At 33.8% G+C, this 65,737-nt stretch overlaps 7 protein-coding genes across 7 annotated transcripts; 4 read left to right on the top strand and 3 right to left on the bottom strand.

The window, feature by feature from the left end:
• Positions 1-17,252: 17,252 nt before the first annotated feature.
• TRIADDRAFT_26054 (uncharacterized protein) lies at positions 17,253-19,626 on the top strand (the record flags this gene model as incomplete). The annotated part of the gene is made up of 8 exons (XM_002112948.1): positions 17,253-17,375; positions 17,599-17,702; positions 17,936-18,065; positions 18,281-18,389; positions 18,480-18,504; positions 19,008-19,076; positions 19,177-19,307; positions 19,478-19,626. 8 exons carry the CDS (start codon positions 17,253-17,255, stop codon positions 19,624-19,626), a joined length of 840 nt encoding a protein of 279 aa, XP_002112984.1.
• A 667-nt stretch (positions 19,627-20,293) lies between these two features.
• Positions 20,294-24,120, bottom strand: TRIADDRAFT_56661 (uncharacterized protein; the record flags this gene model as incomplete). Its single annotated transcript, XM_002112501.1, has 12 exons — positions 20,294-20,419; positions 20,516-20,659; positions 20,761-20,853; positions 20,941-21,097; positions 21,182-21,278; positions 21,398-21,514; positions 21,611-22,226; positions 22,313-22,511; positions 22,597-22,701; positions 22,819-22,968; positions 23,121-23,288; positions 23,468-24,120. The coding sequence occupies 12 exons, from the start codon at positions 24,118-24,120 to the stop codon at positions 20,294-20,296; spliced, it is 2,625 nt and encodes an 874-aa protein (XP_002112537.1).
• A 2,936-nt stretch (positions 24,121-27,056) lies between these two features.
• On the top strand, positions 27,057-32,412 carry TRIADDRAFT_25898 (uncharacterized protein; the record flags this gene model as incomplete). The annotated part of the gene is made up of 24 exons (XM_002112947.1): positions 27,057-27,278; positions 27,700-27,762; positions 27,870-27,964; positions 28,096-28,170; positions 28,260-28,372; positions 28,460-28,536; positions 28,635-28,712; positions 28,793-28,812; positions 28,897-28,945; positions 29,024-29,182; positions 29,263-29,529; positions 29,621-29,767; positions 29,865-29,981; positions 30,088-30,189; positions 30,296-30,360; positions 30,507-30,591; positions 30,657-30,784; positions 30,880-30,966; positions 31,042-31,198; positions 31,321-31,541; positions 31,671-31,761; positions 31,852-31,929; positions 32,015-32,167; positions 32,266-32,412. 24 exons carry the CDS (start codon positions 27,057-27,059, stop codon positions 32,410-32,412), a joined length of 2,796 nt encoding a protein of 931 aa, XP_002112983.1.
• An 11,421-nt stretch (positions 32,413-43,833) lies between these two features.
• TRIADDRAFT_25752 (uncharacterized protein) lies at positions 43,834-48,279 on the top strand (the record flags this gene model as incomplete). The annotated part of the gene is made up of 2 exons (XM_002112946.1): positions 43,834-43,925; positions 48,177-48,279. The coding sequence occupies 2 exons, from the start codon at positions 43,834-43,836 to the stop codon at positions 48,277-48,279; spliced, it is 195 nt and encodes a 64-aa protein (XP_002112982.1).
• A 2,573-nt stretch (positions 48,280-50,852) lies between these two features.
• Positions 50,853-51,767, bottom strand: TRIADDRAFT_25162 (uncharacterized protein; the record flags this gene model as incomplete). Its single annotated transcript, XM_002112500.1, has 1 exon — positions 50,853-51,767. The coding sequence occupies one exon, from the start codon at positions 51,765-51,767 to the stop codon at positions 50,853-50,855; it is 915 nt and encodes a 304-aa protein (XP_002112536.1).
• Positions 51,768-55,603: 3,836 nt separating this feature from the next.
• TRIADDRAFT_56658 (uncharacterized protein) lies at positions 55,604-57,502 on the top strand (the record flags this gene model as incomplete). The annotated part of the gene is made up of 6 exons (XM_002112945.1): positions 55,604-55,696; positions 56,293-56,586; positions 56,689-56,749; positions 56,912-57,105; positions 57,199-57,279; positions 57,398-57,502. 6 exons carry the CDS (start codon positions 55,604-55,606, stop codon positions 57,500-57,502), a joined length of 828 nt encoding a protein of 275 aa, XP_002112981.1.
• Positions 57,503-58,582: 1,080 nt separating this feature from the next.
• TRIADDRAFT_8568 (uncharacterized protein) lies at positions 58,583-59,069 on the bottom strand (the record flags this gene model as incomplete). Its single annotated transcript, XM_002112499.1, has 3 exons — positions 58,583-58,665; positions 58,771-58,918; positions 59,013-59,069. Coding segments are annotated over 3 exons (288 nt in total), but the record flags the coding sequence as incomplete, so codon positions are not given.
• Between the last annotated feature and the right edge of the window lie 6,668 nt (positions 59,070-65,737).

Here is a 65,737-nt window from a genome sequence, read left to right as displayed (position 1 = left end):
AGTAGTTTACATTAGATAACTTATACGAGTACGTTGGTAGAACTTTGTAGTACTGATAAAAGAGTATCAATTATAAATACGCAAGCCAAGTAATAACTAATATGCGATCTTCTGTTGTACTAACGTCGGCTGGTAAATAAATTCTAGAAAATGTAGCTATTTTATCGTGCCTTAATAGGTAGAAAAACTGCTTTCTTGCTAATCTAGAAGAAGAAGATTAGTAAGGTAGTAACAGAAAAGAGTCATTTATATAAAATAAAATGTAATCGCTTTTATTACAAATGTCGCGGTGTGCGTATAATTATGATATAATTAGATAGGGAATTACTTCCGTTACAGTATAGAAAGAGAGGTAGAACATTAACTGGAGGAAATTTCTAGTTCAGATTACCACTATAGTTTTATGCATAATAAAACTCGAAAAATTATATTTATCGATAAAAGTACAATATAGCCATATTGATATGATAGCAATAGATTAGGCTTGCGTAAATTATAAGAAAAGAGTTTGAAATTATATATTATATATACGCGTACGTGCTAAATAAATATCAGTGTCTAAAAATTTTTAGTACTTTCTGTCTAATATTTCGATCAAATTTAAGGTAAACTATTGGATTAATAATAGCTACGCTTACACTAACTGATAGCGAATAAAACGTTAATAAGAAAAGAGGAATACTTTCCTTGCGTATTTGTGTAGTTGTCTTTCGCGTAAACGACAGGCCAAATAGTGTAGCATTAAACGGCCATGTTATGAGGATATAGTATAAGGTAATAGAAATTAACATATTAATGAATTTTTGTTTTCGTATATTTTCATTTCTTTGAAATGTACTTTGACCAGGTCTTACATAATTTCTTTGATGTGATATAATTTTGAAGTAAATTATTGCAATGCTAGTACAAGGTATAACATATTGCACTGTTACAACGATAAGTAATCGAATAGGAATAGTATCGTCGGCGGCGATATCAGGTATATCGCATAACGTCGGATCTTCGTGAGAGACTTTAATTGCAGGGACTACAGCTCCAGTATAACCGGCCGATATTGTCCAAACGAAAATTTGACTAGTGTAGAAAATTTGTTTACGTCGTCTATGATAGTGTCGGTAGAGAGGTTTAACGATAGCAAAATAACGATCGATAGCAATTAAGCATAAATTTAACATAGAGACACCGTTAGAGGCAAGTGTAAAAAATATAACTATCCTACAACCAATCACGCCTCCATCATAAGTAAATTCGTAAGAGATTAAGAGGCAACCAGTACCGATCGCGAAACTTGATAAAATATCAGAGACGACAGAGATTCGAATTAGTTTATACGAGACAGTATGAAATTGTTTATCACGTATTAGTATATATAATAGAAATAAATTAAGAGAACAGCCTATGATCGATAAGACACCACTGATTAAACTTGCGTAGTCGTATATGATATTATAAATGTTATTTATTGCATTGCTATTAGAAATATTGTGCGAAAACAGATCGACCATAGTTGCTTGAGTATTATTTGGATAGCATGAACCCAAAAATTGTGTATTTTGTTGAAATTTTCTGATATTAGTTTATACTTAGAATCGTTGTTAATTATTTATAATCAGAAATCCAGAAAAGAATCGACCAGAACCTCAAGTTGAAAGGGTAGAACTAATGTAATGCTGAAGATAATAATCATTCGTGTACGGCTAAGTATTTTTAATTAGCGACTTAGGCAATCTTAAAATAAATGGAATAATCCCCATTTATTGTATTAATAGCGCTAAACTGAGGGTGCTAATTTTCTTTCAAATTGAACTCTCCGATTAATTATCTCCAGGTCTAAGCTACCACTTGACATAAAGAGATGGAGCTTTATCCCTATATAATTTAGCTGTATGTCAAAAAATCGATCATTGAATTATATCCTTCGGCGTCTGTTGGAATTTATTCTTAAATTCAATCAATATTACAATTAATCGCTTTGGGATACTTTCATGAACCTTTTAAAGTATTGTCTGCTTAGTTATTTCACCTCCATAAACAAGATCTGAGTAAATAATCGTAGTTTTATAGTTATTACAGCAATTCAATTTTTTAATACATACTTCAGTAGTTTTCTTTAACGATAGGGTATTCTATTATCTCTACATTGCTATACTCGACGTTGTTAACTTATCGTTTGATTTTGTAATATTTAAGCGATTGTAACTAAGGAATGATAATTCAACCTGGTATGATTACTTACAGTATATAAAGACAAAGCACATTATATTTAGTTTGATTATGCTATATCGTATAATTTTGTTACACTTAAAAGAAATTACCGAGAGATGATCCTCTCTGTTCAGATAATTTAATTTATGTATACCTTCTTCCCTATTCGTGTGTCCTTGCGAGTGTTTAATCCGCGGTATCGATTTAGATATCGAGGAATGGTCTCTTTCTCAAATTTTTTCTTCTTCATAAAAGTTAGTGCTCTTCATGTTGCTAATAACAGATAGAATACAGGGAAAAAGGTAAAAAGAAATAGTCCTAATAGATACAAGTATCATTATTTCATGCCCATCGATGCTCTTGTTTACTACAGAAAGACTTATATTCTTGTATCCCTATCTACAATCCTCAAGTTTGCATATTTATTATAGTCTAGTTTTCAATAGTAATCGTAGTCTTGTACTATATTCATGCCATTTCCGTAATATAAAATTGTTTCATGAGAAAATTAAACTTCAGTAGGCTTATCACAGAGTATAATAACTATTATATCTGTTACCGTCGATCTCGGCGAATCGACCATTTCCGAGAAAGACCGGACACTCCTAATTTAAGCAGAAATTCGCCTTCAACAAGTCTTTTAATTAACATGATAGATTGAAGATGGATTCTATAATCTATTTCCTAACCACAAGTGTCCTTACTAGTCTTGTAACTATTTCAACTTTGCATAAGTAATATGCAAATATATGCGATATATCGTATAACAAAGGGAGTTCTTAAGATTAGTGTTTAACGTAAGATACGAGGCGTCTAAGTCTTTTTGTGGTCTACTAATCTAGGAAAAGTGTTCAGGGAAAGAGTAGATATTGCTCCATGATACGTGGTTCAAAGAATAGACTTATTGATCGTACATTACGTTATCTTGTTGCAAAGCTGCTTTGTAACAGCGACTTAGGCAGTCTTAGAATAAATGGAATATCTCCCATTTATTGCATTAATAGCGCTAAAGCGAGGGTGCTAATTTCCTTTCAAATTGAACTGTTCGCTTAATTATCTTTAGGTCTAAACTATCACTTGGCATAAAGAGATACAGCAATCTATCTACGTAGTTTTCACTGCATGTTAACGATTCGATCGTTTTATTATACATATATCAATATCCGTTTTGATGTTTTTCTTAAATGCAATCATGATTGTAATTGATCGCTTTGGAATGCTTTCAAAGTATTGTCTGTTTAATTATTCACCACAATAAACAGAATGTGAGTAAACAATCATAATTTTACAGTTGTACAGCAATTCTATTTTTTAATACATACTCAAGTAGTTTTCTTTTCGTAATAGCGTGTTCTATTATAGCTACGTTGTGATACAGATGATCTTACACGTTGTTAACTTATGATTTGGTTTTGTAGTTCTTGAACGATAATAAACGAGAAATGATAATTCAGTCTTGTGTAATTACTTATATAAAGACAAATTACTATCATATTTAGTTCGATGATCCTATTCTATACAACTTTTATTGCATTTCCAAGAATTGCCAAAAGATAAATCATCCCTATTTAGATCAACATAGCACAATCAGTAACGGGATTGTATGGAGGACTGCTGACAAGTGTTCTATACACTTTATCGATTTAAATATCGAGCAACGATAGTCTCTTTCTCAAATTTATGCTTCTAGATAAAAAATTAACTACTATTCATAACTATAAATAGCCAATAGAATGCAAAGAAAGAGGTTAAAATATATAGTCCCTATAGATAAAAGTATTGTATTAATATATTATGCACGTCGTTACTCTTGACCAGTACAGCAGATAGACTTGTACTCTTGTATTCTCATCTACAATCCTCAAGTTTGCATGTCTGCTACAAAGTCATTTTGCAACAGTTATCGTCGTCTTGTACTATATTTGTGTTATTTCTGAAGCACAACATTATTCCATGAGAAATGTAAATGTCAATAAGCTCATCAAAGTTTATGATAATGTTTAACATATGAATATTAGAGAAATTAGTTGACTATAATACACGTTATCTCTAGCGTTTTAGCAAGATCTGTTTGTTGATTAAATCAAAAGTTGACCTTGAATTTTATAATTCCTTTAACTGTAAAATAAATAGCTGTCTTGCAGAATTTATTACAGTTTATCTAAACATGAAAAGTTATAATAATATAAAATAATACAATCTCAAACTAAAACGGCATTATGGTCTGTTATTTTTACAATACTTATTGTCCTTGTAATCAAAAGTTCATTTACATGGAACTGTAAAACAGCCAATTACAGTTATTCTACGATAAATATCTATAAAGGATTATCGCAACAACTGATACTAAAACTACGATTAAAAATATTATAATCTACTAAATCGACTCTGTTATTCTGTTTAAATGGAAGTTTAATATTTTAAAAAATCGACAGAGAAATATCGATCTTAAGTTTAGATTTTTCTGATGTGTCTCATATTTCTGTTACGTATTCTATATTCATGATTTATTAGAGTCTATGTTAGGAATATTTAAATTTTATAATCGTTAATTTGAAACATAATAAGGCGGAGCCTACGCCATAAAAATTTATTACGGTGATGTATACTTTTATAGATGTAAAGCAGTGTATTTAGCTGTTTTTACTCATCATGCCAGTTCAATCAAAATTTTATTTATAATTAACTAAAAACAAGCAATTATCTTATAGTAGATATCTTAAAAGGTTTATTCTAATACCAAAGACTGTAAAATTATCATAATAGATATTACGCTCAAATACAGTATAGCAGACTGTCTCTGTTATTCCGTTCAAATCGAAGTTCTATATTTTCTTAAGATTTGAGAGATTCCATCTTAGAAAAATTATGACATTCTATCAAGTAAACTTACAGTAATTCTAGATTATTTAAGTTCCTAACATGACTTCTTATAATTCTAGCTGTTCATGGAGTAACAAATACGGAAAATGATGCTATATAAAGTAAACTGTTAATATACTGTAGATATCAGTTAGTAAATCCGGTTACTCTCTTAGTAGTAAAAGTATTAGTGTTTGACTTGTAAGAAATCGCTTCTGGCTAAATAATAAAATTCTACTATCGATTTATACTTTACTGTGATCAAAAAGAAGATATACTAACAAGCAATACCTGTAAATAAAGTATGATCATACAAATACTTGCAAGAACTTGAATTAAGTAATAAAATGTTACAGTAGAACCGTTACTATGTAATTTCTTAGCTAATGACTACTATTTTATATCATGATACTTTAATATCTTGATATTAATCCCAAATATCGCCCATATCTAATATAAGCGTATATTCCGATATTGATTGAATTATATTATTGAATACCAGGACTATACATTGATACGATAGAATCAAATGATGTTAATATGCGTCCAATAAGCTTTTTGATTTTGATTTTACAGTAAGGGAAGATATAATTACTCTTATTTTAGGCTATTCATGCGTAGACATATTCAATATTTCATTATAATAGCAAATCAACTTAGTAAAAACAGTTTATAATGAGTAAATGTAGCTAAATTATTACGATGGCTTATTCAATAACCCTATTTTATGAAACCTATTAATTACACTTTCAATCAAAAGATACGACTGCAATGGTGTTAAATAATACATTTCTTGAATGACAATAATTTCATTAAATTAATGAAGAAATAAAAACTTCAGCTGTTACAATGGTATAATAAAGTATTGCATCAATTTGTCTATTTGTAATGATCGATTCATGGTAGAAAGCTATATAGTAACTATTAACTACGTCATAACTTACCGATTTATAAGACTTGATACAATAATCACTATTTACCTTAACTGATGTTGTGTTAAAATTATTTCCTTGTAATTTCTAGTTCGATCATCTTGATAGTTTTGCTTTTTTGAGAGATCCTCTAGATTTAAACTCTTCCGTTATTGTTAACGTATGGAATTAAGTTCTATAAATCTCTTCATATCATTTTATCATAGCAATTCAATTTTTAAGATGTTGATTCGTAGAAGTCAACAACAAATGTTTGAAGACATGTTATTTTTAACGGTATCAATTTGCTCGTATATTTCTTTTAAATATAATGGATGAACAGTAACGCCTTTCGGGATAAATTTTAGGTATAGCGTTTAAAGTATAATTCGGACTAATTGACGATCTTGTGTAGTTTCTCGAATAATATCGATCGATGTAGTATACTGTAGATAACGATTTGATTTTCTAACATCTGTTGATTATTAATATCAGATATATTCGTAACTGATTTGATTATTAATGTCACTTCGGAGTACAGTAATTATATTAGATAACTTATACGTTAAAAGAGCTTTGTATTCTGATAAGAGAGTGTCGATTATAAATACCTAAACCAAGTAATAACTAATATCCGATTTTCTGTTGTACTAATGTCAGCTGGTAAATAAATTCTAGAAAATGTAGCTATGTTATCGTGCCTTAATAGGTAGAAAAACTCCTTTCTTGCTAATCTAGAAGAGGAAAAATTAGCAAAGTAGCAACAGAGAAGAGTCATTTATATAAAATAAAATTTAATTACTTTTTACAAAATAACGTAGTGTACACGTGATTATGACATTAGATAGGGAATTTGTTCCGTTAAAGTATAGTTAGAGAGATCGAATATTAACTAGAGGATATTTCAAGTTCAGATTACCGCCATAGTTTTATACATATTTAAACTCGAAAATTACATTCATCGATAAAAACTGAAATATTACAATGTACATCTACAGTAATAGCAATAATAACATATATTTTATTATCAGTATCTAAAAATTTTTAATGCTTTTTCTCTAATATTTCGATCAAATTTAAGGTAAATTACTGGATTAATAATAGCTACGCTTACACTAACTGATAGCGAATAAAACGTTAATAAGAAAAGAGGAAAGCTTTCCTTGCGTATTTGTGTAAATGTCTTTCGCGTAAACGATATGCCAATTAGTGTAAGGTTAAACGGCCACGTTATGAGGATATAGCATAAGGTAATAGAAATTAACATATTAATGAATTTTCTTTTTCGTAAGTTTTCATTTTTTTGACATGTACTTTGGCCAGGTCTTACATAATTTCTTTGATGTGATATAATTTTGAAGTAAATTATTGCAATGCTAGTACAAGGTATAATACATTGCACTGTAACAGCGATAATTAATCGAATAGGAATAGTATCGTCGGCGGCGATATCAGATACATCGCATAACGTCGGATCTTCGTGAGAGACTTTAATTGCAGGGACTACAGCTCCAGTGTAACTGACTGATATTGTCCAAACGAAAATTTGACTTATGTAGAAAATTTGTTTACGTCGTCTATGATAGCGTCGGTAGAAAGGCTTAACGATAGCAAAATAACGATCGATAGCAATTAAGCATAAATTTAACATAGAGACACCGTTAGAGGTAAATGTAAAAAATATAACTACCCTACAAAGAATTACGCCTCCATCATAAGTAAATTCGTAAGAGATTAAGAGGCAACCAGTACCGATCGTGAAACTTGATAAAATATCGGAGATAACAGAGATTCGAATTAGTTTATACGAGACAGTATGAAATTGTTTATCACGTATTAGTATATATAATAGAAATAAATTAAGAGAACAGCCTATGATCGATAAGACACCACTGATTAAACTTGCGTAGTCGTATATGATATTATAAATGTTATTTATTGCATTACTATTAGAAATATTGTGAGAAAATAGGTCGACCATAGTTGCTTGAGTATTATTTGGATAGCACGAACCCAAAAATTGTGTATTTTGTTGAAATTTTCTGATATTAGTTTATACTTAGAATCGTCGTTAATAAGAAATCCAGAAAAGAATCGATCAGAGCCTCAATTTCAAAGGGTAGAACTAATGTGATACTGAAGACAATAAACATTCCCAAACGGCTAAGTATGCTTAATTAGCGATTTAAATTGAACTTGCTGATTAATTATATTGTCAGCTCTAAACTATCACTTGACATAAAGAGGTGGAGCTTTATCTCTATATAGCTTTGGCTAAATATCAAAGAATCAATAGTTGAATTATATCTTTCGGCGTCTGTTTGAATTTATTCTTAAATTCAATTAACCACTTTGGGATACTTCATGAGCCTTTTAAAGTATTGTCTGCTTAATTATTTCACCTCCATGAACAAGATCTGAGTAAATAATCGTAGTTTTACAATTACTATAGCAATTGTATTTTGTAATACATCAGTATTTTTTCTTTAATGATAGGGTATTCTATTATCTCTACATTGCTATACTCGACGTTATTAGCTTGTCATTTGATTTTGCGATATTTGAATGACTGTAACTAAGGAATGATAATTCAACCTGGTATGATTACTTGCAGTATATAAAGACAAAGCACATTATATTTAGTTTGATTATTTTATATCGTATAATTTTATTACACTTGAAGAAATTACCGAGAGATGATCCTCTCTGTTTAGATAATTTAATTTATATATACCTTCTTCCCTATTCGTGTGTCCTTGCGAGTGTTTAATCCGTGGTATCGATTTAGATACCGAGCAATGATGGTCTCTTTCTCAAATTTTTCTTCTCAATGAAAAATAACTGCTCTTCATAGTTACTAATAGCAGATAGAATGCAGGGGAAAAGGTAAAAAGAGATAGTCCTTATGAATGCAAGCATCAATATTTTATGCTCATTGATGCAATTGGTCTCTACAGAAAGACTTGTATTCTTGTATCCCTATCTACAATCTTCAAGTTTGCATATCTGCTTGTAATGTAACTTAGTATTGTAATTTAGGCTGTTAGCCATGTTTAGTATAATGTTAGGTAGCGTAACTTCTATATTTATCCTAAGAGATATTTGGTAGCCATAACTATGGACTGTCGTGGTATAGACTCTATGCTAGAGTACAGATGACTATATATAGTAAGGTGTTGAGTTGCTAATAAGGTTATAGGTAAAAATAGAACTATAAATTATATATTAGGATATGATTAATTCATTGTGCTTTGGTTGGTGTGAATAATGTCTACGTAAATACTGTAGTCGTACCCATATCGGATTAATGATGGTCCGAAATAAGGTGAAAGGTTGCCGTACAGATTATAGCTGCGAATGCTACGAAAAGTATAAAAGCATGCAACTTTAGATTATTCTGTTAGTTCGTGCTAGAAGTCTTTAGTAGTAGTATTCGGCTAGAGTAGAGCTGTGTGTAGCTAATCTTTGTATAAGATTCAATAAAGCCCTTATTTTTCTAAAATTTGGAATTTCGTGATCGGTATGTATCACACTGCTATAAGGCCATTTTTGCAATAGTAATTGTCATCTTGTCCCATATTCATGTCTTTTTCGCAGTGTAACCTTATTGCACGAGAAAATGATACGTCAATAAGCTTATCGAAGATTATAATAATGATTACATCGAATATTAAAAAGAAATTTCTAGTTGACAAGTGTTTTAATTAGCATGGTTGACCAGCGATAGATTCTATAATCCATTTCCTAACCATGCGTTATTGATCAATAGATTTCAATTCAGTTTGTGACTTTGTTATATAATGCATTAGCCATATAACTTAAATACAGAATCAAGCAATGATTAGAGTTATGTCCAGCGTAAGCAGAATAATAAATATATATACTTATAGACAGTAGAGTACATAAACTGGTCTAAAGTCCTGATGACAAGACACACATCGGTCTCTTATCATAGTATGAAAAATGATCTTTCTGAATTTTGACAAGTTGAATTAGTTACAATAATGCGTACAGTATGTGGAATCTACCGGTATATTTGCATTAAAGTGTATTTGAAGCCAATGAGAAAGGTCTTGACTACGCGTATTTCTACATTTTAAAGCTGGTGGACTATGCAATATCTATATCTAAATTCAAGAATCTACTGTTACTACACCGCTAATTGTCCATTTTAGATCATAAGCATTTACTTTAATAATATCATCAAGATAGGTATTGATCGGACTTATGCATTAGCTCGATAGCTTAAACATTATGTTAAGCAAAGGCTAGTTATTTCTAGCGTACAAGTAGTAGTATATCGGTACGAAGCACAATAAGAAATGAATAAGGAACGTCTTGACTATTTCTTTACTTTAAAAGCTACCAGACTGTACAATTGTGGTGAAAGCATAAAACTAATTAACTATTGAGTTATTAGAGTATGCTCTGTACAGTAGCATAGTAAACACGTTGGTTACAAAGTTATCTGTGGGATAATAGGTATTTGAAGAGTTATTTTACTCCATATTAAAATGCGAGGTGGTTTTACTGGATCGACGAAGGCAGAATACCCCTACTTTATATTATCTCCTTAAGCCACCCAATCGAGGTTGTGACAACAATCTATTGCTATAAGTAAATTTCATAGCCTACTGCCACTATACAGCACCCATGAATACCTACTGGCTTTTAATATCGTAAGCCAAAATGAATACTTATTTAATATCCTAAGCCTACACAATCAGATCATCCAAATAGGTATTGATCTATCTCTCAATTATCCATCAGTCCTATAACCTAACATCGTATGAAGCACTGGCTACTATTACTTCTAGGGTAAACGGAATAATGGATAATTCTACTTGTCGATAGTAGAGTACATAAGCTGGACTACGCGCATAGCCTTGACTATCTATTTATCAAGGTGCAAATACACCTTATGTAGTGATAGAAATGAAGTATTTATGTCGTAGTGGATTTCAACGCTAATCGTAGATTTAATGTTACATTGTATGAGTGTGAAATCAGTTGCTATCTAGATTATAAAGTAATGATCGCATTTACTTCTAGCGCAAGCGGAATAAAGGATACTCTTACTTTTAGGCAGTAAAATACATAGGCTGGTCTATAGCCGAATGATAAACTATCTGCTTGTCATTGTGCAAAACATCATGAATAGTGGTCTAAATTAACTATTTATGTCGTAGTAGGTTTTATATGCTATCTTCTTCGAGCGCGAAATTAGTTGCCTTCTAGATTATAAAGTAACGCTTACTATTACTTCTAGCGTATGCGGAATGATGGATAATTCTGCTTGTAGATGGTAGAGTACATAAGCTGCTCTATAGCCGGATGATAAAACTATCTGCTTGTCACGGTGTAACTGCAACTTGAATAGTAGTATAAACGAAGTATTTGTATCGTAGTCGATTTCAATACTAATCGTAGATTTTATATGTTGAATTCTTTGAGTGTGAAATCAGATGCGTTCTGGGTTCTAAGGTAACAGTTACGATTACTTCTGGCGTAAGCGGAATATAGGGTACTTCTACTTCTAGACAGTACATTAGCTAGCTGGTCTATAGCCGGATGATAAACTATCTGCTTGTCACGGTGTAAATACGCCTTGAATAGTAGTTTAAATTTAATATTTGTATCGTAGTAGATTTCAATACTAATCATCATTTTTATATGCTGTCTTCCTTGAGTGTGAAATTAGTTGCGTTCCAGATTATAAAGTAACGGTTACTATTACTTCTAGCGTAAGCGGAATAATGGATAATTCTACTTCTAAACAGTACATAAGCTGGTCTATAGCCGGATGATAAACTAACTGCTTGTCATAGTGTAAATACACCTCGAATAGTAGTATAAATGAACAATTTACGCCGTAGTCGATTTCAATATTAATCATCATTTTTATATGCTGTCTTCCTTGAGTGTGAAATTAGTTGCGTTCCAGATTATAAAGTAACGGTTACTATTACTTCTACTTCTAAACAGTACATAAGCTGGTCTATAGCCGGATGATAAACTATCTGCTTGTCATAGTGTAAATACACCTTGAATAGTAGTATAAATGAACAATTTACGCCGTAGTCGATTTCAATACTAATCATCATTTTTATATGCTGTCTTCCTTGAGTGTGAAATGCGTTCCAGATTATAAAGTAACGGTTACTATTACTTCTAGCGTAAGCGGAATAATGGATATTTCTACTTCTAAACAGTACATAAGCTGGTCTATAGCCGGATGATAAACTATCTGCTTGTCATAGTGTAAATACACCTTGAATAGTAGTATAAATGAACAATTTACGCCGTAGTCGATTTCAATATTAATCATCATTTTTATTTGCTGTCTTCCTTGAGTGTGAAATTAGTTGCGTTCCAGATTATAAAGTAACGGTTACTATTACTTCTAGCGTAAGCGGAATAATGGATAATTCTACTTCTAAACAGTTCATAAGCTGGTCTATAGCCGGATGATAAACTATCTGCTTGTCACGGTGTAAATACACCTTGAATAGTAGTATAAATGAACAATTTACGCCGCAGTCGATTTTAATATTAAAATCATCATTTTTATTTGCTGTCTTCCTTGAGTGTGAAATTAGTTGCGTTCCAGATTATAAAGTAACGGTTACTATTACTTCTAGCGTAAGCGGAATAATGGATAATTCTACTTCTAAACAGTACATAAGCTGGTCTATAGCCGGATGATAAACTATCTGCTTGTCACGGTGCAAATACACCTTGAATAGTAGTATAAATGAACAATTTACGTCGTAGTCGATTTCAATACTAATCATCATTTTTATATGCTGTCTTCTTTGAGAGTGAAATCAGTTGTGTTCTGCAGTAGTTGAATGTTACGTCTATACAAAGTTAGAAAGCAATCGCTACCATTATTTCTAGCATAAGTGGAATAATGGATACTTGTACTTCTAGACAGTAGAGTGTATAAGCTCTGATAATCAACTATCTGCTATAGAATAATCAATTTCTACTTCACGAGACCTAATGGCCATGGCTGCTTGTCTGTCAGGAATGGAGTAGAATCCATGTTGATCGACTAGCAGTTATCCCATTGCATTGCATATCCAGTATAGGTCGATAACTCCTGATTGGACCCCTAACCAATCCAGTGGACACGATGTCCATTAGATAGACATGGTGGTATGGGGTGCCATCGATTGATACTGATGATAGGGACTGCTTCAGTCAGTCCATAGATGCTATACGAATCTCTGTAAAATAAATCGGAAAATTCCAGCGGATACTACCACCTACAACTGCAGGCTAGATGAGCTCATTTCCATACTCTATCCTATAACTTAGCTCCGCCATCGATCAGTCCTGATTGAAAAAGAAAGCGACGAAAAGCACCATCTTGCCCTTTTAAAGCCCTATCGGCCTCCATTTTATCATTATTAGGTTAGTTTAAGTATGCCTTGATCGTTGAAAATGATCGATACAGTACCAAGAAGTGTAGAACCAGTAGATCTCAGTAGAAGGTTAATCCATTGGGTTACCTTTCGCTTTTGGATATTCCACCATCGTAAGGGATTGGCAAGCGAAATGAGTTTGATTATCCCACTAGGCATTCCTTGCAGTTGGCGATGGAGTGTCCTACCGTCTTGATTTGTTGCTTTTTATTCTTGATGGTTTTTCATTCTTCTTCAATATTTGATCCAATTCCATCTTGAATTATCACAGCTTGTTGATGAGAAGAAATATCGTCGTTGTATTGTATCAATCAATGGAAGGATAGACGCAGTAGTGGGTATCATCCCGTTGAGAAGGATTCAAAGTTTGCTCGTTTGTAGCCACTCCTCTCAAATTCTGATCAATGAATTCGTCATCATCAAAGCCATCGTCAAGCCTATTTTCCACTTAAAAAGTATAGTAGACTATTGTTGTAGAGGAGTTGATCTATGAGACTGATATCATGGTAGAATGGGAGTCTAATGCTGTTTAGGATCCAATCCTGGTTGCACCAAAGTTGTTGATATGATTGAATTGATTTCGACATCGATGGCACAAATACCAGCTTGATTATTCCCTTAACCTTTTCATCATATATAATCATGGATGGATTAATTCCATGAAACAAGAAACTCAGAATATCTTGCGATTGTACGATACCACTTGTCCATTCTTGTTGGATAAAGTGGAATAGCAACGGTGATAGTAGAGCCAAGCAATCAATCATTCCTATCGCGCTACCAGGAATTAGCATGACGATTCCCTATCATGACCAATCGTGCCATTCAATCCATATCAGATACACGCCAACAGGAGAAACTTCAAGATGAATCTTGTCATTTGATTAGGGTTAGGGTTAGGGTTATTTGATTTCCAAACGGAAATATAATATTAGTAGTTAGAAATAGCATGAAGGAAACAATTTCTTCTAGCAGTGACGAAATTCATAAATAATTACAATCGCCTTATTCATTCTCCTCAATGGGTAATCATTTTCTTCCAACTGATTTACTGTAGGCGATAGTAGGATCAGCAGTGATTTTGCTCTAGATAGTAAAAACTTACGAAAATGAAGATGGTAAACATTAGTTTCATTCCTGCTTATATGCGTTTATCTGTTGTCTTATTTTTATCGTTGATATCGTCGATTTGGTTAATCCTTTTAATGACGTACTACAACAAAATTTTCTTACTTTACTATCGACTTGAAGGATCATTTACTGCCTTTGTCGATGCTAGCTAATTGCTCTACACGATCATTTAGACGTGCCTAGCAAGTAAAATCTTCCCCCTGTGAGCAACATGCGTATTCCTTCTACGATTTATTTTTGACTTCTTTTCCCTTACAATATCGTTCATCTCGCTGATATTAAAATATCCCATGTTTTACTAGAAAGAAATTAACATCATTTTGACATTGCTTTCTTGTTATAACGACAGCAGTGCTACACTGTTGCATCAGTCTTCCTTTGTGCTTGGCAATAGAATCCAAGTGAAAGGATAGTTAATACAACACCAAATGACGTATTATTCATTAGACCATAGAATTTACCCTAGTAGTTGTTATGGATAGGCAAAAATCAATCGCTGTCCTCACTAAATTTGCTACAATTCAAATCATCAATGTATCGTAATTATATAGAGATTCATGTTGAAGGCCTTATTCGCTTTAGAATACTAAATCACCGATTCCGTTATATGCTGTAGATGGTTTAAAAGCAAACTATGAAGTAGATAGTTGTACTTTAGACAGAAGATTGGAACTGTTATGAGATAGAAATGGTATATCAATTTATTTGGTGTTTATTGCTAAAGATTTTGGAGAATTTTTTTACTTTCCTGACAACATTGCAAGAACTTTGTATCTATCCTTCGACAGTATTGTGCATGTCTACCCCTGTCCACAATGAACTTACAGCAAAAATACTTGCTAATTGCAAGCTAATCGACTACCCTATGCGTAATCATATAATTATACTTGATAAACTTATGAACCTGTATAGGAATGCTTATTGTCTTCTAAACTCAGTTGCATTTCTACCTTAATTATACGTATTCTAAATGACCTACTACGACAAGCCAGATCGTAATGATCTTACTGCATATCATTAATACTGGCATGGATAGATTGAAATGATGGATAAAGCTAAGCTATTGCATAAAGTAATCTATCATCAACATTGTCATATCTATTCTATATAATTGCTTTGCAATACATAAATCTTGCCTATCCATACTACGAGTATAAGCTCAAACAATTGACGATCTACGGTATTTTATTCATTTTTATACTTTGCTTTGCAACATACGTATATATTATACATATTAGCCGAGATAGGGTTTTAGCCGTATCATATCCGCTATCTATCTTAGCTATTAGCTCATGTAACCTACTATTTGTATCTTGTCTATTTCATAAATTTTGAATGTGACCTAAACATTATGTGTCTTGTACTATTTGCTCAATTGATTATCAAAAGTATCTTATGTATTTCATATTTGCTTTACAACATATCAATACGTACAGTGTTATCCATCTTAAATGTGCTATTATATTATCTCTAGTAATAGACTGTCTCAAATGCCCTACGTGATCTAGAATTTGCTCTATAATGCATGAACAATATCCATTGCTTGTCGGATCCTAAAATCTTTATTTGGTAGACTTTCTGCTGTATTGAAAATAATGTAAAAGACTTTTTATAGACGCGTATATGGCCAATACAGTATAGACTCGTATGCATGATCGTCCAAACCCCTGTAACTCAATTTTTACTGTTTGTCAATTAATTTATATGTAGTCTCATTACGCCAGTTTACATCCAAATGCTTCCTGTCTTACAAATCAGTCTGCATAAACTACTTAATGTATATTCTTCCTAGTTTACTCTCCAGCTATCGTACTCTATCGCTAATATAAGATGGATTGCCTGATATCGCCATTTTGATTTCCTGCAATAGGTTAATATCGAGTACAATGTCTATTTTCCTAATTTATTTTGCGACATGTCAATACTATCTGTCTTTGATTGGCCGCCTTCTATTTTAAATGACAATTAATAATGGGCATGGTCGATGTCTAATTAGAATTCTAACGTTATACCCATGGGATGCTTGTCTTACTGATTCTGCAATTAACATCTTTCTTGTTGTAAGGTGGTATCCTGGCTTCGCTTAATCACCTTAAACAGTTTAAATTTACATTTTTACCGTAATAAGTCAGTTCTACACCATATAGTAGATATGGTCGTACAGATGAAGTTATAAGCTTTCCTTTCATCGATAATATCATTGTTCTATAAATGGATATAATATTAATAGCATCTACCTATGCCATAGCCCAATCATACCGTATGCCAATACTAAATAGATTTGAAATGTTTTTTATATAGTAAACTGTTCAGTTTTTTACGGTACATGTAAAAGTCCAATATAAACTGTAGCCGATTGTTCTCTCAGTGCTCTCTTTATATGACTATAGGGATATTAAGAGAGAGAGAGAGAGGGTGAAAAATGAACTCTGAAAACAAATAATAAGTGATTTTAGTGACGTAGAAGAGTAACGTAATCACCATCGCTTTTCTATCCTATTGGACTCTTCCTTTCTCCACTAGTCTATAGTATTATCATCATTGGATCATTATTAACTTTGACTGTAGTTCATAATTTCCATTCTTATTACAATTGGCTCAAGATGTTGTCTTTATTGCAGTTGATTCGCAAGACTTTTGTAGGCTGCACGCCTCTTTCGCCAACATGTTTGCTCCAATAGTAAAGTATCTTCTGTCGGTCATTAACGGTATCATGAAATCGATTTATCGTTGGCTAACTGGAACGTGTGAACTGCAACGAATTTGCAAAAGTTGCAATGAAACTGGTGATAGGACTACGGCTGTGGAAAAATCCCTTGGCACTTCCAAGACTGAGGTAAATCGACAAACGTCACGTAGTGTCAATTTAAACTCAACTTGGAAATAGCGATACTTACCTCGAACTAGTTTATCAAAATTTCAATTCTATTTATATCAATATTTGTAGACGTTTTAACCTTTTCCATGTGAATTTACTGCATGAAAAAATTGTGTGTATCATTACAAAGTCATCAACAAGACATATTAATTAGACACCATGCTATCTCTTAATCCAATAGAGTTTAAGAAAGATTACAACATCATTAGGGATCAATGTAAACGATGCTGTTCAACACATTGCCGTTGTTAAGAAAATTAATCATGAATCATCCATTAATAGCGAGTAAGTTAAACAGCCTAAAGGATAGCTTTCAACTGGGTAGATTATTCTTCTTAGTCTTATTGCATATAGTTTAGCGCCGTTAACATTATACTTGTTTGAAGTAATGCCGTATGTGATCATCGTCATGGCGGCTGATTTTTTCCCCCTTGTAATCGATTGTATCAAATTGATGCATCAATCAGGTTATTTTTCCTCTTTGCGATACAATATCAATTCAATTTTTGCTTTGATAGATTTATTTGCAGTTTAAGCAAGTGCTTGGTCCAAATATGTACTTATTCGCAATTAAAAGATCATGTCGAAACTATCAGAAGTACGACTTACGATTCCAATAATAAACAACATGAAACAATGTTAATGAAGGTAAAACGCGACACAATTGTTTATCCATGGATGAAATATCTACAAACGTACTATGAATATCCTTGTTGAACGTTTTGTTTGCCCTTAGAATATATTTCTACTTTATCTATAAATCTTAAGATGACTGTCTTTTTTACTTAATGATAAGATAATTATATCTATCGGAAAGACTGTGGTGGATATTTATCAGCTAAAGTCTTGATTTTATTCTTTAGCTATGGGATTTATTATGCCCGGATAATCAGCTTGAACAACGAATTAGTCCGCAATGGACAGAAATTGGATTCCAGGGGTCTAACCCTGAGACTGATTTCAGGGGAATGGGTACAAATTCTTGTTTTTATTCCCAGCGTAATTTTGATAATAGTTAGTACATCATGATATTTACGCAATGCTTTTCTAATGTATATTTAGGGCTGTTAGGCTTAGAACAACTTGTGTAAGTAATGATCTACCAAATTACTAATTTTTTTATAATGTTAACCTTCCTAGTAGTATAACTTGTCCCTGATTTTCTGTTATTATGTACATATGAAGCGAAGTAGATACCGTTTTAAACTATTGATATCTGCAACGATACTATTTTTTCTACTATGTTGCATTGAAGCCCACTATTTAATCGTTAGCTAGTTATCGTTGTAAAATGTAAACTATGAAAAAAGTAGATGCAATTTTAAGCTATTGACTATTCCGGAGAGACCTATTCTACCATTATGCGTTCAAGACCACTTTTGATGTAATGTGATTACTTTATTTTTGTTCTAAATCTATACAAAGATGGAAAAGTATGTTACAATTTTAGGACTACTGGAACGAGGCTCTCTTTTTACTGTTCTACATTTAAGCTTACTTTTATGCTAATTAAATGCTCTAAACATTTCGACACGTATTGTAAGTCTAGTCATGAATGATCAACCATTGCATTTATCTATTCTACCATAGATATTTTACTGAGAATTATACACAGGTTGCTCGCAAGATTTTGAGCCATTCTCACCATCCTACTTATGGGTAATTTCAATTTTTATCACACATTTCGCTAAGCCAGAAGCAAGTGTTGATCACTTTTACTCATATGATTACTACCCTTTCTCTGATTATACCACTACAGCTATTCTATGGCTATAGTTGGGATTCATTTAACCAATATGGCCTATTCATTACTAGTCAGTAATGCTTTAAAGCCTCATTTTTACTATTCCAATGTCTCTGCTACCTTGGATGAATTTCACAAAGTCTACTGTGAGTATTGACTATTTCTTTATTTTTTTCTACATTACTTATTTAGCTAATTACATAGTTACCTATATCAGTATACTACATACGGTGCACCGAGTTTTCTTGAAACGGAAATGAATTTGCTTATTTAAGGTAAATAACTTGAGTTAACATTTGATGTCTTTTACTTTCAGGCTATTTGATAGTTGAATTTGATTCCTTCTGGAGATCAGAAAAACCTGAAAATATTTTAATATTTAATGAAATTAAAGAGAAATTTCGCTTAAAAACACTTCAGAAATTAAAAACTTTACGAGTTCTAAGATCATTTGAATTAATGTAAGGAAATAGCTATATCAATAATTGGTTATATATACAATAATTTTCTTCAGCGCTTTCACTTAAGAAATCAAAGTTTAGATTATCGATTTTACTGCTGAGAAATATTTTATTTTTTTCTCTTCGAATATAAAATTGCTGTAAGGGTTCACAATAGTATCTAATAACTAGATGATATATTAATACGATGGCATTTTTGCACTTATTTAACACAGTTAAAATCTACTCTACTTACTGGATTACAATTGCGTGCTTTAATTTCCTTTGTGTAAAGCGTACTGTCATTTGAAATTAAACTCTTTATTTTCATTTGCAATATTATGACATTTACCAAATACGAGTATAATCAAGGTATTTGAAATGTAAATTTACTATTTGTTCTGAATATATTACTCGTTCATTATACTTTCTAAGCTGTAACAATGATTTGATTTATCTACAGTAAAACATTTTGGCCCTTATTTACATTCACTTTGGTAAAATGTTTCTCTTAAACATCACCTGACTTTTAACTAGAATTCTTCGTGGTTACAAGATTACTGTGTAAAATTATATTGCATTCAATTGCTTCAAAGCCATTTTATGATGATATGTTTTATTAAATAGCGCATAGATCTTATCGTAATTGCGAAATATAAATAAAAGGATTTCGATCCGTTACTCTAAATGGTTTATTCATCCTTCGTAATTATGATATCTAATGTACTAATTGATAATGAGCATGATAATATAATTTTTTGATCGCATTGAACGGCCGTTTCAGTTTTAAAAACAACGCCAGCTTGATGCCAAAAACTCTAATAATACAGCAAATGATACAAGCAACTTTCATTAAACCGACATCATGAGATTAGCGAGGAAATTAATTTCAAAGATGTTCTAGCTTCACTTACCGTTTCGTAGGCATTAGGTCCAGTTGATATTTTATGAGTATCATCCAAGTCCAATACGAACCAATATACGACAGCAGTAAGGTTACCAGATTTAATCATATTTACAGGTACAACGGACTTTTGTACCAACATTTTCATTGTATCCTTTTCATAAGAAATTTTAGCATATTTCGCATTAATCAATACGATAATAGCATAAAGACTTCACAACACATCAAATTGGAACAGCTAACCATCATTTATACCTCACAATTCAAATCGATAGTAAGAATTTTAAATGGTAAACTTAGTCTTTCATGTGGCAAGTTGGCGAGATCAATATCAATGTGGGTTATGACCTGGGGTAGTTCAAATCAAACTTTTAATCGCATAATTGAAATCGAATAGGTTGTATTAATAATGAATATCAAATATTCAGTTCTTACACGATATTCATTAATAAAGTCTTTAATTCGAAATCCAAGAGTGTTGTTATCATCTAATACCAAACATTTCGATCTCAAAGGCAACGATGAGATGCACAAGCCATATACCGTAATTTTATTAGGAATGACGAATCTCTTTCTTTGAGATTCAATTTGCCTAGTAGTAAACGTTAGTATTTGTATAATTTGACTTGTATATTTTTTACAATTTGATCAAATACGTTAAGATATCTCTATATACCTTGCTAAGTGAATATCTTCTAAAATTTGTTCTTTTAGTACGCCAGATGGCTCAACAATTTCACTTAAAAGGATATCCCACTCAAAATGTTTTATATCTGTAACAGGAAGAATATTTAAATCATTTCTAATTTATCTGCCGTATATTACATACAGGATAAAGAAAAGTAATTCATTTAAAATTATTTTACCCCAGCTTCTTTATCATAATCATTACCTTGTTCGAAATCTCCACAACCTGGACTAATTTTACTTTTAATATCGTTATACTCAATTATTCTACTATATAATTGTTCGAAATCATTTGGTGGATCAACAATCATTACTTCAGCACCTATCGTATAAATTTGAAAAGGAATGTATCATACAACAAATTATTATGATACAAGTGTAAAAATACAAATCAGAAATAAATCTACAATTGGTAAACCTTGTTGAGCTGCTAGAATGCCAATCAAAGATACACCTTGCATTAAATCCATAACTTTAATAGTTGAATCATTGCCTTCTGATTGTTTCATTAACGCCATCTTTTGTATCAAGTCTTTAATAGCGAATGAAAACCGAGAATGATAAACACTATCATTCAACCGGCATAATTCTCTTCTGTCAATATAATGTTCAAAGAGCTCGCTAGCTGGGCCATGAAAGAATGCAGATTGATTAGGTAACCGAATCGTGTTACAGTTAAGCTGCTTATTATATACATAAATATTTTCAACTTCTAAATCGACATATTTAGGTGTACACTGGATAGAGATCTCAACCATATCTTGTGATTGCATTGTTAGCAATTTATCAATCTCAGTTTGATTGACATTGCCGTCAACCACACTAGCGGTATAGATTTTATCCATCAAAGAACTTGAATTGATTGGATAAATTGCTTGTTCCCAGCTGAGATTGCTACCAGGCGATGTTGTAAAAGCAATCTTATCATCTAGTTGTAGATTAAACCACATGGCAATAGCATCAATTCGCCCAGTTTGTACACAATCTAGTTTTAATTTGAATTTCTTATTAAGGTACATTGGAGGATGAAGAATCTAAAAGTAATCCATATGATGGAAAGGATTAGGTATAAAGACAAGAAAAGATATGGTTTATTTTTTCTAATTAGCGCAAGACCTACATGTGGATAGTTAAAGTCGAGATGTAATATACTGCAGACATCGGTTAAATATTTGCAACCACCAGGAAGAAATGCCAGACGTTCAGTTGTGTAAGGTTCTGCCATGTAATCGTCGACTTTATTGATAGCCATATTTTCACTATTACCAATCAAGCGTAACTTGCTTACATCCAATCCCTGAATATTGCTGTGTAATAATCTATCATATCATAATAAAGAAAAGGCACACCAAAATTAGATGATGAATCGAGTGTATTGTTGAACAGTGAGATAAAATACTTTACCTACTCTCCCGACGAATATATTCGCACTCAATGGCACAAATATAAATGGTTACTCCGGCAGGAATGACTTTGCCAACTGGATGATTTTTCTTATTATCAATATGGCTGGTAAAAATGGAATATAGTGCTAGCAATGTAGTCATAGTTACAATTGATAGTAGACACCAGTAATAATACTAACTAGATGAAACCTTATTATAATCTATATTAAAAATAGTATACCTTGATAATTGATTGGAGTCGGTAATATTATCATCTTGAACAGGTGCGGTATTTACTGTTAATAAATCTCGCCAGGCATGTTGAATGAATTTAATAATGCCTTCTCCCAAGACACCAGAGTCTAAAGTTTCAGTAACTACTAAAGATACCCTAAAAATAAGTATACAATCATAATAAATTAATTACTTTCTAGTCTTTGCCTACTTGATGATTGTACAGATGGCGATTCATCTTAAAATTGATTTACATTCAGTACGCGTATATTACACGACGATCGAATTGAAGCCATTTGACATGTATACCTATCAGGAATATCTTCTGGTATCATTAAATTAGTCGATTTAGCTTTAATTAATTTAACATTCTTGTCCATACAATTATCGAGGAGGACTTGTTTGGAAATATCATGCCATACATCGGACATTTCACATGCATATACATCTTTAGCACCCGCTTTGACTGCCAGCATACTGTTGAAAGATAAAAAAGAAGATAACAATACGCGTATTATTCACTGTGGTGGAATAGGAAAAGATTGGCATGATTCTCATTTTAAAATTTTACTCAGTTAAACATAATGATATGATGAAAATTTTCAGATAGCATGCTTTAGTTAAGTCTGTCCATGATTTTTGATTTTAATTTGTACCTTAAAATACCGCTTCCACTGCCAATATCTAATACACTAGCACGAGCATCGCTAGCGATTGCACGATCGATTGCATCGCGATAACTTGAATTGCGAGTAATATCATTTAGCATACAGAAATGCCATCGTTCGACTAATAAATTAGAAATGTTTTGTAGATTTTCGGTAGCTCGAGCAAGTTGTGGATTAATTTGTAAAGCTTTATGGAAATACTGGATAGCTGAATTTCGATGGCCAAACTTGAACAGTTTAGCACCAATATTGTTGTAAATCTCTTCACAATCAGGTAAAGCTTGTCGAGCATTTTCATAACAATTGAACATATCATCAATTTTACCTAATGCTTCCAATTCATCGCACCATTTACGGCATACTATAATAAAATGGCTACGAATTGAATCTCTACAATTAGGTTGAAGTTGCAATGCAAGTAAGTAATAGGCAAAAGCACGACCATAATTCTCCTTTGCAGCACAACTGTTTGCAGCATGAATAGCTTTCAATGCTAGATGGATTTTATGATCCATGTCATCGCTTCCCTCTTCGTCTTCTTCAATGTCTGTATCATTTGATTGACAATCATCCGATGTGTCATCACTTGAGCTTTCATCTTCATCATCATCACTGATGCTGTTATGAAGATTTGCATCCATGATTTGATCAATCGATGGTAAACAATTGCTGGAAATTGCAATGGATCTACTACGGTAGTCAAGGTTGGAACTCAGGTTAACGTAGTCTTTGAGCTATTGAAATCAGCTCGTTCCATTCACTTTAATTGGTAATTAGGTTGACTTTATAGCAATGACTCTAATATCATGCCCAAGCTACCATACTTTCCCTATTTTTCCTATCTTGATGAGAAAACGACGACTCTTGCGTTCGATATAGCAGTTAGCCATTTAATCGATCGAGCAATAACAACCCTTCATTCCTACTTAGCTCATTTGATAGTACAGAACTCAATAGTAGCCATTCCTATGCGCAGGCAGTCTTGTTTAGCGCATTACCCTTTAGTACACCGTCTTTTCCTGCATTTGTATAGTACAGTATTGAAGACTATACAGTACCGTACAGTCTACAGTACCGTACAGTCTACAGTACAGTACTGTACAGTACAGTACTCAGTGTACTGTACTGTATCACTCTCTCTCTCTCGGATGGACGGAAGGTTCGGATCAACTAGGAGTTATGGGACTGTGAACGCCGAAAAATGGCTACTTACTATGGTATGGATCTTCCGTATCTGTTTTCTAAATCACTAGTACTAATTTAAATAACATTGACGATCTTATAGAACTTTTTACAAGCAGAAATTTAGCTTAATAAATGATAATATTCAATATGATGTTATTTCATTGGAAAAAAATCTGTCAATTTAGAGTCGACCTTCTACATACTTGAGTATTGACTACTCCATCAAAATTATACGCCTGTTGCATAAAAGTTGTCACCCCTAGCCTAAAAAGACTTGATGTCATACAGTACGAACGGGGGAAGGGATGACAATTTCTATGCACGGCGTACAATCTTGATTGAGTTGTCCCTGCTTAAGGTACTGTACTGTCAGAATCTAGTGTTTGGCACAATATTTGGATGAGTTGAGGCCGGAAACGTCTGTCCGTCCTGGAGTGATCAGTGCACTGTGGACATGATTGCTAGTTCTCTTTGGGGGATTAATTTGCATTTTGTTGCTATATACTGTATTATTTTTAAGAATTAATTACTGATTTGCCACTGTACAGTATATTTAACTTTGATCTATCTTTTCGCATACTGTATATTAATTCGTTAAGCATTGGATACTACAGTACCGAGCTTTTACAGTAGCTGCTAGACTTGGAGAAATGCATGAGTGGCAGTAATGGCTACTGTCTATCTTAACCTGAATTTTTACATGCTCAACTACTGTCCTGTATAGTATAGTAATGAGTAGTCACCGATTTCTTCAGGTCGATGAGCTATTGCAAAGCTTGATACTGTACTAACGCAAAGAGTAATGCTGGTGAAACATGATTGTAAACCTTTATAACACACGTCCCTTTGCTAGCCTTGTTGAAGCACTACTGTTCATGTAGTTGCTAACGTAGAGTATATGGTGAACATGGACAGGAACATAGGCACTTGGGGAGTAGTCACGAGTCATTTCTGCAAGTTTATCCACTACTGCAAAGCTTGGAACTGTTCAAATGCAAACAGTAAAGTGCTGATGAAACATGATTGTAAACCTTGACAACAAACCTGCCTAAGTTAGCCTTGTTGAAGCATTACTGTTCATTTCCATGCTAACGTCTATCTTAAAGTACAGAGAGCTCGACAGTAGTCAGTCGTCATGGATTTCTCCATGTCTCTCTCTTCTAAGGCAACCAGTAGGGCTGTTGCAACATCATCAGTGACATTTTGATGGAATATGTCCTACTTGGTTAGAAATGTAAACCTACCATTGCTAGCCCTGTTGAAGCACTACTGTTCATTTCCATGCTAACGTCTATCTTAAGGTACAGAGAGCTCGACAGCAGTCAATCGTCATGGATTTCTCCATGTCTCTCTCTTCTAAGGCAACCAGTAGGGCTGTTGCAACATCATCTGTGATATTTTGATGGAATATGTCCTACTTGGTTAGAAATGTAAACCTACCAATAGTGAGTGTTCATTTCCATGCTAACGTCTATCTTAAAGGTACAGAGAGCTCGACAGCAGTCAATCGTCATGGATTTCTCCATGTCTCTCTCTTCTAAGGCAACCAGTAGGGCTGTTGCAACATCATCTGTGATATTTTGATGGAATATGTCCTACTTGGTTAGAAATGTAAACCTACCAATAGTGAGTGTTCATTTCCATGCTAACGTCTATCTTAAACGTACAGAGAGCTCGACAGTAGTCAATCGTCATGGATTCCTCCATGTCTCTCTCTTCTAAGGCAACCAGTAGGGCTGTTGCAACATCATCTGTGATATTTTGATGGAATATGTCCTACTTGGTTAGAAATGTAAACCTACCAATAGTGAGTGTTCATTTCCATGCTAACGTCTATCTTAAAGGTACAGAGAGCTCGACAGTAGTCAATCGTCATGGATTCCTCCATGTCTCTCTCTTCTAAGGCAACCAGTAGGGCTGTTGCAACATCATCTGCGACATTTTGATGGAATATGTCCTACTTGGTCGGAAATGCTTGTTGGTTATTAAATAGTAGTAGCGATACCAAAATATCATTAGCAAATGTTGAATAGAGATACTTCAACATGATCTACTAGACTGCATGGATAGATAGATAGATAGAGTGTTAATCTGGAGGAAAGGGATAAAATCAATCAACCTACGGAAAGGAGTCGCATGACTAGCCAAACCATGTTAACCATCTACCGGTCACGATAGAAGAGTGCAGTATAAGGCTGAACGCGTGTTATCGACTCAGACCAGTCATTACACCGGTAATCGGAGCTCTTTCAGCCAACACGATATTAGACTCAGCATCGAGCAGCCGCCTGAGAGACGATCTTGTAGCATGGACACTAGAACATCGATGAGAACTTTTCCAAGTTGGATTTGATTTATTAAGATTTAGTGGATCAATCAAGTCAGGAGAATAATGCTAAAGAGTCGCACTTTTGTTAAAAAAACTCGTAAAGGAGGTGTAGTCAAGGTTGTTCAAGAGCATTACCTACGAGATGATGTCTGGTGTGGGGTGATTGGATGCTCATCGTGTAATACTACTCAAGCCGTGCTCGATCCTCAATGCCTTAATGTTCAATCCAATTTATGCCCAAAGAGTCATTTTATAATTCCAGACACCAATGTAGTCTGCAAGCAGGTAAGGGATCATGGATAACTGGATAGGAATGACAAGGTCGAGAATGATGAACATTTTAGTGTCGTTTGTAACGATAGTGATAACACTGGTCTTGCTAAAGCTACGAGCGGATGCTGTAGAAGGCCGAGATAGGATCGAGTTTTCTACACTCGTTAACACATTGCAATATTGCTCAGGACTTTAATGTGAATAATTAATATGTGTATGGATAGGTGTTGATTCTCCTTGTCTTTGCTACATTTAGATCAGTGTTCCGTTGCACAATATTACAATAAGATGCCAATATCAGTAATTTGCCACTCATCCACTTTGCTCGTACTATAAAACCGTTCTATTTCCACCGTGCATAATTTATCAATAAATCACCAATACAGAACTGACTACCTTCTTCTGGCTTATTTATTACATCATCCCTATCTAGATTGATATCCTGGAAGAAAATTGCATTAAACATGCTATTTTCTTACAAACTGTCTTGCAGGAGGTTAGTACCTTTCTAATAAATAAGTCACTCCAGATGTAATCTGGGCATCAGTCTGAAATATGTAGGATATTCAGAATAAAAAATGATAACATGTATTACGATACTAGGTAAAACATTTAAGTGCAAGTACCTATAGAAGGATTCGCGATGCAATAGCAAATCCGGAAAAGAAATTCTACGTCTTCTCGAATGAACATCATAAGTAAAATTGGATGCCTTTATAATAATACTCATTATAATCTATCTAGTTAATGCAAGAATCATGAAGAAACTGTGGCGTTTGACATTGATTTTCACGCAAAGTTATTCTCTTTCGTTATGCCAAAATATTAGGAAAACATACATTGAGAGAGGAAAAGATGAATCACCCAATGATAGAAATGATAGAGCTATCCGAGTTGCAGCAAAGTAAGTTATACTCGCCAGCTCTGGAAGAGGGTAAAAACAGATCTATCAAGTTGTACTAATGATTGCCTGATGTAAAATCCATTCTTTAGATGGTATCAAAAACATATGCAAGATAACTGCTTTCAAACTGACATAGTTTTACTCACAAATGACGTTGAAAATAAAGAAAAAGCTGTTCAAGATAATTTAACTACATATACAAGTAGGCAGACAGATACTAACAAGAGTTGATACTAGATACTTTATACATGGTGAATAAACTGGCAATAAAATATCTCTTGCTATGTAGTGTACGAATACGTTATGGCTTTAACGGACAGTCCTGAACTTATGGATAAATTATCAGGAGACTTTGAGGATGATGAGGTCATCTTGATTCCTAAACTGTTGGATTTGTGGATCTTTCCATGTCATGTTCTTGTTTTACAAGTTCTATTCATTTAATATAGGATGGCCTAGCAAAGAAAAATCAAATTGTTTTCGCTGAATATTTACCGCTTTCGAAGATACAAAGTGCTATTAAAGCTGGACGACTGATACAGGTATAGATGAAACCTCGTTTTCATTGACTAGGCTCTCTCCTAGCTTTTAATATAGATTTACTTTATGCTATCAAATCTAGGGAACTTTTCAAAGCAGCCGGTAGGCAATATAGACAAAACAAAATGCAATTATGCTGTAGTGTACATGCCATTAATGACACTACCGTTCTTGGTGTTGCTATAGGGATAACTATAAGGAAGGTTTCGTGAGAGTACATGGAGAAGAACAAGATGTAATCAGTTCTTGATAACATTAAAAATAAGAGTATGATGGATATTATTAGTATCTAACTGTGATACTTTCTTTAAAGATTTTTATTAAAGATTTAGATAGTATAAATCGTGCAATTCAAGACGACGTTGTAGCCGTTGAAATGTTACCGAAGCAAGAGTGGACGAAACCATCTGGACTAGTCTGTCGAGATGTAGAAAATAATGAAAATGATAATGCTGAAACCGCAGGCTTAGAGGTTATATGAACTGCCGTTTCTTGTAAGCATTTAGTATCAACAATTGGTGATTGATGTAATTTTTAATTACTAATTTCTAGAATACTGCTCGTGAAGAAAAGCTCGAAAATTATATAGCTGACGCTTTGCCATCTGGCAAAGTTGTAGGAATTATTAAGCGAAATTGGAGACCATACTGTGGCATCTTGTTACCAAATCCAAATCCAAACGCTAGACGGTTTTTGTTTAGAGCTGCTGACCGCAGAATTCCACGGATTAGAATATTAACGAGGCAATCGAGTAATTTACTTGGTCAAAGAATTATAGTCAGTGTTGACGCTTGGCAACGAAAGAGGAGATATCCCGAGGTGACTTGATCCATCAGAATCAGTTCTTGTTTTACATTGACACATAACTCTAAAACTCATTACTTTATCTACGGGGTATTTCAATACATAGGGACACTTTGTTCGTAGGCTAGGCCCTATTGGAGATAAAGAAACCGAAAGTGAAGTACTACTAATAGAACATAACGTTCCCTATCAACAGTTTTCACAAGCTGTACTTAACGATCTACCAACGTTACCTTGGGAAATTACTGATGATGTAGGTCTTCGTGCCTTTGCACTTGTTTATGACTTATGCAATATAATATTGTCAGAATTGATTGTTATTAGCCGTCTAATCGTAGTTTCTTTCTCAGGATGCCAAGCAAAGAGAAGATTTAAGACATTTAACCATATGTAGTATTGATCCTCCAGGATGTACAGATATTGATGACGCACTACATTTGACAGCTCTAGAAAATGGAAATTATGAGGTCAGATTGACTGTTCATTCATTTTTCTCTACTTTTTCCGGCTTATATTAGGTGCTTATTGAAAGTTCTCAAGTACTTTCTAATATATACGTTATACCTACTTCAGGTTGGTGTACATATTGCAGACGTTTCCCATTTTATTAGGCCTGGCACCGCTATAGATATAGAAGCTGCAAATAGAGGAACGACGGTCTATTTAGCCGAAAAGGTAATCATATAAAGTATTATGAGAGCTTGAAGATACTCCTACACCAGCTTGCTTTTGTTGAATTTCATAAATTTTAACATATGCTTTCAAAACATTTAATTTACAGCGAATTGATATGGTCCCTGAACTTTTAAGTTCCAATTTGTGTTCTTTGCGATCGAACGTAGATAGGTATCACATATATCGTTTGGCCACTTCGGTTATGCACAGCATCTAATTAATTCACTAAAAATTCCATTTAACCTAAATTATATATTAGTTAGCTAAATGATATGTGAATTTCTAGTTTGCATAACATAAATTTCTCTTTATTACAGGTTTGCATTTTCTTGCATTTGGGAGTTAAGTCCAGATGCAGATGTGATAGCAGCCAGATTTACGAAAAGCATAATCAAATCTCAGGTATGTTGCCTGTTTTGTTAATACCCTAATTAACAGTAATTTAGTAATGGTGTGCTTCAAAATAGGCTGCGTTTACTTATGCTGAAGCACAACTGATTATTGATGATAAACAAAGAAATGATGATATTGCAATCAGCCTTCGATCACTGAATGTACTCGCTCAAGCGTTAAATAAAAAAAGATTAGATCAAGGGTATGGTACTGAATCGATAAATCTGTCATCTTGCCATTGATATGTTCCTAAAATTGAATTAATTTAAATTTCTTTTACTCTAATTTTACTATTAGGGCTCTGTCTTTGGCTTCACCTGAAATTCGGTTTCAGGTCGATAGTGAAACTCATGATCCCCTAGAATTAGTCAAGAAAGAATTACGGTAATTATTTTGGTTTACAATAGTTTGTATCCAAGTTACACGATATTAATTAGAATATAATACTGTATCTTATAGAGAAACCAACTCTCTCGTCGAAGAATTTATGTTACTAGCAAATATAACGGTTGCAGAAAGGATTTATGAAATTTTTCCTCAGTGTGCATTACTTAGAAGACATCCATCTCCTCCTCTTTCGAACTTCGATATTTTATTAAAGAGTGCAGCTGTTAAGGTAACTGGTAGCACAATGCGTGGGAATATATTTTTAACACTTGAACTGTTTTACTTGCTTGTAAGATTTTTACATGTAATGATGTGCTTTAACTTTTCTCGAACTTAATATTTATAACTCAGAATATCCAATTGCAAGTTGATTCCGCCAAAATGCTGTCAACATCTTTAGCGCAAGCTGACCTGCAAGATAATCCATATTTCAATACGCTGTTAAGAATTTTGGTAACTAGGTGTATGATGCAAGCAGTTTATTTCTGCTCTGGAACTTTAGCCTATCAAGATTATTGTCATTATGGTTTGGCTACACCAATATATACTCATTTTACGTCGCCAATCAGAAGGTGATATTTCTTTAAGAGATTATTACGCAATTATTTACTATACCATTTATGTTATGGTATCGGCGATAAGGTGTTTATAAGTAGTTGTCATTCTAATTAATTGACAATAATTATACAATTACTTGTTAGGTATTCGGATATTATTGTGCATCGGTTATTAGCTATTTCAATAGGAGCGGATAAAACGTATCCTGATCTTATGAAGAAAGATAAAGTGCAGGTGGTACTATCACATTTTTTCATTGTAATTGTGAAAACATACCGTTGCAGGTATTTTGGAACCATACTAAGATATCGAATAACACTTTAGGAACTTTGCAACCATTTAAATTTCCGTCATAAAATGGCGCAATATGCTCAACGATCATCAGTATCACTTTATGCCCAGGTAACTATGATCTTATTTTTCATGAATTAGATTTGAAATTTTTCAGTTTGTTTTAGGCATTTCTTGTGTTGCTTTCGTCATGAAGCTATTTTTCCGAAATCGCGTCACGAAAGAAGAAGGATATATATTATTCGTACGTAAAAATGCTATTCAAGTGTTAATTCCAAAGTATGGAATCGAAAATACGATCTTTCTTAGATCAGCTGATGGATCAGAATTGCCTTTTATACATGATGAGGTACCTGTAATCAAGTTAAAGTGATCATACTAGTAATTTCTGTTTGTTTTGAGGCCTACCATTAATTTATTATCGAAAACATTTTCAAAATATTTTAGCAAAATTTGAGCCTAACGTACCAGGACATCACTTTACAAGTCTTCGATCGAGTACTAGTGGAAATTGCTGTCGAGCATAATGAAATTCAAGGATCGAAAATTCGATTACAGTTACTAGAGCCTCAAGTATGTTCTTTTTCAGTTTGACGTCGAATAGATCATGTTTTTTTTTCTAAATCTTATGGGATAAGTATCTGTATTTTATTGAAGGGCTTTATTTACTTCCTTGTTTACTGAACATGATACTTATCTAGTTGTAGCCCTCCAGTCACTTAATTTAATAATGGTATCTTTTAATTGCATAATCGAACCTACTATATATTATATTAGATTACAGGCTGTCTGTTGTCCTTGGCAAATTCATCCGGACCGCCAGTAAAACGTATCAAACGATTTTAATAGTTTTATATCTTGTTATCACCGATACATGATATCGATTACTGTAATATTTATTTTTTCTTGATTATATAGAAAAAATATCTTTAAAATCTTATTCACCTTCATAATGATTTAACGAAACTACCATGGCTACACTTACGTATCAAGCTCTATTGCCACTGATATGTGTTAATATCTGTTGTTTTAGATTCTTGATAATTTTGTCTAATAGTATAATTATTATCGCTTGATCTATCGTCAGTAAAATTTATCAGGGTCGGATAATCTTTATACTAGAATAAACCGCGAACTTTATTGAAACATGTAGATTATCTGTTATTAGTCTTATTTAAATTGAAGTATAAATATTGTACCATACGATAATGCATAACATTGCCATCTACAGGGACTATAAAATGCAGTACTAAGGCTAGATAACGATGAGCCAGTGACCATGCAATACGTTATATATCTAGTATAATCCATGTGTTTTGTGATTTACGATTTACTCGTACAATTGAGATGAACAACGTTTTAACAATTCATTAATATAAAAATGCAATGAATAGCAAAGATAATAATGAGTTATTAGCAGTGATATGTGATGCGCTCACACAATTTACTACGTACGCTTGGTCGACGCTGTTTTGTGCTAGCGTAGAAGAATTGGTTGATTCGACTTCATGCAGAAGTCTATTATCTACACGTCTAGGCAATTATGGCTTATTCCAATTAAGGTGCAGTTAGTAGAAATCCCAAAGTGCGACTAACAGTAATTTCCAAATGTGTAATTGTCTGCAATTTGAATTATATAGGTATTGAAAATAATATAACTTGAATTGATCACAGCAGTCGTCGTGACTGTACCCTATGTTGAAAGTTTGAAAGAAAAAAACTGGCTTCCCTAGGGCGTATTAAATATGTTAATGAGAAGTTTTTATTTCCCAAAGGATTTTCTTTATTTAAAGCACAATATGCGTGATATCAGGGAGCTTCGATGCAGATGTTGTAGCTGTTCAGTGGTTCATTCGATCGCAAATTTTTCTTACTCTTTCATGAACGTACTTTTCGATTTTCCATACAGGATCTCACAAACTAGCTTATTATTAACCGTCAATCCGGAGGTGGGCATTTTAGATAATTTGTAACTTTTAATTTTCCTTAAAGTTGATTAATTTTAAGCTACGAAACACTGCATAACTTATTTCTTATTAGTCGTGTATGCATCGGGGATATAATACGAGTACGTGCTATTCCATGCTGAAATGAAAATACAAAAATCATACCAATCTTATCTTCCACGTATCAGTACAACAACGCAGATAAACATATTTCAACATTTTGTTATATAAATTAATGCAGGACTTTATTAAAAGAATGCTCAGCTAATATCTTAAACAATTTATAATTAATTGATTAATATTCTAGCTGTTGCTATCCATTTTTCATGAAGGGAAGGAATCAGATAATACGCGTAGATAGGATGATTACACAATAATCAAGAAAGTTATCTACGAATACAACCTTGCAAGGGTTTTTTTTTTGGTTACGTGTAATATATGTACTAGGTTACGTTATTAAAGTACCAATTGAATATGATGCATAACATGTGAAATAACCATACATAATTAGTACTAATACAATGCCAAAAACCAAAGACAGGAAATAGCTATAACCAATTAAACTACCAAATGGAACGAATTAAATAGAAAACCAATATTCCAAACAAAAGGTACCACTTGGCTTTCTGATATTGAAGCACTATCCTTGTTTTTCCTGTTCAATGGCTTAATAATTATATTCAAGGCAAGTTAGGTCTCAATGTTATCATAAAATTCTATTAGTCTATCAACAATTTTATTATCACTAGATAAAAACAAGCAGCTATGACATTCCACTCGACTATCCGTACGATTAGTTGCAATTTGAAATACGAGATGATTTATTGTCTCATTTTACTAGACTCCCGAAAGTAAAATTTTTTTTATATAATTTAAGGAATAGTCTTGCGATAGCATTTTGCAATCAAGTTGGCTTAGTTATATCAATAACGAAGGAGAAAATACTTTTACATGTAGATTAGTGTTCCACTGTACAGTTACAACTCAAGGTAAGCTGATGGCATCCAATAATTCTTAATTCTTATCGTGATGTTACTTTTATGTACAATGTGGTCAACTATTAAATAATAGTTTTTTTATTCATTTATTTTTCACAGAAAAGAAAAAAAACTAGCTTTAGGTGTATCCAACTAATTAGTGTTGATTTAATTAAATTGGAGTAAAGTCTACGTGATGGTGTAATATCTCAAAATAAAAAAAATCAATGATGTCCATCGATTGTGATTGGCTATGGACTATCTTAATTAATGGATCGAATACGAGAGCAATATCCGTACGAAGTTTAATCTATGTTTGGGAGTGGAGAATGGACTACTAGTCAACTTACTTTGCTTCGTAGGCAGTGTATTCTTTTCCTGGGGCGTTACTTTTTTCAGTTTGCTTTTATCAAACTCTGCAACTTCACTGAGGTCTCCTTTACCTATAGGAATAGAAGTACCCATAAAATGTGTTATGAGGTATTTCAAGTTAGCGAAGATTGTCAATAAATAGATTCACTAAAAAAAAAATCTTCCGCAAAGCCACAAATCAACACTATCGGCAATCCCCGTAAAATTCATAAGATGAGCGACATCAATAAAATTGAAACAGTGAAAACTTCAATTTACTTATTTTCCAATCACAAAAATTGAAGAAAGTAGAGCGACTATCTTTTCTTCTTATCTAGTTCATTCATTTTAAGCCATGAAAAGTACGATACTAGAATTAGTATTTGGCTAACCTGTACTACCACCTAACTTCTTTGGATCCGACATTTTCTGATTTTCTCTTATTGGCAAGTGAAATCTTTTTCAAAGGTCGCAAGCTTATAAGTACGCGTACAATAGCCCAGCTATGCTATTTATTGAGTTGAATTGAAGCTTAACTTAATTAATGTAACTTAATAATACTCCTATACATCAGTTTATTGGCTCTTTCTATTGTTGAAATCCACGTAAGGGTTCTTTCATCTAAACAATGCAACGCAATGGTAAACAAGAAATTTAAAACATCAGGAAGAAAATCGTCATCTATTTATACAGAACAGGACAAGGTTGTATTTATACACGATCGTATTGTACTATAGAGTAAGTAATCTTGCCTCGATGAGATGATTTTAATCTTTATGAAATTATCTTTCATCTTATCTACATTAGAATAGAATTGTACGGAAACTGATGTTGTCCAAGTTGGCATACTGAAGATACAGAGTTTCTTCTTGGCGTTGCAACATAAATAAAATTGTTTATTGTTGTTGATGAAGATGAATCAGAATCTACATTCTGCAGTAAATTAAGACTGCTGTTTTGCTGATTACATCGATGGGTGGTTGGTTAGACTAGTTATAATGAACAAGTTGAAGAATTTCAGTCATTACCAAGAAAACAATACAATATTGGCAACCTGATGAACGACATAGTTAAACAATGATCCACCTAGCACTGATTATGTATCGAAATCTTTCCATTATCATTTTATTGCAAATCGATTTATCGCTTCTGTAAATATTGGAAGGATTCTGATAAGGAAGATTGATAATGTCGTGGTTGAAGATTCATTCTTGATAAATAAATTATTATTGTCAAGGATAAGCCGAATACCTGTATTACAAGACTACTAATATTGATCTTTAGCGCAGAATTACAAAGTACTTTTTCCTGCGTATGCTATTCATAGATGATCGATGTATCCAGACACCTTTACTGTAATATCTACAGCTTCCGTAAGAAGAAGAGAAACGCTATCGTGCGGTTTTTATTCATGCTATAACATTCATTTTACTATCTCCATTTAATAGGATGTAGATATCCAGACACTGCTACTGTAATTTCTACACCTTGTAAAAGAATAAAAAGTTATCACGCTGTTGTTCAGTATACTGTACAGCATTAATATTATGAAGCTCATTGCTGACAATAGGTGTAGACTAGCGACTTGAATGAGACAATTCTCATGAATAGACAAATGTAGTTATGGATGCTTACCGCATACATGAAATATGCATCGAATTTAATTTTAATTTGTTGTATAGCACTATGTATTCAGTATTCAAATAGGGACGGGACAATGGCGAATACAATTTATTTACATCATTAAACAATAGTTGGCATTCTATAAGAGAAAGTAAAAATATAATTAGTATAAGTCTAACTTTGACTTACAAAAGAATAAAATTTTCTTTTTTCTTTTACAAATTGGGCAACAAGGAATAACTACAAGGTTACGCTGTCATTCATTGCGATGAATGAATAATAATGGCGAAATCTCTTCCTTACTCTTCTAATTCAGATTGACATGGTGGTAACCTCAACAATAAATACTACTGTTATCACTGATAGCGTATTCTATATCTATAATTATTACTGTAATTATCCTTGTCTACCTCCGATAACGCCAGAGTCTACCAGTGTACTAGAATTGATAAATAGGTTATTTAGCCTAGGGTTCATTTAGTTAAAGAGAAAGGTTCAGTCCGCCTTGACTGGCTAAATAAGATGGAAAATATGCAGTAGTTTAATAAGTAATTCATTAGCAAGGAATTTTGCTGGGATCAATCAATGAATTTCAGTCAGAATGAGGTCACCATCATGCATCAATTTAACTGGCATGCATTACCCTTGCGAACTTCATTGAAACATCTCGCATGCTTATTATCATTTTTATTAAGCAATTTAATTGATAAACAGGCATGCATACGCTATTTGTAACCATTGCGGATTGGGCGTTGTAATGAATGCATCCAATTTATCGAAGCGACGATAGAGTGGAAGTTTACTGCAAGCGATTGTTGTCGATCCACCTAGCTGTCGTTATCCCAGTTCACTTTGGGTTAATAGTACAGTGATTGTGTCTAGTATCATGCCATGGTTCACATGACGTCTTGAGGTTGTTATTTCAATCTGCAGGATTGAATTAGGAAAAATGAATGGATGGCAATTGTACGTGTCAAGGCCGGGCTTTACATTGATGATGTAACAGGTCCAAATTTGGATTAAGTAATGACCTAGATTGTTATCATAACCCATGTCCACACATCTTCAAGGCCTTAGCTCTTGCATTCCAACTTAGTACCCTTTATTAATGGATTCAATAATATCATTAATAACTAAATGGAGACTGAGAAAAATGGCATTAAATGGATGATAAAAAATATATGCAGTATACAGTCGTCAATGCCAATCGACTACTGCAATAGAAGTAATAGAGCATTTGCAAAACGATTTTTGCTTCATGCATAACTTTCGTGTTATTACAGTAGATCGAAAATCTCCAACGTCCATGCCGGATCTATTTACTGTTAGTATCGTTGTTATTAGCAGCGCTTAACAGTCCATCAAACTTCTTCATGATCATGATTGGTTTCTAATTGGTAACTCTCATCGTATTATGCGTATTTCTCAACTTGATCAATCGATACTAATCGATGCTACAGTGGAGTAAGGTGGTTTGCTAAAACACTCATTTACTCTGTCGTCAGTACTGATCTGTATTGGGATATTCGGAAGCCTTAGCTACTGTAGTCAATAGTCATACACTGTATATATGAAGTATGTTAGGGTTAGATCCTGCATGTTAACCCTAACCCTAATGTACATAAAAATATATATATATATATATATTCTGAATCAGTGCAAACAGAACTTTTTAATGATGTGAGTTTCATTGAAATCGAAGATAAAACTAGGGTTAAGAAAAATTACAATTATCGCTATAACAAGATAATCAATTATGATATCTATTCAATAATTATAAATTTCACCTCAGTGACTGTAGAGCTTTAGAATGATATTACTTTTATTCAAATCAGAGACATAACTAGGGTTAAGAAAAATTCTTATTGATATGTATAAACCGTGACATTTAGACATCGCAAAAATCAAGTGTCAAAGTGTTTATTCTACTGTCCTCTGTACACTCTGTACAAACCATAGAGTTCAAGAAAAAAAAACACGAACTCAACTCGAGAACCTGTCATTTGGAGTTGGCATATGCAACAATTTTTGCACACTTTGTCCAGTACTGTCCACTCGACCGTACACTGTATACTTTGTGTGAACTATAGAGTTCAACTTGTACAGTCTGTACAAACCATAGAGTTCTAGAAAAGAACACTAACTCAACTTGTACAGTCTGTACAAACCATAGAGTTGAAGAAAAAAAACACTAACTCAACTTGTACAGTATAAAATAATTTCTCGCACGGGGATGATGTAGGACACAAATTTGATTTGCGCCGCGTGAGATTGGACGATTTCTTTATTTTTTTTTTTTCTAGATATGTCAATACATGTCTAATGTATCAGTAGGACAGCCTAAACGAAGTGTATAAAAAAATCGATGCAAAATGATCAGGCCTATTGTACAGTCTGTACAAACCATAGAGTTCTAGAAAAGTACACTAACTCAACTTGTACAGTCTGTACAAACCATACTGTAGAGTTCAAGAAAAAAAACACTAACTCCACTTGTACAGTCTGTACAAACCATAGAAATCTAGAAAAGAACACTAACTCAACTTGTACAGTCTGTACAAACCATAGACTTGAAGAAAAAAACACTAAGCCAAGTTGTACTGTACTGTACTGTACAGTATAGTGTGTACAAATCGTAGAGTTGAAGAAAAAAACTTTAACTCAACTTGGACTCATTTTGCATAAATTACTTTATACTGTACATTTAAATGATCTGGGCTTTTGTACAGTCTGTACAAACCATAGAGTTGAAGAAAAAACACTAACTCAACCTGTACAGTCTGTACAAACCATAGAGTTCTAGAAAAAAAACACTACCTCAACTTGTACAGTACTGTAGCCCTGATCATTTTGCATAAATTACTTTATACACTTAAATGATCAGGGCTAATGTACTGTACAGTCTGTACAAACCATAGAGTTGAAGAAAAAACACTAACTCAACTTGTACAGTCTGTACAAGCCATAGAGTTGTAGAAAAAACACCAACTCAACTCTATGCTACAAACTCGCCACGCCAGAGAACCTGTAATTTGTAGTTCGGCATACTGTACTGTACAGTGTACATGTACTGTATTTCAAAATGGAAAATTTTGACACACTTTTTACACACGACTGTACAGTACAGTACAACGCAAACAGTACTAGATACTATAGTACAAACGACAAACCATTTTGTTTGACTTCTGACGACATCTGTTTTCGACACGTCAGTCAAGGAAGAACATGGTCAAGGACTACTGTAGTCTGCTTATATATCCAATATGATCCGCTTGCCTTAATATCAGCGTTTCGCCAAATCTTAGAGATGTTACAAATAATGAGTACAAGACTATTAGAACCCATTGGACAGCTTGAGCTAAGTTTGGGAATACATATTTCGTGCACACTGTAGATGCAAAGGCTAATTGAGCACGTCCAGTACAGTCGATTTACAGTTGCAGTATGGAAAATGAAGAGTACAGTACAGTACGTACTGTAGCTATTAGGTACGAATGCACAGTGTAACATGTGTACTCAGTACTGTACAGTACTTCGTGTACTCAAGCATTGTGGGACAATTTATGATTAAACACTTCAAGAAATTCTATTTTAAATTAAATTAAATAGTGTTATATTGTACACTGTACATACTGTACTGTACAGTACAGTATAGTACAGTATAGCAGAGTATGTACAGTACTCGTGGATAGGTGATAGGTTAAAATAAATAAATAAAATAAAATTCAAATTTTATGATTAGCCATACAGTACTGTAATTTTGTACAGTGTCCATGATACATACTGTACATAGTCACTGTACTGTACTGTACAGTCAGGGACTTCTAAGACTAATATCGAAGACTAAAAATAGTCGTCATAAAGTCCCTGGTAAAGTCTACGTCTGCCTATACTTTTCTGCTTCAACCGTTTATTGGATGTTTCAGAATACTGTACGGTACTGTACGGTACTGTAAAGATAAAAATTATTACAGTATTACAGTACAGTAATTTGTACTGTGCATTGTACTGTACAACCTATTATCACTGCTGTGCAATAGTAAACAATGCCATTAAATAAATACAATATGATTGGCTAATTTTCTACATCCAGTCAAAGAAAGGCCACAAAAGAAGAAAGACCAGATTCGACCCTCTATCGCTTCTCAAAGTGCCGCCGCTTTCTTGATCGAAGGATTTGCCTACTGTATTGACTCTCCAACTTTTGGTAAGCTCTTATTATGTTTTATGTTATCTTATTCTATTCTATTAGTGCCCTCCAACACTCAATGTTATACATGAATTGGCAGTAGCAATGATATATAGCAAATTCATCATTTTGTATGCAGTCTACAATCTAAAAGATAGCATTATCAGCACATGAATAAAAAAGATTGATCGGTATTGCCCTCCAGCTCTTCAAAAATGAATCATCTGCTGATGTTGTTTTCTACCATGGCTGTAAACGTTATGCAAATTTTCCAATCAAAGCTCGACCTGTACATCGTACCATGCATTCAATCGATTAGCCAATCCAATGTTGTTCTGTTGTATCAATCGCAAGAGTAAAATCATTTTGTCGGTCTGATCTGTCTACCATGGCGATATCGGCAACGACTGTTCTGTATATCATTCTGTAATAACTGCAATTCCAAGTCGTGCCAATACGAGTATACTCTCATTAGACTATATAGTTTATTCTCTTCCGTAAAGTGAATCTAATCTTGTAATCGTACAAGCACGATCTTGACGATTTTCCCAATCGGGCCCAATCAGTATGAATAATTGGATTTTATCGAACGACTGAAGACAACAAGGAGTGTGCAACACATACTGTACTATCGAATAAGCATGATTCTCTTCAGTCAACACATATTGTTCAAGTTGGTGGCATTCCACGCTCTAGAGATTTCTAACGAAAGGATTATCAACACGTAAATTATACTGTACAGTACTAAAGTTACTATGATGTATGGTATTTTGCATACTTTCATATTACCAATCATGGACTACTGTTGACAGTATCAATCTTGCGTTACAGTATTGTACATTGCCTTATACCGTACAGTATACTGTACGCTGTCAGGTCTAGAGCAGATACATGATGGATCTACAGTAGGTAGCAGCTCGTCTATCGATATACAGAAAATCAGGCATTACTAAGAGATGAAATAAAATCATCAAATATTTCATGCTGCAAGGAAACCTACTGTAGGTCATCTTTCAACGGTGGTCGTCAATCAGACTAAAATTGGCATGCTGCAGAAGTTAGGATATATCTAACTGTCGTGCTTGTAGTGTTGGCAATACTCTGCAAAGTGCAAACAAATAACAGCCAACGCATTAGCACGGAACTAACTCCAAACTATTGAAATTGATTATTTTGAAAACTTCTAATAAGATACAAAAAAATCTATTCATCTAGTGGTCCATGTCTTACTGTACCATCTATCGACTATTGCATAATGCATTTCATGTAAAATTCATTTTTATTTTTTAATCCTGTCCACGTTTCAGACACATCAATGGATGTGCTACTATGCAGTACAGTACCTCACATCGGTATTCTACAGTATGTAAAATGAAAGGAGCTGCTGTCCAATCCAGCCAGTTGCTGAAGGTGGAGTTTTTACTCTAACCAGAGTAACTGCTAGTTACTAAAAAACGACAGTACATATTGCAAAGAGAAAAAATAGCGCAACGAGCGATACTCTAAAAAAGTAATCTACTCAGTGTAAGATACTCTACGAGTGGATGTACAGTATTCTTTAGGAACGATACCGTACTGACAACGATCATTTTGAAATATTTTACCGTCGATCAGAGTTGCTTGCTGAGTGAGATAAATTCCGGTATACTACTTATGATTTTAGATTAGTACTCAAACGATTAACCCATGATTTTTTCCGTTAAATCAGATTTTATTCTATAGTGGTTTTCATACTAGGTGATCTACTGCATACAAGTGCATGACAATACAGCCTTCGAAAATTAATTCAATTAATTAATTTTATATGATAATTTCCTTATACTTACAAATACGACTGATCCCCCCTACCATACGTTGATATATGGTTCAAGAAGAGGTTACGTAATGCAGTAATGTATTACAGTACTGTACTGTATTAACTTATCCAAATTGATTATGGCGGTAATCAATTAGGCACAGTGTACAGTATACTGTTATTTCAATTATATCCAGTACAACTCTAACGATTTCATACTGTTCTAGCGTCTAACGTTAATATGACTTAAGTTGTTAGCCGTTAGAATATCAGTGCATCCATTTATTTCTCACTGTAAATTCCATGGACCGATTCCTGGTGCGAGATTGTAAAGGCACCGCATCTCTGACTAAAGCATGACAATAGTTGAAGCAGTGGAATCAACTAGAAAGAGATCGTTGAAAATGATGTTATTGTAAAGTAATTGATCGCAAATTCGTAATGTCAAATAGTTATAGTAGTCCAAATTTATACCAAGTCCTATTGTACCCTCTTCTTAGCAAATTATACTACTGACTGTGAATGAATGACTGCAAATATGTACCGCAGGGCGCATTCCCCTTAATACGCCAAGAAATCTCTACAATAGGCACGATCATAATATTGCTGCTATTGCAAAAGAGTGTTCTCAGTGCTATTACTGCTATATACGTTAACAGAGTTGTTGACCAATTCAATCGAAGAAACTATCGTCTTATTGAAGCTATTTCTTGCGTGAATGTCAAAATCGATGCAATAGAAGCCTTCAATTTTATTTCAGTTCCGGTAATAGAAGTAGCAAAGTACTGTAGAGTGTTGTATATGGTACACGCTAAATTCATCATATTTATGTATTACTCTATTCTATCAGGTGTCTAATACTGCGGCTATTACACCAACCTCTTTGTTCTCGCATGCGTTATTATTCCTCCAAATTGATTACTAATATAAGTGTATGCATATCATTTCCTGTACCTTTTATGTCTATTGTTTGTCGCCATCCATATAATTGTGCTATACTGGACGGTGGTAAATTTAACGCGATCAAAACAACATTATTAACAACAACCACGAAATAATTTTATTGCTGAACAATAACTCCCTCTGGTGTGCAATAACCGACGATAGTGCGAAATCTCAATAACGAAATTAACCATGAGTAATAAACCAGACAGAAGTGAAGTTAAAAGCTTCGACGTCAGCAAGCTCAAGCATATTGAAACTACGGAAAAGAATCCTTTGCCATCGTTTACAAGTAAATAACTGTAACGATGATGATTGTTGGAATTGTATTATTCTTTGCATACGAATTTAACCTTATTTCCTAATAGCAATAAAATTCTTTCGCCAAAGTTTATTGCTGCCTTTTCGTGAATAATTGTATTGAATATTATTATAACTATAATATTGTAGCTATTGCTCAAGAAAGAAGCGAAAATCGGCCTGAATTAAATGCCGTGAAAGAATTTTCAAGGCAAAAACTTCAGCACGTAGAAACTGAGGAAAAGAATCCCCTACCAACAAAAGAAAGTAAGTCTGTAGCAACTTTGTATACGTTCAAGAAGTTACTGGAGTAACCGTAGATCGCCATACACAGTATAATCGGGATATGTAGGTCTTGGTTAGTTTTTGATAAGATCTCGTCTGAAAAAGTCTAAAGTAAATGCAGTATCTACTAAAGTTAACCGTAATATTTCTATTTCTATACTGTAGTATAGTAATATCTTAGACAATACTGGTGTACACTGTACAGCATAGCTAAATTCTCAAATTGATGGTTTACTGCATTTTGCGTAGCGTACAACACTATAGACTGCAGTATATCGAGTAGGTTTACTTCGTATCTACATGCGTATGAGCTTGAAATGAAGACGTTTAATGTCTTAACAATGTTACCTTCCTGCTGAGTTTTATACAAGACATTCTACAGTTATATGTGGTAACTTAAATACGACCAACTCCTGGGAGATCGAGTTATTTCATATATACTCGTACAACTACTTCTCTACGTTAGATACAGTTTTAAATAGTATTTTACTCATCATGACCATAAGGAAGTAGCCATACCTCCTAATCAAGACGAAAAATTTAGTTATGCGCTTACTTGTAAATTACTATTACTTATAGTACTCAATTGCATTATCGAACGTTTTATGGAGTAATCATTATGTTGACAATAAATCGACCTCCTTTGAGTTTTAAATTAACTTTCCTTGATATAGAACATAGTAATCGTGCTGTTGACCTTAAAGTTGCGTAAATTCCTATATCATTTTGTAGTACATTTTCAGTTCTTGTAGTCACTCTTAATTAAAGCCTATTGTAATTTTTATCTTGATTTTTCTACTAAAATTGTACTGATAACATATTTAATATATATGTACTGTTTATATTCTTATTATAGCGATTGCGCAAGAAAAGTCCGAGTAATTGCTTCGATTACATGAAGCTATATAGAAAGCTGTTTTATTAGTCTGCACTTGATAATTTAATTACTGCAGCGTAATTTTCGTAGATTACTATTCCCTATTCATGTTAATCGACATTGATATGTAAGTGATTCCCTTACCAATAAAAACTAATAGATCTAGCTACTGAAAAGATATTTGTTTGCACTGTTTATGTGTTAGCTTGGTTAACATGTTTGTTATAAGCTGTCTATTACCTAAAATGAGTGATTTACCCACAGAGTCTGATTACACGTACGAGGGCACGTATTGATATCGAGATATCAATCAAGATTTCTGTTCTATAAGCAACTGATCCGCTTGTAGTAGAAAAATATGCTCGATTGTAACCTGTAAGTAAATAATTATAACTATTTTCAAGGTTGTAATACACTTTACGTGATATCAGTATTAAAATGGAAGATGTTCTGCGTGCTAAAAAATGTAAAGCCCACTTTTTCTAATCCCTATTTGATAGCGTTAGGTATTCCCCTAAAGAAGTACGGTAACCTTGCACTGAATACCTTATCTTCTAACGAGCCTTACATAAATATTAGAAGAAATGATCAAATGCATTCGTGACAACTACTTTTAGATGCAAACTGAACTCAGCAATACTTTTACTGAAGAAGTAGAATGTAGTTAAAGTTACTATATGAATTTAAATCAAGCCTTCTGTCCCCCCCCCCCGTATCATCCTAACTTCGGGAAGAGCGACTACTGATTGCAAGAGTCTATTATGCTGTGCTTAGCATCAGCAGTGACAACAGAGGTTTGATTGTATCAGTCTGATAAGTTCGTTTACAGATATTGTTGAAAATAGCATACATCAATACCATGTCGAAGAAATCTACTTGCTAAAGAGCTAAATTTTGGTGAATATCACGTACACATGGTACTGAGATTGATTTACTACAGTCTTATTTGTCTAATAGCATTCAGCAAATGGTGCATCTAGCTCGATAAAGCTCTGCATATAGTTCGCATGATCTTTATCTACTGTCTCATACTGTACACAATTATTCGAGAATAGTATACGGGTATCATGTTAGTAGGAAAGCTTCAGATAGTTAACATAGCTACTCAAATAGAGAATTTTTCTAATACTATATAAAATCATACGTATAGATAGCCGAATCCATTCCATCCAGGTCGCCACATATTGTGTGCACAGTCAGTTGTTCTGAATATTTTAGCATGATTCAGAGTGAATGCTATTAACGCAGTATACCTTATATCATAACGTAATATACAACAGTTGCAGGCATAATAATATAATGATAATAATGAAGAGTAATGTCCGTAGCATCTGCCATTTGGTGTATACGTTGTACAAGATGAATAAAAGAAACAATGACTCGCTTCTCTTCTGCCAATATTATTGTTGGAAGGCAACTTTACTTAATTACCAAGAATGACGACAATCAAATCACAATTGTCATGTTGTTAATGGATGAAATATATTAATTTTCTATGATCAGGTTGAAGAGATCCACTTTTCTTCATGACGAGGAGTATGTGCATCGCATAATGCATGTTGCTGCAGTGTCTTTGCAGCTGATGTAAATTTGTAGTGTCCACTAGTAAACTATCATAACAATGAGTTGGTTCTAGTCGTCATTCGTCATCGTCTAATCATTTAATGGTCCTTCGTAAAGGCCCTTTAAGTATTTACTACTTTTAAGATCTTTGCAGTGCGGAAAGCTTCTAGAGAGACGTAGTTGAACACTAAGTGCTATATTATTCTTAAAGGGCGCACTACATTTGTAAGATTTGAGTATTAAATATAAATATTTACATTCACGAAAAGTACCGTAGTCATTGCAGAATGGAAACTCTCTCTGAAGTGAAATTACCGACAAGTGAAGTTACAAATTTTAATAGCAGCAAACTCAAGCACGCTGAGATTGCGGAGAAGACTGTACTGCCAATAAGCGAAGGTATGTAACTGTTAAGATATTAGATGTTACTGTGAGCGTATTATCATGCTACTTTTTAGAAGCATTGTTTTTAATAATTATAATTATATTATTATTAAGTGATGGCGATACGGCACTACTACTGAAGTATATGACAGTATTGCCCTTTCTAGATATGTAATTTAATCCAATTTTACTGCAGTTATTGAAGAAGAATCAAGCATAGATACTGCACTTGAGTCTTCAATTAAATTTGCAGCCATGTTATATAATTTACATGTTCAAAAAATGAGCATTCAGCTACAACCTGTTGCAGATCAGGATTAAGTAACATTTGAGACTAAACAGGATAGTTAACTTCATCTAATTAATTTAATCTTTTTCGGTAAATTTTATATTTGATCATTAAGCCTGGCTAACGTGAACGTAAATTTTCTTAAGCCATGGTTAAGAACAACATCATTTAGTTAAAGATGGACAAGCAATTATAATTAGAGGCAATTCCGCAAATTACGGTACTCTCTATCAACAAGTTTCGCTAGCATTAATGTAGCTATTATAATCATTCAAGACTACTATTTGGGCAAAATTCATTGAATTCCTGATCACATAATTACAGACTTTCAATTACTCCTTGAAACAGTATACAGCACTGTGCTGTATTGGAATCAGCCATTTTTAAAAGTTGTAGGCGGCCTGCGGATTCTTCTGACCTTACGTCCAGTCATAACAATTTCTAGGGAATACTACTTCATAAAAAAAAAATAACTTTAGTATATTGTAGATAATTCTATAATTCTATTCAATAACTTGCTACACCAAAGCATAGCGAATTCCAATCTCTTTGTAAATCTCTCTATTACACTCGTATATGAAATGCTTTTAATGTTTTATGTTTTTGTATTCCACTTTCTATGCCTCGTTCGGCCCATTGTCGCCATCATTGTGCCATACTGTAAGTACACGAAACGTTCTGAAAAGGGGAGCGATAAAGCAAATGAAATGGGGTTCAATATAGACGTATTAGATAGCTATTTAAGGTTAAAAGCTCATCACTAAACAGTATCTTACTCTGGTGCGATAGAAGCAAAGGCACTGCGTGAATCCGAAAGAAAAAAAATTTAATCATGAGTGACAAACCTAATATTTCTGAAGTTACGAAATTCGATAAATCCAAACTCAAGCACACTGAAACTTCGGAGAAGAATCCATTGCCAACAAAAGAGAGTAAATAACTAACTCTAAAAGATATTGAACATTGAAACCATATACTATTTTTTCGATACTAATGTACTGTTCAGTGATTGTGATACAGTTTCCTACTATAAAATGGTGTATTTTTTTCCCTAGCACAATTTAATTCAATATTATTATTATAATCACAACATTATAGCTATCGAACAAGAAAAAACAGGAGGTTTGTAACGATCTTTTATGTGTAGGACAAATTATTAGTTTCACCGTATATCATGAAGCTTAGTCGAGATGTTTACTGCACTAGGTCAATTTCGATAAAGCTTCATCCGGATAAAATTTGAACACTTTAATTATTACAGTGACTATTAAGATTTGTTGCAATTTCAATTCATTATCATCCATATCTGCGTATATTAGAATGCACCGCAATATGCGTAACCAGTACTTTTAGCCTTGCAGTCCTCGCATTGAAACATTTAATTTAATGTATTGAACAGTAGTATATTTCTGTCCAATCTTGCCCAATTTAAAAAAATTTCATCACAACTTTTTCTTCACTGTATTCGCATCTGGTTGTTGTGTGATTAATTAACGTAAGATTCTGCGGATAACATTAAATCTCCAAAACGAGTGCCTAATGTAAAGCTTTATACTGATCGATCGCGACAAGTAATTAGTCCAGTTATAACTTCTGATATTTGATCTATTGACTAGGATCTGGCAAGAAATAGGATGTGCTAACCAACAGGTTACAGTAAATAACTGTAACAAAGTGATATTGGTACCATTTACGGCAAGGCATTTATCCAATATACGCGTATACTGATTTTCAACTGCGGATTCATAGTATTAGAGCTCTGCACAATATCTTTACGATTGATTTAACGAGTCTCTTTTTTTAACTTTAAAATTGCTTAGCCTGCTTGCAACTGTCAGGATGTAGCGATAATGCTTTTATAAAGTAGATGATAGTTCTAATTAATCTCGATTTACTACTGTGATTTAGAATGGTAAAAACTCGTGTAATACTGGTATCATCTTACTTGATTTATTAATAAACGCATTGGATCCAGCTGCTTAGATTATAAATAGATTAGTCGATACTTGTTAGTTTAACTACTGACTGCGTAATGATTTTTATTGGTTACTTTTCCATTGGCTAAAATAGCCTATGCTGTAAAGGAGACTCTGATAAAAAAAAATGAGAAATTCCACCTCCAAATATACTAATGTCAACGCCGTTGAAATTTGTCTGGTGTTTAAGAACGCATCCTATGTAGTAATGGTACCGCTTTAGAAGGAGTCCAATAGAGTGGCTGATAGCTGAAGGATAGGATCTATACAGTAACTTTACGGTATGTTATATCTTGATATTGGTAAATCGCCTTCGGCGATTTCTGTATGTGAATTCATCTGCACTATCTGTTTTAATTTACCACCACGGCGGTAAAGTATTGCTACTAGTTACTTCTACGCGTAGTACAATAGATAGATATGGACAAGGCTGTTTACAAAGTTAAAACCTAGTGATCAGTTGATGATATTGGTGATGAAATATTCTTTGACTTTTCCTGCGGAAAAAGCAAATTCATATCGAGTCAATTTGTGCAACATGTACATTTCTGAAAATAGTTCGTTTCAGGACTGCTACGGGCTTAGGAATGAAATGTAAAGTGTGTTCAGAACTTTAGATATTATATTTTAATATTACAATTTTACATTGAACAGATAGATAATCGACTCTTCATGATTAGAACACTAAAAAGTTCGGATTTTTAAGAGTAGAACTACTATCCACATTAATTTAGCAACGATACCGTTTGTTGACGTGTATAAAAGCCTCTCGTCTTTAATTCAGCTATAGCACATAGGCAAATCATTATGTAGTAAATGTAGATACTCATAAGGCATGTACGTATACTTTTCACATTTTATTCTGTATTGTAAATTTGTGAAGAATATATTTTTTCAACAACATTGCGAAATCACCTAAACCACAGTACAGTATGTACACTATGGCTGCTGTGGTTATCTTAGTTGCTACGCTATACAGTGTTAGCCAAAATACAAATAACTTGAAACTTTTGGAAATCTTTTAAACGGCGCCATATCAAGCTTATAGAGTAATATAATATCGAAGAACAACGCTTTAAGAAAGAGCTGCTAAGGATTCCAGTAGTATTGTGACCACCCTTGCAGCATTGTCATATTTATAATCGATCACTACTGTAGGCTACGCCAATACTATCACACAAAATAGTCAGCTAAAACAACTACTTTTTAAGAAAATTGACATTTTATAAAATTCGAGACGTTAAGTAATCGCGATGGCTAGCTACATATCTCGTATTGATCGATAACTCAACTATTGGAGCAAACTTTAGAAAGATATCATTTTCAGGCAAACCCCGTTCGTTGAGAGTTACTTCTAAAATCGTAAGCTAATATATGATGTAGACAAACGATGATGTAATCGCAAAATACGCGTCGATGTGTTATCTTCGCAGGGATAATCAATATCTATTACCAAGATTATAGATTTACAACAGAGTATTTTATCTTAAGGGTAAATCAACTGCAAGAATTGCTTCAAAAGCTATCTCTCCATTCCCTACTTTAAATAGGGATTGACGATATTTTGAATAAACCACTTATTAGAAAACTGTAAATGATCGCCTTCAGTTTTAAGAAAGACCAACTTTTTGGCGTGATCCATGGCCTTCAATCCTAACCAGTCTTCCTTATATAAACGACTTTGTTGGAGAGTGAAAGTTTCCGAAGTTGAATTTTCTTTATAGAATCCAAACCATTCACTTGCTTTAGGCTGGACAACAGTATCATTCTCAAATTTAACCATGACGAATTTGGATAACTTCATTAAATTCTTTTTATAAGTAGCATTGATTCCTCTTTCCTGATTAATATCAGCTAAGAAAACACTTTTCTGCTTATATTCTTTCTTATTGAGAGGATCTTGCCAATATTCCGCTGGTGTTACATTATCTTGAATAAATGGTACATAAACACCTTGGTTCAGAAGTTGTCGTAATAAATTGCATAATTCGCTGGAATTACCAGGACAACGAGGGAAGCCATAAACACCTTGATGTTGTCCTCCAATGGAGATGAAATTACGCATAGGCGGGTTAGGACAGCGTTGAGCTACTGCTCTCAGAAATTGTCCCCCTTGAGAGAATCCAACAGCATTATAACCGTGTTTTAACTTGGGATCTTTTGCTAATTTTTCACACACCATAGCAATTTGCTTATTGGCATTTAAGAAATATCCATTGAAGGTGTCCTCGAAAAAATTGGTGCCAATTTGTAGTGATCTGACATAGATGCCTTTGACATTGGATTCAATCACTTTTTGAATGCGCCCTATGCTCAGTGGGTTGCAGCAGCTGTCACCAAGGCCATGCCATAAGACAGCAGGCGTTGGGCTTGACTGTGTATGACAAGTTAAACCGAGCAAAATCCAGGTGATGGAGAAGAAAATCCTACGAGAGAGAAGCGCTCTAGCCATCTTGGAGGCTGTTGTTATTCTTTTTCATGAGTTCAGTGCAGAAAGGAGATAGAGTCCGAGTCATGTGACTGGAGTGAGAACCAGAAGCTTGAAGCACAGTACTGTACAGTACAGCATGATGTGCGGTACTGTACACTGTAGTACTGAACTGTACTACAGTAGAAGAAGATCTTGCGCAGTGTAAAGTCTTTCGCTGACAGTATTGGAACCACACCCAAGTGGATACGTTTACTCCATGATTGATTATGTAATGGAAATTATTTGAATTGAAACTCAGCAATTACAGTGTGGTATGCATAATAAATCATATCGTTATAAGCCATTTCAGCGATGTATTGATAGCTGTTAACAGATGCTGGATCGATCTAAGTATAGTGTAGAGTAAGACAGAAGTCTGCTGTACTGTACAGTGTACAGGCTGCAGTCGCTGGAGTGATCGTTCTTGGACGGACAGACACTTCCCACCTCCATATTGTGCCAAACTAGATTCTACGATGGCTCAATGCGTAAAGTCCTTTTACGCTCAGGTCCCTGTCATACAATCAGCTGGATAAGATCGACAATGTTATTGAAAGGAGTACCAGTAATTTAGAAAACAGATACACACGTTGCCGACTCAGTAATCATTTTTCGACATGAACGGGACCTCACTTTCCAGTTCGTAAAGATTTCCGTCCGTCTGAGGGTGCGATCCGTCCGGGTCTGCTTCTAGTAGTCTATGGTGCTGCACAGGTCAAAGTCAACACCATGTCCGGTCGTGCAACTCATGACCCACCCACTTGCTTTCCAAATACTCGAGCCTGGAAATACCTCTAGTTCAGTAGAGTACAGTATGAGTACGCACTCCACTTAGAGCACTTAGTTTAGTGGTGGCTAGCATTGGAAGTCAACGTCCGTAGGCGCATTGGATGAAACATTTGGCAGGCCGTTCAAGTTGAACAATTTGGGGGTTGAACCGATCAAATATTGAGAAGGAGAGCATCCAAGATATCCATATCAGGGACTCCTTGGGAAAGAAATTCTACCTAGTTGTATGTTGAGGAGTGATCGAATCGATCCAGTTAATTCGTAGAGCAAGAACTTGATGTTCAGCATTAGTGGGTAAGTAAAAAAGCTATTACCAACAGGCTCCATAATGCAATAGACAGAACTTCAAGCATTAGCGTTATGGCGGTTATGTTGAAGCTGGGTAAATAGCAATTTGATGGGGTGATTTTCATCGCCAGCCTCAACAGACATTCAATCCGTTCGATTATGAAAAGCCATTACTAGAGTAATGCAAGTTGAAATTTACTAGAAATGATCTGATATTGATGGGCTTACCGTTATGCTAATACTGTATTGGATGATATCGGGCTAGCATAATAAAATATTAATTGAAATAACTCTCAAGATACAGCTAAAAACAGCATTGGCTGTTCGATCAAGTCTTTAACGCTGCTGATAGGTCTTCATCGTTTCTTTCGTAGTCGCAAGTTACTTTACAACTCGTTCCCAATTCCACCATGGATGGTATTTACTCACTGTTCCAGACGTCAATGATCCAGGGATTAAATTCAATCGTCTCCTAACTACTTCAACATAAACTACATCCGCCATATTTGATTTCAACCTGTCTTTCCGTAACCGCAATAATTTCTCCTCCCATACAACAATACAACAACAATCACTTGTATCTGCTACTGCGTTTCTCTGTCAACTGGTACCTTGCATATTCTCGTTCATTTTATTTTATATTTCATCATGAGTGGTATGTAAAGAGCAATTATTGAATAACTACCATGGGACTCATCCATGTACTATACTAGCAACTGGAAAATTATCTGCCATCATTCATCATTGCCAAAAAATAACAGCGCTATCTTAGCATAGAATACACGCTCCCGTTAAAACCTTTCCAATACCAATACCATGCATTGACAGGATACACTTCATGAGTAATAACCCCTTGTCTACTAGGCTAATTTACCGTCAATAAACTTCAATCTTAAGCTAGAAAAGTAACTTGATTAGATCATTCATTGACTTTGACGCTCTCGCTGCCTACCTTGAACTTAAATTATTTAAATAAACGACTGCCCCAGGCCAAACTCCCTCACTCTTGATGACCTCATACTGTTCAAGCCTGTCGTGTTATGGATACCTAATCTCGTCATTTTATTGCAATTATTGACTCAACAAAAACGTGAACAATAACGTAGATTAAGATATCATACATGAAGTTGCTTACAATCGCCATCAGTCCAACTTGATTGATTTTATGTCTGTTTTTACCAACGTTTTCGTCCTCCTCTCAACCCAATTAAATCCACTCTGGAAATTTCAAATCTCTATTTTTTCACCTATTGTCTAAAAGTGGACGAGATTCGACCACGGTCGCCATCACCAATTAGTGGAATTACTTCAGTCGTCATAGAAATTCATTGAATATATCGATAATTAGAATAGGAGATAATGGCTACTAACATTCTTGTAATCGCTGTTGATTTGAAATACTACGACCTTACTGTACAGTAGTCTATGCAGTACTGCATTACTAAGGTTAATACGCTCCTTAATTCGATTATTGAATCATTTTTCAGCCCTCTTCAGTGAAGGAAGGAGAAGAAACTGTTTGATATTTACCGTAGCATTGCAAATTAATTGAATCACGGCCACTAATACATAATCAGGGATTCAGGGGACATAATCAAAAAATATTATTCCCATGCTTTGCATTCTTGGCTTGCCAAGTATTTGATCTTTTAACCGCCATGCATCTCTGTCATACCACTATCAAGTAGGTTATTGGAAAAATGTCCCTGGATAAGTATGGAAAAAGTCTTCAATTATTATTTAATTGCTCTCTACAATCGTAGACGTCTGCCAGTAAAATAAAGATTGGATGGATGGCTCTATTATTGTCTACAAACAAAATGAGACTTTAACTATTATCATACGCTCATTAATTTCTAATCGCTAGTCTGACTTGACTTTCAATTGATGTTGTCTCCGTATCGATTTATCCTAGCAAAAGTTCAAAGTGTCTGATAGGCTTTATAACAAGCATAAAGTACCCGTGCATTTCTACTTCCCCTTCTGCACAGTTGGATTCTTAAAATACTATCTTGAAGGCTGTAATAAAACTACATTGCACTGTATGTAAGACTTTGAAACATTTTTTATTTATTCAAAGTTACCAACATAGTAGATAATAAATGTTGTTAACCGCTAGTCACCTTTTGTCGATTTGATTGCCAAGACTATGGTAAATCTAAAGAATGGATTTTTTACTTAGCCCCTTGCCCTAGTTACGTTCCTTATGCAGTGTGTTCGATCGTTCTCATTTCTTAATATATATGGTACGTATATTAAGAATTAATTACCTTATAAACTTGATATGAAGTTTCAAATACACTTGACAAAAGTATCAACTAGCGAAGGTATTACTCTTTGTATAGTAGGAAATGGTTGGGTACTTGGGCCATCTTTTATTATTTTAATTGGAGGATGCTCTTCTTCTAACACTGAATCTTAACTCAATTCCTTGCCACTTTTTCAAAACGTTATTGCATCGACGTGTATCTCGTTTTTTTATTTCTCGTATCAAGTCAATTTTCTCACAATTTATTATTGATAACCTGCTTAGCCTAATAAATACTGTATATTCAATTCAACATTTAATATCAGTTCTTTATCAATCATTTTTTTAGGGGTACTAATATATAATCAATTAATTGTTAACTCCCGGTAATCCAAGTGAAATTTTATTACAAAAATCACTTCGGACATTTCTAAAGAAAGAAACTATATACGTATACTATTCATTCTTGTAACTCTTGCCATTGCTGTACAATATGGCTGCAACCGGTGGTATGCCTTTACTAAGTGGTAATATTTCTAAAGAACTTGCTGATAAGCTTAAAAGGAGAAGTGGAGCTGATCAATCGGTATGACCACTGTTTGTAGCTATTTTATTTTCATCTGTAATGATATAATGCACACAGCATACGACATTATGAATATACACTAGTATTATATATAAGTACTGTATTCAATATACCCACTTAAAAGAAGGGCTTAGAATGCGCCAACATTACACTGCACTATTTCATGATTGAATGTATAGCTAAACTGTTCGTAATAAGTACGGAATTGAATTAAATCGGACATAGAAAAGCATGCATCGAGTCTAGTATACTACAAATCGATTTGCACAGTGAAATACAATGAACGAAATGAAATTTACTGCATGGTATTTCATCGAATTTGACTCTATCCCGTTACCATAGCACTTAATGCAATCGAGTAAATTTCTTGCTTAGTAATCCTACGAACTCGATCCTTCAACCGAATAATAAAGCTAAATTTCCAATGGTTTTAAACTCATCATTTGTCTGTAGAATTTTTTGAGAACAGTTTCGTTACTTTACACGTATATCTTATCCTGTAATTTTATATTGGAACTCGAAGCAAACCTTAGTTATTCCGATAGTAGGGTATACTTATCAGTAAATGACTTCTTTTGGGGGATACATACTATTAGGAACAACCCGAATCACCAGTTGGTGAGAAATCGACACCACCATCAATTGCTAAGAAACCGATCGGTTTTAATCCACTGCTTGGAAAGAAAATGCCAGCCCAAAATTCCTCACCATCAAATGAAAAACCGACTCCACCAGCTGTTGCAAAGAAACCGATCGGATTTAATCCGATAACCGCACAAAAAACACCAAATCGACAGTTTGGTAACGATATAGCCAAAGAATTAAATGCCAAGCTTAAAATTCAGAGCCCATTTGCAACTCCTCCTAGAGGAGTTAAATTACCGATTCAGGTTGGAGAAATTCATTTTTTGGCTGTAGTAATAAAGATGCCTTAAATGCTTTGCCCTAAGTTGTTTTATTATTGACGTCTAAGAGTAATAATTCTTTTATAGACTATGAGACAGAATAGCGATGGAGGAACGCCGAATAAATTATTGAATCAGCAAAAACAAGGTAGGTCCCAAAATAGCAGAATCACTTCTAAAAGGGATACAGTAGTATTCCGATTTTTAATGATCCACATTGTGATGTTATAGATCTTGCTACGCTTTTACTTGATATACCATAATGCTTTCAATCGCTGATGATCCTGTATTATGTGCTCATAATTTTTAGACGAGCCTGTACAGTATGACAAGGATGGTATGCCAATTAGTAGTTCACCTGTTCTGAATCATAGCGCTGCGCGTGATAGGATACGTGTTATGCCAAAGAAAAATAGAAGAGGCACTAAGCATCTAAGTCTCGATTTTGACTCTCACATGGATCAAGGGGAAACCAATGTCAGAGTTTCGAATAAGGATAAATCGGTTAGGGCTTAATTATGTACGATACCTGTAAATTATCAGTTGTATTTGCACTCAACGGCAAAGAGTAACAATAACTTTTTTCAACGAATTCAGAGAGAAGAAGGTCGAGATAGAAGATCGGTAGCTGTCTCTCCTACTGTTGATTATGCAATGGAAGTTGATCAGGAAATTACGGTTAGTCATATCGTATCAGTATTTTCAATGTTACCACTTGAGATAAATAGACTTGTGATAATAATCTGTAAAGTTCATTTTACTGGTTTTATATCACTTATTTGTTTTTTTCGCGTAGATATCCAAAGTATCAAAAGATATCTCTAAAAAGACAGATACGAAGGACAATGCTAATACCCTTCTAACTGAAACTGAAGACGACACTGAAGAAATGTTTGTTTAAAAATGTTTGATTTTAATAATTTTATAAGTAGTAGATATTAATATACAGTAAACTACCAGATATTCGTGAATTAGGCTGCACGACTCCATTGTATTATCAATGGCTATTATAATTACAGACATCGAAATTATGTTTTCCTTCATACCGTTTTATTGATGAGATTGAGTTAATTGTAAATGTGCACAATTTAGGGCACAATGCTTGAGAAAAATGTGATGAAGTTTATTCCATTGATATCCATGAGCAATAGCTGACGAAACTGTATGCATAATATAACAATATTATCGATTCGCAAGTGACTGCAATGTATCCTAGCGTAATTGAAACCTGAATTGAGATGGTCAATACGCTGGTTAAGTTATTATTTGCCCAACGTATATTAATGTAAACCAAACTTTAATGTGTTTATTACGCAATTAAACAGAAACATGCTTAAAGAGTTTGTTATTTGTGTCTAAATTACAATTACTGCACTCTACTGCTATCTTCCTATTCTTGACGACTATTAATTTTGTTATTAGACTTATAACTAATGTAACCTTTGAAATTCAAGTACATACCATAAAAGAAAACGATTTTATAACATAACCCAATTGTGATAATATTGTGTTTATGATTGATCTAGTTCGTCTATGTTAGAACTAAGATAAAACAAAGGCGATAAGCATTGTTATCATTAATAAGAAACAAGGCAAAAAGGTAAGGTATTGGCTTAAAACGGAGCTACACTTATTTCAATCAATGGGAATTTTGCTCAGGCAATCGTTGCGTTGATCATACGAAAATATGTTGTTATGCAAAATCCGTATATACTATGCAAATGCTTGATTGATTTTATTCAGTTGAACCGAATTTTGACTATCATACAATAAATTTATACATAGGGTCTTGTGCAATAGATGTAATTTGGCATTATGGAGATACGCATAAATAATCAAACAGATAAATATAGCATATTAATATATATATATAATAAAAAGGTGTTTGTACATCAGTATGATTTTACTTCATTGCGTTATGGTCGCAATCCTTTGGGCTTACGTAGCTATTCTTCTCACGGTATCAAAGTATTTATGATTTCTTCCCGTATTGTATAACCATGGGCTTCCCTTTCAGCTTATATCCATTTACTACATCTAGTGCTTTCCCCGCAGTAGCTACATCTAATTTTGATAGGTTTGACATTATTACGGAATGTAATCAAATAAGATTTTATAAAGATAATCAGAGTTTAATACGTCATGAATGAGTAGTGTCTATCGTTATACCTGAAAATGTTACGAACGCTTGACCTTTCATTTTGCCTTTCATTAACCGAAATCGGATATTATCTTTACTGTCTTCTTGAAATCCTATAAAGGTCATGACTAAATCTTTCTCATTGACTTTATCACTTAAATTTTTGATGTAGAGCACCTACAATTGCCCAAATTTTATATAGACGTCAATGCTTTAACTACGGAATATTATATATGAATAAAGTAAGTTATATGGGGAAATAGATTAGTACCTTAGAAGGTTCTCCCTGCTCATAATGAGCAAATCTTGCCATAGCTCTTATTTCCTCAATAGTTATTCTATTCTTGATAATATCTTCTGCTTTTACTGCTTGCAAATTATCACGCAAGGTACCAGTACCGTAATTTATTCCCTTAGTTCTATATTGGAGTAAATAAAATAACTTGATCAACAGTTGTATGTCTATACAGTCTAAATATTCAGCTATGGTATGGTATAGCATATTTGAAGACAGAAAGTACTCGTTGTCGTTTTGCTTTATAAAAAATAATTCTCTGAAGCTTTAGTGAGTCATACAATGTAATATTCTTGCCTTGTTTCGTCTTTCGTAGATGGAGAACTACTCGGTTGATCAATAGTAATTTCTACTTTGCACGTTGCATCGTCAATTTCAGAAGATACGGGTAATCTTGTTTCCTCGTCGTTCAATTCTTTGCACTTGCTATTGGAATTGTTACCATCAGTAGTGCTTATAGAATGGTTCACGTTATCCACTGTAGCTTGTAATATTGCATTTGATTCAATACTTTCTGGTCTTAAAAGATGACTGAACATTGTCGCCTTCTCTGTACCGCGAATGATTGATTTTTCAATATCCATTAACTGCCTGCAACATACAGCAATGTAGAAATTTAAGAATCGGATGATATCCATTTCACATTAATATTATATAATTTTGGTCCATCATTCTGATAATGCTTAATTTTCACCTATTCATTGGTTTAGCATTGGTAAAACTATCAGGATGTGCCAGCATTGACTCTTTTTTAATTATCTTGCGTTCGATATTTTCTAGCCTGTCTCTAGCTATGCTTGGATCAGTACCGTATCTTTTCCGCTTTGTTGACTGAAATTGTGACTCTATGTTATCTTCTATTTTCCATCTACAATCGTAAGAATGAATGAGTATCATTTATGATAATCCGGTATGCACAGTGCTTGGTACCTTATCTCTTCTTCATCTAAGCCTTGATTTCTTAAAAAATTAGTTTGGTCATTTATTGACGATTTTACTTTATATTGATCCAAAGATAATTGTCCGCTAAATTCTCCCTGAGCATTATCAACGACTGTTCCACCGACAAAATCCCTACGTTGCCTGCCATCATGATGTATAAGAATTTGGCAAAATGAGTATGATTAGTATTCGATTACTATCATCTTCCATTTGAGAGCATTTAACCAGCTAATGTTTACAATCGCATGCATGTAGAAAGGCTTACCTTTTGACGTCGACGGACTTACTTAATTGCTTTTCCAGTAAATCATGTAGGAGTTTATCGGTTTCTGATTCAACGTTATCATTGGGAGGAGCTTCAATCCGCTGATCTTCATATGGTGTTGAAGAATCGCGAATCAAGCGAATTACCCCCCGGCTTTTATATCGCGTAGGATGACCACTTTAAAGAATGCACGTATCAAGGATCATGATGAGTAAAATAAGGTACTTACAGTAAGTCCAATTTTATAACGATATCTTGCATATCACTAACATTATGCTTCTTCATGAACGACTAGTATCTGATTTCATTTTTTTATAACGTCACCTATACAGTCCTTGTATGTATTGACTATGCTAGGGTAAATTATTACAGTATGATGTACTGTTCTATGTCTAGGCATAACTAGCAGTCATTTCCATTGCAATCTACTGTACTTACCATGGAATGCCGGTTTTTGCGTAGGATGTTGGATCTTCTCGGAAAGGTTTACCGCTCACTGTAGTAATGATAAAAGTATAGAGATGTGTTAATTGTGAATAGATTGGTGATGCAAAGTGAGTTTCTAAAAACGAGATGACTTCTACTATCGATGGGTATATTGCAATATTGGTTGGCTCCAAGGATGACTTGGATTGTTTTTGTTACTGTAAATAAGCAATCAATCATCCACTTGCAGTAACCTACAGTATAGGCAATCAACTCCATTCCAAATTGAGTATTGTAAGTAACTAGACGTGTTGCATGGAGGCCTTTGCTAAGCATTTTCAACATTTCAGGTTTACGCATGTAGAATTGCAACCTTGATCATTGTGAGCATGCTATACTAGTCTATTCCTGTCGAAGGGACTACACCGATTTGCAAAATGCTTGTACGAATGAAGGTCTGTGGTCATTACAGCACAGTACCTGTACTTCTTCACCAGTCGTCAAATAGTTTTGTCCAAGTACTGTCGTACTCAATCAAATACACTATTTTGACGTTGCCATTTCAATTCGACAACTATGACTATCACTCACCTGATCCTCCAACCATTTTGTTAGCATTGATGATGAAATAATCATTTACTTGTACAAATCAAGGTGGAAATTGTTGTGAGTTGGCGAGTTTGTTGATGAATTGATTTTACCCTCCGTAAGCTACAGTATACAGTACTGTACACGTACAGTACTTTGAACTGTAAGCTACAGTGCACAAAACCGTACTGTCTGTCAACTACAGTACTGTACTGTACACGTTCATCTGTACCTTACAGTACAGTACTGTACTCCAGAGTATTTTTTGTACTGTAGCTAGCGTTTTCATTTTGAGATATTTAGCGTCCGTCTGAAGATAATTTCCGACAAATGGCAAATAGCTCATACAGTACTGTACAGTACTAGACTGTACGACGATTTCTTGTACAGTTTCATCATGCTTTGTTTAAGCATTTCCTTACTTATGCCACTAAAAGACCAAAATCTCATTTGGCATTTCCTGTAGATTTCTATCCTATCTCGTTTAGGACTATTTATTGATATTTATGAATAGAAAAAAATTTTTATTTAGCATTTCTTCTAAACTCCGATCATTTTGTATTTATTATCATTCACCATTTTATGGTGAAACAGGAATGTCTGCAAGATTGAAACGTTTAAAAAATGTCTATAAAACTATTCTATCTAGTGGGAAGTACTTTATAGTTAATTGCTTAATTAATCATACATTCCTAATGATATATTGCGTAATTAGAATTAGTCTACGTACGATCTTTATAGCACAAGGGACTGAGGAAAGAGTGTTGCTAAGGCACAGCTAGAGGAGGAAATATTGACTTTTCTTATTGTTGCGTTGCTAGTAAATATCATCGTCGTTATAATAAGCAGAAAATCGACAATTTACACTAGTATCCAAATAGCAAATACTGTAACCCTTGCTTTTTATTAGAGGAAATTAATGTTCAGGTATTAATGTATCTTTTTATACCTTAACTATTTATTACATTACTCTCAGCTGAACTATAGCACAACAGCTCCTTATTAAATTAAGAAAGAGATAAGTTATGCGTTCAATATCGATAGAATTTGGAATGATAGAGTATATCATTTCTACTCTGCATGAAACAGCATTGTTGAAATTAGCAAACTGTGAGTAAAATGGTAGTGCTAAAGAGATTGTAATATCAGATGCCTCATACACATTAAACATAAGAATAAGCAAATTACAGAAAGAGCACCAATAAATTTTTGATGACAATAATGTTCATAACATAGCAGTCCTGAAGAGATTGTAATATTAGCTACCGTAAACACAGTATATTAAATATAAGAACACGCAAATTGCAAAAAGGGTACCGATATGTCTTTGATATCATGCATAAAACAGCAGTCCTGAAGATATTGTAACATTAGATATCCTGCATATAGTATATTAAGTATAAGGACATGCAAATTGCAGCTAGAGTATCGATATTTCTTGATAATGTGCCTAAAATGGCGATACGAAAGAATTAATTTTTAATATCAGATACCTTAAATGCAATGTTTTTAATGTAAGAACGTACACATTGCTGAAAGAATACCGATATATCTTTGATAATGTACGTGAAATGGCAGTACTGACATATTTTTTGATGACACGGCTAAAATAGCAGTGATGAAGAGAGTTTATGTCGTCTGGCATTATTTATAGCCTGACAATACCAGTTACCTTTTTCTATATTAAAATGTAAAAATTACCTTATTTTAAAAAGGATACCAGTATATCTTTTGATAATTCATTAGTATGCATAAAAATAGTGCAAGCACCCTATTTCATCGATTCACACCTGTCATCATCTACAATTACTTTATTTTAGCATAATTGACTATTCTACATGAAATAAATATATTTTACTTTAGTTATATACCGCGATATACCCTAAAGATATCTGTATATTTCCAATCATGCTACACTACTTTCCAATTGAAAAGATTCTACATTGGTTTTACTATTGCATTCTTGAATAATTTATTAGTGCTAAGCTAATATTAGAGCTCTCTTCTTACACTTTGCTCAAATGCCAAGTTGACTTGTTTGAGGATATTTATTGTAAGAAAGTGAGAAAAATTGCAAACTGATCTCTATAAACGTCTACTGAACGTCGGATAAATTGATGCACAGATAGAATGCAAAATTAGAGTGTATTCTGTTGTTATTATTTCAAACTGTATAAAGTGGTTGTATAGGTCGAAAAACAAGCTCGTTTTACTTGAACACTCTTTAAACATCTTAAATTCGATGGAGGAATAAGTCTATTGCATAAGAATGTACAATATTCTACGGCTGGCTTAATCGGTATACCTTTTCCAGCGTCTAGAATTTTATTCATCATTCAATGCCATTTAATTTACTACTCTTAACATCCTCAACATCAACAGAAAATATTACTATTAAAAAAAATATTGAAAATATTAGAAATTGCTAACATTATTAATGACCAAATGTTCTGCCATGATGAACCTGTGCAATACAAAAGAATAGTCGCATCAAAATGGATAAACAAGTGGCGATTCTTTCCATCCTTAACACCGACAGAAAATGTCGTTATTGAAGAAATATTGAAAATATCAGAAATTGCTGACATTATTGAAGAACATTTTGTCATGTGAGGCTCTACACTGTAGACTGTACAGTATGAAAGGACAGCCTTAATCATTCTATTCCAAGCAGGAATAACGCCCGTTATCCATAACTAATGATTTGAATTGATCTTTGTTTTGTATTTGTCAATTTAATTTTTGTAAGCGTCCGTTGCTAAAAGTGCTTGCATATATGATCATTGACTTTAATCATAGGATTTCAGGATACGCTACGCCATCTATAAAATGTCTGCTATCTTCAGCCAACTGTGAATTTTTAGCCAACAAAGATTTTAACTTTACTTAAGCTACGTGGACGGTTAATGACGACATTGATCGCAGTTATTATTGGCATAGTCGTCGTAATCAAACATCAATGTTGCTCTTAGTGATTTTACCAAATGCCATGCTTGGAAATACACACTTTAACACTTCAAAGAGGAAATATCTCTAATTATTCCTTGATTGTTTTATTGACTTATTAGCTAGTGTAAACCCGGCTACACCGGCATTTCTCTACAAAATATATGAATCTATTACTTCACATAAGAATATCTATATGGCATCTGTGTACACAGCCCGCGTAGCCGATCATTATCGCTCCAAATTTTAAAGCAGCTTCGTAAAGGTAAGCATAATTTTCCCCTCTTACTCTCCGTTTGGCTGTGATGGCATCACAAAAAAATCGGCTCATACTTTATGTATATAGATTATATTGTGAAATGATAGTCTGCTTTAATTATAGGACTGCATGATACGCCACACTATTCAAAAATTGTCTGCCATCTTCAGCCAACTGTGTATTTTTAGCGAAGGTTTTAATTTTACTTAAGCTGCATAGACGGTTCATGGTGACATTGATCACGCTTATTGGCATAGTAATTGTAATCAACTAAATCTATGTTGCTATTTAAGGTAATACTATAATATCAGTAATGTATTTTCCATGGGGAAACATCTCTAATTAATCCTTAATTGTTTTATTTACTTATTATAGCATTATCTACAATATGAGATCTCTTTGCAGGAGGAGAAAAGGGAAAGTGATTGTGAGGTACGGTAACAAAATTCGTTAACGGGACAGTTTTTAACCGTTAGGAACTGCAATATAATTTAGCAATAAAGTGTGGTTGACAAGTGTGGTCATATTGTCGGGGCAATGGCTGTTTGGTTTGGTATGAATTTAGAGTCATAGCGGATTTTCATTCTTGTATAAAGTCCAGTAAGCTAATACTGTATAATGCAATTAAGTTGTCCATGTTTATGATTTTGGGGCCGTAAACAATATAGTTGTAGATGTGGCTACATCAATAGAGTAAGGATTATCCTTGATTCTACAACCCGCCGTTGTAAAATTTGGTTCATGAAGCCCATCATCAACTCTAGTTTACTCCGACTCTTCCGTCATCAGTACTTGTAGAGAAAATTCAAAGTAGATTTATTACGTTATCATAATTCGGATTTATTTGCCCACACTTGCCAACTCATTACATCAATCAAGTCTATTCGATTATCATAAATGTACTCTAGAAAGAAAATCTTATATAACTATGAACACCATATCAGAAATTTACGTGATCTCCACTCTTTCCAATTAACAGATAATAACCACTACAGCACAATAATAGAAGAAAGAAGAAGCCGGTTTTGAATTTAACGTAGAAAGAAAATAATCCTTATAGTATTTTATTTTTGTTATTGCCTACGTATACGTATACTATTGTCAAGAATAAGATAGTGGATTACCGGCATAGAGTTTGTCTTGGCCACTGTATAGACATATTGTTTCAAATGATGATCTATTCTTTATCCAAATTAGCGGGATACTAGCAACAATCAATGGCGATTTTTTTGCTAATTTAATTAACATTGACTACCTGATAGGTTAAATTCGTTC

The sequence above is a fragment of the Trichoplax adhaerens genome, genomic scaffold (assembly GCF_000150275.1).
Source record: "Trichoplax adhaerens TRIADscaffold_5 genomic scaffold, whole genome shotgun sequence".
Taxonomy (NCBI): Eukaryota; Metazoa; Placozoa; class Uniplacotomia; order Trichoplacea; family Trichoplacidae; genus Trichoplax; species Trichoplax adhaerens.
Note: the sequence above shows the minus strand (reverse complement) of the source record. Positions and strands in the feature narration are given on the sequence as shown.